This window comes from Ylistrum balloti, unplaced genomic scaffold (genome assembly GCF_031769215.1).
Source record: "Ylistrum balloti isolate Yb309-2 unplaced genomic scaffold, AGI_CSIRO_Ybal_v1 Utg369622, whole genome shotgun sequence".
NCBI lineage: Eukaryota > Metazoa > Mollusca > Bivalvia > Pectinida > Pectinidae > Ylistrum > Ylistrum balloti.
Window position 1 is genome coordinate 395,754 of NW_026781892.1, and position 72,089 is coordinate 467,842.

The 72,089-nt window shown below is 34.4% G+C and overlaps 1 protein-coding gene across 1 annotated transcript; it reads left to right on the forward strand.

The window, feature by feature from the left end:
- Window positions 1–9,999: 9,999 nt before the first annotated feature.
- LOC132549926 (homeobox protein Dlx6a-like) lies at window positions 10,000–25,963 on the forward strand. The gene is made up of 3 exons (XM_060213914.1): window positions 10,000–10,566; window positions 13,020–13,198; window positions 24,741–25,963. Exons 1-3 carry the CDS (start codon window positions 10,269–10,271, stop codon window positions 25,194–25,196), a joined length of 933 nt encoding a protein of 310 aa, XP_060069897.1. The 5' UTR covers window positions 10,000–10,268; the 3' UTR covers window positions 25,197–25,963.
- The last annotated feature ends 46,126 nt before the right edge of the window (window positions 25,964–72,089 follow it).

A 72,089-nucleotide genomic window follows, 5' to 3' on the forward strand; every position in this document is an offset into this window, starting at 1 on the left:
CTAGACCAAGTAATATTATAACATTATCAATAAATGATTTTATCTGTAGATAAAACTCACAAATAGAGTGCATGAAACTAAATACGACTTGTTTTATCAATGAATAGAAGTAACACCATTTCCTTTTACATATCAATATCAGTTATATTTACCTTTCGGTGAAAAAATAGCAAAGTGAAATTGTACTGGTATAAGAGCGGATGTAGCGCGGGATTCGTACAAAACAAAAGCTTGGAGAACATTGATAGCCATGCAAACTGATACGAGATCAGATAAGGGAGTTAAGATGGTGACTTCACTAGAAATATACTTGGGTATCAGGGACAATGCTCGCTTTACTTGTCACGATTTATCAATAGTTGGATCGTGTTTCTTTCAGGTTCGATATCTTTTTATGTTGCCCTCGTGGAATTATTTTGTCTGATTAAAGCGTGTTAGACGGGAGAAATATATATACTTAATGTTTGACAAATTGTGTAATTCTGAGATATGCCTTTTGACACCTTAATTCTTAAATAAACATTAGAAATTACAATCCTTCTGATTGTAACAGGTTATAGGAATCTGCAGGTAGGGAGCATATAATTTTATCTTGTTAATTAGTAAAATAGTAAAAGTACTGTTGTATGTACACTATGTGTGATATTATTACAGGGAAGGGACCCTGACAACTTCTGTTGTATGTACACTATGTGTATTATTACAGGGAAGGTACCCCGACAACTTCTGTTGTATGTACACTATGTGTATTATTACAGGGAAGGTACCCTGACAACTTCTGTTGTATGTACACTATGTGTATTATTACAGGGAAGGGACCCTGACAACTTCTGTTGTATGTACACTATGTGTGATATTATTACAGGGAAGGTACCCTGACAACTTCTGTTGTATGTACACTATGTGTATTATTACAGGGAAGGTACCCTGACAACTTCTGTTGTATGTACACTATGTGTATTATTACAGGGAAGGGACCCTGACAACTTCTGTTGTATGTACACTATGTGTATTATTACAGGGAAGGGACCCTGACAACTTCTGTTGTATGTACACTATGTGTGATATTATTACAGGGAAGGTACCCTGACAACTTCTGTTGTATGTACACTATGTGTATTATTACAGGGAAGGGACCCTGACAACTTCTGTTGTATGTACACTATGTGTGATATTATTACAGGGAAGGTACCCCGACAACTTCTGTTGTATGTACACTATGTGTGATATTATTACAGGGAAGGGACCCTGACAACTTCTGTTGTATGTACACTATGTGTATTATTACAGGGAAGGGACCCTGACAACTTCTGTTGTATGTACACTATGTGTATTATTACAGGGAAGGGACCCTGACAACTTCTGTTGTATGTACACTATGTGTATTATTACAGGGAAGGGACCCCGACAACTTCTGTTGTATGTACACTATGTGTGATATTATTACAGGGAAGGGACCCTGACAATATGTACACTATGTGTATTATTACAGGGAAGGGACCCTGACAACTTCTGTTGTATGTACACTATGTGTGATATTATTACAGGGAAGGGACCCTGACAACTTCTGTTGTATGTACACTATGTGTATTATTACAGGGAAGGGACCCTGACAACTTCTGTTGTATGTACACTATGTGTATTATTACAGGGAAGGGAATATATATACTTCTGTTGCATGTACACTATGTGTGATATTATTACAGGGAAGGGACCCTGACAACTTCTTGTATGTACACTATGTGTATTATTACAATAAATGTAGAAATTACAACTTCTGTTGTATGTACACTATGTGTGATATTATTATACTTCTTTTGTATGTATGTTATGTGTGATATTATTACAGGGAAGGTACCCATACTTCTGTTGTATGTACACTATGTGTATTATTAAAATAGTAAAACTTCTGTTGTATGTACACTATGTGTGATATTATTACAGGGAAGGTACCCCGACAACTTCTTTTGTATGTATGTTATGTGTGATATTATTACAGGGAAGGTACCCTGACAACTTCTGTTGTATGTACACTATGTGTATTATTACAGGGAAGGGACCCTGACAACTTCTGTTGTATGTACACTATGTGTGATATTATTACAGGGAAGGGACCCTGACAACTTCTGTTGTATGTACACTATGTGTATTATTGCATTTGTCTATTTTCTAGTAAATGAATAAATCGATAATAGACAAGTAAATAAAACACTGTTATCCTAGAACAACATGTATTAAATATATTGTTTTCAGCTTGGAGTCCACAACATTTTCATAAAAACATCACACGAATTTAGGAAAACCTATTTAGACTTAAATCGATCACATCCTGAATTACTATACAATGGACATGGCGAAAAAATGGCGTCTTTACAGATATAATTACAGACACACGAAGGAGATCAGAAATTTACAAAACGAAGAGATTTATTGTTGATATTCTACAATCGTGTATTCATTTACAGAAAGGCGTCAATTTGTAGTATACAGAAGGGTGAGCGGCGTAGTGTGTGTGGGTTTTTTTTTTACGTTCTGGTTGTAAAAGAATCAATATTTTTGTTTACTCTCCGGTATACTTGATAGTATGTAACAAGAGGTCAAACAAGTAGGAAGGAATCGAGTGAAATACCATAGAAAAGAGGTCACCCGTGGACAGATTCGGTGTAATTACATAATACACGCGCTACACAACTTTCATTTGACATAATATTTAATTAACATTTTCTCAGTTTTATTTTAAATGTTTTTATTGTCTATAAAGCATGTTGCTCTGATTTACTGTTTGTCAGATTCGTGTGGTAATATTTGCCTATTTCTCTCTGATTTGTCAAACAAATTTGTCTCGTTTTTCGTCTTTGTTGTAAAATGCACAATTCACATTTTCTTTCCTAATAAGAGCTCCTAAACAAAATTTTCCGTGATGCAGAACTATCAAATATACTGGTGTCTGATTCTTCACCATCTTCGTACAGTCATACTTATATCGTCATTTATCTGTTTAATGGCTCCTAACTTGATATTTGTGATTATTTTTCGGGAGCTTAATTAATTTTTCAATCTAGTGGCCCTGTATACAGAGGTGATACACGTTTGCTGTGTATGTTATAGAATGTAATAATTTGTATATAAAAATCGTAACACTCCATCCTATCTTACAATATGTTGTAACTTTTATTTACATATTTAATTGTGTTATACTTTCTTTGTTTATTGATGTGATTATATAACTTCTATGTAAACAGCATATATATTTTGATATAAATTTTGTGAAACATCATGTAATGATATTCTTCCTACATAAATCTTATAATGGTATAGTCTCTATGTATAAATAGCACTATAGCAATGCATTGCATATCCTAAAACAGGACTATCATTCATTCTTTGTTAATGAATGAATTATTGAAATGAATGAATGAATGAATGAATGAATGAATGAATGAATGAATGGTATTTATTTCATATTTGTTAATACTGTATAAACTAAGGAGATCTATTTTCTATGAGGAAGTGAGTGAAACTATACATACAAGTAATTGAGAGAGATGTCATGCTTCCCGTAGTCTCGCAATACATTTTAACAACAGGTACTCCATATTGACAGTAGTCTATAATAAGATGGACACCGTGTTTATCGTGCTGAGTGAATGTAACTGATCATATGTACAGGTCACAAGATCGTCACAGTACTCGACCACACCACTTTCTACCCTAACGAGCTGCTAATTAGATTTACCGACACCTGACCTCGCTAATTAGTACCAAATTACGCATACCCACGTGCGCCTGGACCTAAACTTCCCCGGGGTGGTATTTTAGGGCAACAGCTTGGGAGTAGGGGTGGGGTCGGTGAGGTGAGGGTGTCGCGAGGTCGAGAGGAAGGGTGTCATAATCGGGAAAGTGTGAATCTAGCTCCCAGGGAGTCGTATTGGAGGCCTGATTGTTGAACACGGGGCGATAGATTAGTGACAACTGTTGTATACAATCCTAATTATTGATATACATCCACATTGTTAATGTGCCTTTTGTGTTTCTCCGATTGGCCTATCAAAGTCAATGTTGGTATTTCTTAGAATGGGTTTATGTAAAACCGCCTTTGTTGTTACAAGAAAAGTGCTTAATTAGGAAACGATTGGATTAATATAGAAAATAAAGGTACTGAATTGTAAGAAAGAAAGAAAGAAAGAAAGAAAGAAGGAAAGAAAGAAAAAAGAACGACTTCTTTAACTTCGCCATCTTAATCAATAAAATATTCTACCATACGATATATTTATGTTTATTTATTTTGCCGACACCAAATCTTACCCACAAACCACAATCAGTGAAACCATGTACATATGACATGCCGGCTGCCGGTGATACATAACCGACAGAAACAACTATATATCTGTCATTCCAGAACAGTATCGATCAAGATATTTTATAACTTGTCAGAATGTTTTAGCGTCTTCCATATAAAATATTTTGATCCAGACCTATTCTGTGGCCAACTTAGGAGAATTTGACACATTTGAAAAGGTCATGGACTTTCAGTTACTTTAAACATATGTTATTGCCAAGAAAAAGACAATAGAATTGAACACAAGTTAAGGTCATGAACTGTGTAGAGCGAACGTAAAAAAACGCATTTTTTATATATCCATAAAATAGAAAAATAAACAAATTGAAATATGAATCGTGACAATTTCAATGCTTTTTTTTTTTTTTTTTGTTTGTTTTGTTTTTGTTTTTTGTTTTTTTGTTTTTGTTTTTGTTTTTGCAAAAGCATTGTCTAGGACAAGGAACTGGAGAGGAATGAATGTCTTGGAGTTAACTGACGGAGTTTGAACTCCTGGTATATTAGAAGTCACGTGATCTGTTGATAAAAATTAACTCCATTTATACAATTATCAGATAAAATATTATGTTATAAAGACAGTTGTAGATTGCCAATTTATTTTTAAGATTTTTCATTACACTCAACACACATTTGACATTGTGTATTAACAGGCCACCCAAGAGAAGAGTAAAGCACACCTGGATACATCCAAGATCATATCACAGAAAACTAGGCGTGTTATCACGAGACTTATGGTATTTTAATGAGCAAATCATCATTAGCCGAAATTGCGTTTTAGAATTATTTGTCATTTTCCAAGAAATTTCCAGATGGGTTCGTACCTGTACATCAGTGATGATCAGATCTGGTTCCTCTCAGAAATACCTCAAACTTCAGCATGTTTCAACTCAGTCAGAGGATGCTACTTAAAACTATTAAAAAGTACTAACATGCTTATAATTTCCTGTCCCAATGTATCATCTCATACTGCTCAGTTACCGATTGACTAATTAACTAGCTATTTAACAATCATTGACTTCGGAGAGATAATGAACGGAGTAAATCACGACCCGTAAACCATTTAAAGGTGCGTGTACATGTGTTAACAAATATAAACAACCCTTGTAATAAAATGGAATTATAGCATTATTAACAAGGAGATAATTGAATTTGATATCGGTCATTAGGTTTTCGTTAGAACAAGATGGACCTCGCTGATAGACAGATATCGCTAACTCCTCTCTCACAACGTTCCCACGGTGATCCAGCCGCCGACAATTTACACAAACAGAAATAAAATGATATTTTTTCTATAAGTTTTTTGTAAGATGCCCTTAACAGCAACATGTCTCGCCATGTTATTCGTACAAAACAATATAAGATAATTATATACAAGTGTATTTTAGGGTCTTCTTCTTGAAAACAATCGGAATCAGTGTTCTTTATCCTGATCGATTCGTTGAAAATTTATCAATGATGATATACACATTCACAAACGTGGCCAATGTATACCGACTGTCATATGGTCAGAAAATTCATAGGTTTTTTTTTTACGAAAAGAACTTCTGTGTCTCATTACATAAACACGTTTGGTTTCCTCATTTAGCACAGTAAAGTTGTGATCAATATTGTGTACACTTATATTTTATCTATCTTTGTCGGTATTGTTAAGACAATGAAAATCAGGTCACATGTAAAATACACTCAATAGATGAATAGTACAACGGAACAGAAAGATTTACCAAAATTACTAAAAACAAAAAGAAAACAAAAAAATTAGAAAAAAAACTGTATTTGTTTTACAACATTTTAAAAACAAATTATTTTAACTTATATTAATCACTCTTGTTGGCCCTGATGGAAGCGCGCGAGGCGACTATGGTAGGAAACTGGAGTACCCGAGTAAAACCCACGTACTATTTCAAAATTTCTGACGAGATACATTAAATTATCTTACTATTGGTAATGTAATTGGTAAAGAAAAAAAATTACCGAAATTATTTAATATAAACTTATTTTATTTACTCATTTATCTAGATACTATCTAGATCTAGATCTAGATTACTATATTTAAACAATCACACACGAATCGGATTCGGAAACAAGTTATTAACTTTTATAAATCTATCTCCGGTTCGTGTCAAAGCCAGTGATTGAACAGATACGGCATAAAGCTGAAAAATGTAACATGAAGAATATTGGTTAATGTACGGGTTTATCTAAAGCTTAATATTTATCTCAACTATTAGAAATTATGACAATCCAAAATTAATGTTTAATATTTATTTGTAATTTTTTAAATAAAAAAAAAGATGTATGTATTTTTTTTATTATTATTCTGATGTTTCAAACGATGTTTTATTTCAAATTTCCAGCTCAATTTTTTGATGTCGTATGTAATAGTTCTTGTACATGTACTTAATTCTAGCGGAAAATGGAAAGAAACTGAAGCAAAACAGGTTTGATGTTTTTGTTAATACCAAGTAACCTACTTCGTATTTGAAAAAAAAAAAAAAAAATATTTTTATTTTCAACCTTTCTGCACTAAATAAACTGTTCGCTTTAGGTTTTCCACATCAGATATATAACTTAACTTTAGATTACGTAAATATTATGAAAAAAAAATCTAGTCTGCAACGTGACCATTTTCCCTTGTCTTAATCAATACATTCCCCAAGATTGACATTCAGGGAGAACTGTTGTTATAACCAGACTACTCTACCGAATGGTCATTGTAGAATCTTATTTTCCCCTAAGTTTCCTTGTATAATTGTTTAAGGAAAATTGTTTTATTTATAAAGTTAAAATTATTGTCAAATTCTGTTTCTTTAGATAAATCATTGCACCTGTGGGAAGCCAACTTATTACTTATACGGTTTACACGTGTAAAATAATTAAATATTATATAATAATGGTCATTATGGTAACACATGTGTTTATACAAATTTAAATTGAATAAATACCAAACCGCTATCACACTTCAATATTATTAAAATTATCGTCATTCTGTTGTCTAAATCCTCGTGATAGCTATAATTAAATTGTCTAAAAAACACTATCACTGAAAAAATAATTGATTTGTATAATTTTTTGTTTAAAATATTCCAACCTTTAAATTTCACGACAAGATCTGCTTATACTGCCAACGATAATCCTAGATACCGGAAGTAGTATGTGTGCTTATACCGGAAGTAGTAAGAGGTATATACCGGAAGCGGTAAAAGTGATCTATACCGCTTCTAGTAAGTGTGGTATATAACGGAATTTAAAAAATTCATCAGAGCTAAAATCATATACAAACAATATTTACATTTAACAAAACATTTGATAACTAAATGCCTCAAGATTCAATAAACGTTTATCAGCTGATAAAATTTCTCTGCGTATGATCCACTTCACGAAACAGATGATACAATATATTTTGATGTTATCAAGAAAAATAACGTCACAGTTGTCAAGAAATGCATAGCGAATGTAGCTGCAAATGACAGAAAATCGGGGGAGAGAGAGAGAGAGAGAGAGAGAGAGAGAGAGAGAGAGAGAGAGAGAGAGAGAGAGAGAGAGAGAGAGAGAGAGAGAGAGAGAGAGAGAGAGAGAGAGAGAGAGAGAGAGAGAGAGAGAGAGAGAGAGAGAGAGAGAGGGGGGGGGGGGTCGATAGAATGTTATGTTCTTTTTTATTCCGGACGATTATAATGCATAAAATATCATTCACCTGCAATTTCGGTTATGGAAATAATGTACTTTTAAGATACGGCACAATGACTATACACTGAAGAATGAGACTCGCGTCGATGACAGATACACCCAGAAACAACAACGAGAGTGACGATGGAATCACTCGGAATTAAGTGTTTTGTAATAAACCTGTAACAAATATCGATCAAGTAATATCTCCGGAAAGTTATGTAAAAAGTAAACTGAAAATCTAACAAACATGCAACAAAGTGCACTAACACGCGAGCACGCGACATGCTCTCGGTAATCATATTTCAGGTAACCTTTTTTTTTAAAGCGATGACAGTGACACATCAAACGAAAAATACCATTTACTGTTTCTGACGAGGCAAATTCACGGTACAGGTCTTTGTAGGTAAGTTTTCATATCTTGGTACATATCTTACTTCCTTTTCATGGAGGTCAGCCTTGCAGAACAACATTTTGATGTAAACATGCGATGATTATATTGATGAAAACAGCGATGAAAACTAACATTAACTTCCATTAATATGTAAAGCATTGACATATAGAGGTTATCACAATACTTATCAAACAGAAATCATTATCACGTCATTTCGTAACAGTTAAAGTACGAAACGACCGCGGCATAATGTTGGATATTTACTTAGATTTCTGATTGCAAAACATTAGTTTTATACGTCCTTACTGCCTTGAAATGGATGACATGGTTCTGGAACGACGGTGGTTACCACAGTACGGAGATCTTGTGTTGAATTCTTGTCTTGAAGTATTAAACTTCTTCATTTAAAAAATATCAAAATTTATAAAATATTTAATAAAAACACACACATACACACACGATCTTAAAAAGGGACGAAATTATTTGAAACAAACAATACAATATCTTGAGAAATATGTTGTTAATGATTTGTAAGTAAACATACACAATCTTTTCAATCATACTTTGATTACAAAATACTTTCGTCCAATCATGTCCTATTTTTTTTTTTCTCCTACTTGAAATCGTAATCTTTTATCAATAAAATAAACGACGGGATTTTAAACATTTTTTCTTCTTTTTCTTTAGAATTTGTGTGTGAAAAGCCACCCGTATTGGTTTTATGACTTCAAATACCCGTTAGGTAGCCAGACAGAAAAGGCAGTTAGGCGAACGCGGTCTTTTTACAGACATAAAAATGTGAAAATTCGGCTAGAGCTAGCCAGTCCCTAGCTGGCCGTACCTTCGTATCGCGTGTAACTCTCTGATCAGGAGGAAGGTTTGTTCGCCGTGGCGCCACTTTAGCGTGAACCACCGTCTGCTGAGGCGGGTATCAGCTATGTCGCACTGAAAACAACAAAAGAAACGAACCCTTTCGTCGCCTCTATATTCGTTTTACTTTGATAAATCTACGGTTTCTCTTGCTTGTCCCAGCCTACTTGTAACATTGACCTTGTTACATACTCAAAATACACAAGTAGAACAACTACCGTCCTCCTGTACAATATCCGTGTATTCCTATTATCACATACGTTTAATCTGGCTAATTTGTGCTGAAGTTGTCCACTCGAATCATCTAGCATGTGACTGATCAAAATAAAACTAGTCAACAATGAGGAGAAAACTTAATAATAACAGAAACACCCAGTTACTCCTTGTCTAGCTTGGGTGTCGTTAAGAGTACTTCATACTGGAGTCGTTGTTACAGCTAGAATTCATTATTTAAAATCACAGTTAGATTCCCGAGTATTTTTTTTAATTCATAACGAGGACTTTAATCCTGAGTACCTTGTGTCAGACGGAATCGCTATTGTCCTTTCACACTTCCCTGTCACCGTGAACGGCAACTCGACCGTAACTGGCCAATGGGAGTGAGGTATTGAGGGTGGGGGCGGGGCCTATCTGAGTTGATGTATGTATTGCTGTGTTTAGGCACCGTCTGTTGATTTAACTGTAGGGTTATGACTGACGGTAATCGCAGTTAAATAGTGAGTTGGAGAGAGTGCGAGCACATGATCACGGCTTCCCCTGTATTATCTCTAAATTACCTTTAATCGTTTGTAAAGGAGACTATTGGACCTTTGACAGGAAACTACAGTACTAGATCGATGTGTGATTGATATACTTAATTTTTTATCAACTTGAAAACATTTACAGACATTATTTCTAATGTTGATTTAATTTTGTGGAAGTTTCTATCCTATCATTTCATTTCACGGACATACGAAAACTGCCATTCTGGATTTTCAAGTTCAACAACCCTACAACCTGAAAATGTTGAACGTTGGTGGAGTGGACGGTCTGGAACAGGACATGTCTGGAAAGTCGGCGTTCATGGAACTTCAGCAGCAGGCGGGTATGCCTCCTGGAATGGGACACCCAGCATACCCCATCCGTTCCTCTTATCAGCATCATCATGGCGGACAACACGGAGACAGTGTCTTCAGTAACTCGCAAGGTCGACCCCTTTACCCCTTTCATATGAATGCCATGTCCCCTTCGTCCTACCAGCCCCCCGCGGCGCATCCCTTCCCCATGCCACCGTACCAGAGCCCCTCGCCAACACGAGAAGGTAAGTTGGTTAGAATTTCTACACGAGTTTGTCCCGTAATTATCCGTCTGCATATTCATCTGTGTGATTCGTTGATTAACTAATTATGATGATCAGGTCTGATCACAATAGGTCATTGTCTGTCCTTAATCTCTTAACTTGTTTATGATAACCAGTTTAACGTACCCGTTATAATCCGTCCTAAACACTCACTTAAAATAAATTATTACAAGTGTGAGCTAGCTAGGTTAATCTGTTTACTAATTCTCTCTGTTGTTTCAAGGATCATCAAGTGTTTTTCTTATCTCTATAACAAAATGTACCCTTATTCTATTGCTTTTAACCTTTTTTTATTTATGGGTACTCATCCAGAGAAAAGGGGGCTTTAGTTTTTAACCCTTACTATTGTAACATGTGTACCTGGTCCTTTGTGCCCCTCCCGTCAACCACAATAACCGTCGGTAGATGGAATGACTGTACTGTTTAGTATTTTTAGTTCGTACGACAACAAAAAGTCACCTTTAGTAAGTAAGATCTTTTGCTTGATTAAAAATTTCCCTACCTGAAGTGAATACGATGTTTTAGCTTGTGTCAATCTGATTAAATCATGTCAGTGTTAACCCTGAGGAAGTTAGAGTATGTGACTTTCACATAAACATTTCTGTGATCTCCCTCACATTACACTGTAGATATATATGGTTTTTTTCCATGCCTGATATATTACCTGAAATCGTTAACATGCATTGGGTACATTTTCTGTCTGTTAAAACTTCGCCCATCACTAAACACAGAATCAAAACGGTATTTGCAAAACATACCACCATCCTGCCGACCCAGAATGACGGTTTTAAGTTTTTCACAATCATCGAAAGTTTTGTCATAATTCAATATTTCAGACACAATAATTTAATACGAGACGAGCATAAATGTTTTAGGAAATGCCGATGTATTTATTTGGAAACGTCTGGATTTTTTTTATAGGTAAACATTCTTTTGTTGCAGTGTTACTTGATTTTTTTATAAGGATTATGTGAGATGTATGGAAAATTCCTTGGCCTGTGAAACCTAACTCAAATTTCACACAGTAACATAAGCACCGTGAAAGTCTGACATGTTGACAGCCAGGGAACTGTACGAGGTTGAAACGATCAGTGAACACATTTATAGAAGAGACGTACATGCTGAATTCTGTATCAAATAATCACACACAGAAATGTCACCATCTAGTTCTTTCCTTCCGTGTAAAACATCCTATTTATTTTATTTACAACAAAGGTGACGTTTTCCCCCACATTAGGAAATCAAGCCAATCACAATGTATCTAAAAAGTAAACCGGAAAAAATGTAACAATTCTCAATTCCGTATCGTCATTTATACACAACAAAATTTAAAGAAATCTTCTGAAATTTTATCGAATTTCTACTTGAACAATTTAAGTCGCTTCAAAATTCTACAATGATTACAGAAATCAATTAGGCTTTAAATATTTCATTCACATTTGGAATGCTCAGTTTTAGAGCTAATGTAAATAAAACACACACAATATTTACATAGTTTTGAAAACTTATGCCCACAATATCAACAGCTCAGCATGTGTGTTAGTTTTCGTTCTAATCGAATTAATAGTTATATATCTGTCAGTGTCTGTAAGCTTTGTTGTGGACATTAAAATCCAATGTCATACCCTGCGATTTTTCTATATAGCACCCGAGATACAACGACCTTAAAAAAAGAGAGAAAAATTTACATGTGTAGACTGAGTTTTAGTATTTTATTTCCAGTATTTCAGGTGTTTAAATGAAACAATGTTTAAAGTTTTTGTGACAAAGGGCAATTTCGATCATCAAATCTTCTGTGATATCAGTGATAAGGAAAAATTACTTCGTACAAAATAATTTATAAAGTTTATCTTAAAAACGACCCTTAAATTATTAACAACTTGGTTAAGATCCTAAAGAATAATTTTACATAAATTACAATGTTATTGCCTCGTCAATAATAATATTTGGTTAAATTATTGAAATACAAAAAAAAAGAAACAAATTTAAACCACATCGCAACAATATATATATATATGTATATACAGAAACATAATAAATTATAGAATTAACTTTAATGTGATGTCTTATGTTACATTATAAATCAAATAGTTAAGTTTTATAATTTAATAAATACGGAAAAATATTAAAATAATACCGCAAAATTTGAATATGAAATAACACAATAGTAATAAACTCTGATACTTATAAAAAGCTTATATACAACTGGTTATCCCAATATTCTATCTTTATTCCTGCAAATTTTTATTTAAAAAAAAATACTTCATTGCAGATCATCTTCATTTCAGCCCTTGCGGTCTCTCTTGTTTGTCCTCTACTTTGTAGTCTGAGTGTGTACAAATATCTAATGCTTTGTTTTTTTTCTTTTCTCTCATCAGATTTTTACGGCGATATGGTGTCATTATACATTACAGATAAGTCACAAATGGAGGAACTCCGAATTAATGGCAAAGGAAAGAAGATGCGAAAACCCCGGACCATTTACTCAAGCCTTCAGCTTCAACAGCTGAACAGGAGGTTTCAGAGGACTCAGTATCTCGCCCTCCCCGAGAGGGCAGAACTGGCCGCCTCTCTAGGTCTCACCCAGACACAGGTTAGCACCATCTACACTTTCATTATACTAATATTTTTCATCCATTGTTTTCCGACGGCAAATTTCTTTTTTGCTTTGATTTTTTTCAGCTGTCATGTGTCGGGATATTTTTATTAAGGCATTAAAGGCAAAAAAGTTTCCTTCCATAGAACCAAACGTTTTTGTCAAATCATATTAAAACTAATTGTTAATTAAAAACAATCGTGTAAACAATTTAAACATTTATGCCGTGAAAAATTATCTGAAACAAAATGAAGTTCATAAAATGACTCCTAGTTGATAAAGTTCTGATATATCCTGGTGATTTCCCACCGAGTAATCTTAATAAAAGTCTGTACATTATCGTCTTATAGATTGTTCAAATATTCTTTTCAAAAAGTTTAATAAAAGGAAGTCGTTTGATGCACATATCTTTGTATTCAAATAATAAAAAGATTTCTCTAATGTACACAAAATTCATTTCAAGTTCTAAATGAAAGGACATCTATTGAAATAATTTCTTTCACAATATTAGTGTATGGCGCGTAATTCAACTGATATTTCATTTTTTTTTTTTTTTTTTTTTAAATATTGTGGAGTTAACTTTTTCCGGGAGTGATATTTAAATTAGCAGTCAAATGGGCATCGGGGGTAATTAACACAATTTAACCATTTGAAAGTAGGAGAAATAATAAACAATAAATTTCACCATTCATACACATAATTATAATCACTAATTAAAATCACGGTTCTCGTTTATCTTACCGTTCCAACAAAATTACAAAATCTCGGAGACAACGTGAGAGGCGAACGTACGAAGCGCAACAAAATTGATCGTTCCACAGAAAATCCCTCAGGGCACATTCCGTATTTTAAATTAACTTATGAAATGGAGAAATCCCATTGGTTCCTGTTCTGCCGTTATCCAGATTGCGAGCATTTTATTATGCAAACCACTTTTTTTTTAGAAAGTTCAGGTAGTCAAGTTAAAATAGATTCCAGAATGAATATTAATCCAATTTATAAATTCACAAGTATCCATCGTATTTTCCCAGAAAACATTCTCTAGTGAAATAGTAACATCTTTGCGAAATCCACATGATATAATGAAAAATAAATTTGTTACTCAAGATAACAGTCAGTGTATACATTCCTCACGACGGAAAATATTAAGCATCCAAGAGCACAGGTAGGTATGGTGTTTTACAAATATAGACAGTATGATGCGGAAGGGCGCGTGTAGTATCCAGAACGTGCACTGGTCCCGATGCAGGTTTGGACTAGGCCCCAACTCTTTATATCTTAGACTAAAATTGGCCAATTTACCTCAGAACGCTTATTTTCAACAGGCAGCCGATACTTTGCATTTTCGATTACACCAAAACTATTACTTTTGTCAACAGCAAAATTTTGCTTGATTATATGCAATTTTCTACAATGCCAAGGCTTAAAATTTCGTAATAGACCTTGATTACTTGTTTTAACATTTCATAGTTAATTTATTTGACAAGAGACCAGGCAACGGGACCTAAAAGAGGGGGTATTTACCGTGGAATCGAGACAAATAACGGTTTATCCTACAATACACGCATTGATTTTTGCGGAAAATTGGGAGGTTTTTAGTAATGATAGGGAATTTGGGCAAATTAAGTGTTATTTTCATTCATTTTATCGAATATCGGTTTTTCAGATGTGATTTCACGGAATCAATGGCAGCGGAAACGGCTGCCTAGTCGTATGGTAGCTACCAGTGGTTATCGATTGTGATACCTCGTGTGTTATTGATTAGGAAATTAGAAATAATTCGCCATTTTTGGAGAATTATCTCCACTGTTATATCACTCTGTCATACATTACGTGGTCCACATAACACGTGATTACTGTCAGGCGCCAGTTCTCGATCTTAAGGTCGGCTCCAACATTATAACGCACTATGGTGATGGAGAGGTAGGGGCAGGGTTTTGACGTATCCATCACTCCGTCTACTATTCGCTTTTAGTTTGAATATATTCTTGGCACCAGACGTTAGAGGTGGGATTGTAAGGCGGACAAGTACAGTATAACTTGTCTTCCTTAATGCTCTTCGACTGATACGTTGAATTAACTTAAAATTCAAATATTTCAATTAAAATATTCATCTCTTGAAAATTTACTTTCTTGCAGAAACAGACATTTACTCGTTCTTAATATACTTAAGCTAAATTATTCCGCATTTTTCGGTTAGCCTTCGTGATCAATGGGCAGCCTTTTACACTCTTCATCAAGTCTCTTTATACCCGGGGTCCTCTAAAACCTCTTCAACTTGTTACAAACAAAATATTTTTCCAGATTTCTTTGTCCATCCATTGACACCGAAGTGTCTATACTATAGTATAGACAGTGTTATAGGACTGCGGACAATTCGACCAGGTCAATGAGGCTCTAACCTTAGATATGTTGTACGATAAACGTGTGGTAAAGAAGTATCATTTAATCAGAGCCCTGAGCCATACATGGTCAAACATCTCGTTATCGTGTTCAAGGTGTTAGGGACACGTTGAGAGTGACCAGTACTGGCCCGATACTGACCACGTATCGCCGGGTATGCTTTTTGTAACGATAAATTAATTATACAACTTTGGTTATCTGGTTTTCAACTTGTCGCCTACCTATTGCCGTGGGTGACATGTCTTTCTGATTGAGATATTTACAGGTAGAACCTTCAGGTAACATAGATAGTATATCTTATAATTTGGTTTTGATATATAAAGCAAGCATTATCACGAGGTGTTAGCGTGCGTAGAGTAAACATTCAGATGTGAAAACGTGTCCGTGTTACAAAGACTGCATTCTCACACCGGTGTGGGCAACTGGTTTAACGCTTTTTTTTCACTTTTCATAACATACGATTACATCACCTGTTGTCTTTCTCCTAACCTTAGTGTCTTGAACGCGTATTGAGTTCTTCCTTTTCAGTGCTGTTTTATTTTCTAGTTTTACATTTTTTGTTTGTTATTTATTTTTTTCATTTTTAATGTTTACATCTTGGACGGAAAACATTAAAATTGCAATACCGCTTATCTACCGGTGTTCAACCGTACACCTACGCACTTTTATTTATAAATGAAAACACCGGACAAGGTTTCCGATGTTCCGTGTTACTCAGCGAGTTTATATCTAGTTAACACGCACGCTGACCTCTACATAGCAAGATATGTGAGATGTTATCTTGTTGTGCCCCTTACAAAGCCCTAAAGGGCTCCATGGTCCTGGTGTCTACCCGTGTCAGAAACGAGCAACCCCTTCTCGTGAAACCCGAGTCCTTACACCCGTTATAGGAACCGGGCAAGGCTATACCAGTCCCATATTACATTTCATTTTGATAAATTTCATATTTCCCTGTAGAAGGGAAGTTTTGTTGGTAGCTAAACGTCAAGGCCAAGGCGTGTGATGGTGTTAGGTATACCCAACTACTTGTAGATGGCGTTGTGTCATTCCAAAACAATCTGTAGCCTTCAGATAACTGTTGGTCAAATTTATCATCATATGCTAATATTTGATTTTTAAAAAATCACCATTTCGGACTAAAATTGAGATTTCAGTGATATTTTGTGCTGTAATGTAAACAGAAGTAAAAAAAAAACTCCCCCTGCATGGCAATGTACTTATTTATTACGTTTATAAAAATTGTAAAATACATAAATGTTTCAGTATATTAGTGAAGGTGAACGATAGTCCGATAACAGAAAAATACAAAAGGCAGATCCTCTTTCAGTGTAGAAGCTCTGCTAATGCATTTCTCTTATTTACATATTCTAAAATTAGACATGAAATTTGAAGATTTTTAGACATCGCACTCAATGAACATGTTAAAAGATCGTAAACGACAGATTTATCAGTTTATTTATTTAAATTTACTGGTAACATAAATTATACACTTAACCAAGGCACAGATACCTTCAGAATTTATAAACATAACCGGGTACATCTTTATATATTTAAAGATATGTCTGCGTATAAAATTTAACTATTCTTGGCTAAGAAGCATGCAATAACAAGGTTGTAATAACCATTTATCCATTTAAGTACTGCATATCTACACGCAGTGTGGCCCCACAGTTCAATACTTCTCTCAGTCTATTCAATTAATACCCACACAAGGCAATTTCTTTATGTAATGAAATTTTTACGGCATGATCTTATCAATAATTCTGCAAAATATTAAAATATTTTTACATATGTATTTTACAATAAAACAAATGTACATAGCTTTTCGTGGCAGCGAATATTTTAAAGCTATCAGAACTGCTGATCTGCAACAACTTATGTTAGGTAATCCACCCATGTAAGTGATCACTTACCAGGATTTACAAAAACTCTCATTATTAAATTCTTTTCTTTCTTCTTTTTTTTTTTTTTTTTTGACTGAACGAAAAAAATTGAAATATTATTTTTAACCGAATAGACGATTTATGTAATAAATTACTGTTTTCATCAAAGGTTACTACAATCAAAGCAAAACAAAAATTGAATAACAGTTTTGTAAAAATTTAGCCGCTGGCGTTTGTAGAGGATTGACATGCGGTCAAGTACTTGTTGCCTTGACAGCGCCTTCTTTGAAGTAGACCGGCACGTTAGCGCACAAGACGCTGATTGGACGCGCCGCTAATTGCTTTGTTTAACTCATTATCACCTTAACTCGTACAGGAAAAATAAACATCAAACAAAGTGACAGTGTGAAAAAAATATTTCTTTCAACACCTAATTTCTGATTTTAGATAATGCTAATATTTTTTTGAACTCTTCTTTTCAGTCGCTTTTCGTTTCATATTTTATCATTCTTATGCTGATAATGTGAGAAAAGCCGACAAAACACGATATTACGCAAGTTTTATGGTATGTTGTTAAATACTTGTAAACGTCTAAACTATAAACATAAGTGGTTTATTAATATTTCCATACATGAAAATGCTAGTTAAATATTAAATGCTTGGCGTTTTAAAGGGATAAACTGTTTCTCTTCTGCCTTTTTGTTTATAATATCATTGTATTCTTTTTACCACAGAAGCTGTGGCCACTGATAATATCAATTTAATGCATTGTTAATTGATAATGTGTTTCGTGTAAATAATTAATTTAGCAGTGTTAGTGGGAACACGACAAACAGTTAATCATATAATTGATACGAGTACCACGGGACGTCTCCACGTCAATCAGGCGCTTATAGAAGATCTCAAGGGGCCACATTAATATCTAAATGACCACATTCTTCACGCGGATAACAATGTAATATTTTATCTGCCAAAACATCCATCACCTCGTTCATTAGTGAAAACACGATAGTGCCAGATAAATACCTCACAGGCTGTAGCCCAATGGTCTAACATGTTTAATTTGACCATGAGGAAAATATTAATTCAAAATTAACAAAAATAGTGTTTTTTATTCAGACAGAATCCTTATACATACATCCATGGAAGTGCCAATAAATATTTTTTTTTCGCATAACCACTTTTCTGACAAGTGATCTCCAATACCACTTGATTTTTTTTAATGTTGAATCAGTGAGGTGCCTAGTCACATCCTCTGAATACAATTTCGATTATTAGAATATATTGCATAATTTCATTTCTCACTCCACTTTAAAATGAAAACATTTTAAAGTAAATAAAGTCCTTTTGTGCATAATTCAGACAGTTTAATAATTGACACAGTTGTACGCGAGAATCTGCTAGATTCCCAGAGATGAAGTGCCCGGAGGTGGGTTTTACAGTTGTCCGATGTAACCCTACCTGTCGGCTAACATTTCCCATTTACAATCTTCGTACAGAAATTAGTTTTTATTATTAAGCTTTTGTATAAGATGGTTACTATCTACAACAATAGGCAAGGTCTAGCATTACACAGGACTTAAGTTTGTGAATTTAACTACGGTGGGGTGTCGAGTTGTACACTCCACTTGCCTCTCACACCCAACTACAAATACACCACGGAAATTAACATACAATGTCGACACGGGAAAAAACCCACAGCGAGAACTAACCTCATTTACATACATGTCTAACCGAAACAAAATTCACATGACGACCCGTATAAAATATAGTATGTTTGTATTGATCATGAAAACATAACAAGATAATATAAATTAATATGACTCGTTCTGATATCGAGACAATCGCAAAATGACATATTAAAAAAGACATTTTTAACATCACGATCTGATCGTCCGATATTTATGTAAGTAGTAGCTTGATCGATGAAATAACTTAACATAATAAATAACTTACGGTGTATGAGATTGTGTGGGGTAAGGTTTGATAATCTTTACAAAAATAAATAACTAATTTAATGGGTAGAATATTTACAATAAAAAGAAATTTACTGCAAACTGTGATATATATTTTATTTAGAAAATTACAAATGTCATTATAATCCTAACATGAAATTTTTGTTCCAGACTTATGTCAATCTTATTAATATTTTTGTTATCTGTACACATCTAAAATTCGACCCGTGCTACACTCACAAATGTCTGTTGATAGATTTAATCTATACCACTGTCCTATAGTAAAACACTTTCCGACAACATTTAAGACGCACACCTGCAACATCTCGCTTAGAATCAAGATATTGTAGAATTTTTCACGTTTTCATATCCTTCTTCAACCTTCTCAAATATCTTCAAGTTTTCTTTATATATCGGCACCTTACGTTAAAACGTTTTAACGACTCTGATGCAATCAGCGTTACTCTCAATACATGAACCTGGACGCCGGGGTTCTTTTCCAATACATTAAGTGAAATTAAAAGCCCGGGGTGAATTTCGTCTTATAATTCTCTCAATGCACCAAGAAAAAAACTTATTTGGGATATGAAAATGTTTGGTCGTACGACCCCACGTAACCTATGGAGTTCTATCTGACATATCTGTAGATAGTATCAGTCAAATTAGACGAGGTATCTCTCATTTTTAAAGTACTCAACGATAACGAGGCAACCGGGTACAAAACAGATTCATTTCCATATATTCGTGTGTCAAACACTTTGTGTAAAGTGTAATGATAAAGACCCGCAATCTCTGTCGTAGAAAAATTATTTTTAAAAATTCCTTATTTAGTCACATTTTAACCACACTTACCAATCAATTGATATAATTTTTATTTGATTCATAAAAATATTTTTAAACACTATTTTATAATAATAAATATTCTTTTATTTAAATGCAATAAACATTTGTACAAACTATTGAATGTGCATTCTTCGCTTCATTTGACCATGTTAATGGTAAATAGATTTAGATCGATTCCTTACAGTGCCTATAAACGACGGCCATGTTTGATTTGGTGTAACGTTTACACACTTAAACATGTTTACAATGAAATGATTAGTTAGTCTGTGGCACGAGTGTTTTAATTGTTAAGCTATCTGTTCATCAACTCGGTGCGGACACCTAGTGTTAACATGATCCGTTGTATTTAATCATCACTCGATAGATACACAACATTAACAGGATCGTTGGGTTCATTACTAAATCACTGGAGGAGATTAAGAGCTTTCCTTATCTAGGTATTGTTGAGTTGGGAAACATTGTTACAAGCATATCCGCTACATATATATATCTGTTACATTGGTAGATATCACCTTTCTCCGTTTATATCAAGGTAATACTCAACATTGTAAAATGGGACGCTCCGACTCCACGAATTGTGGCGCCGGTCTGGCGGGCTTCTATATTCTAGCAGTGCTGACTTGTTAAAAATGAACAGTTCACGACGTCCCTCTCACGTAAACTTTCAAAAACAGCACAGTAGAATCAAAGTTTTCCGAGTTACAAAGACTTTCACATCGTCTCTATACACTTCAGAGTACATGACACTATCAACAAAGTTTTACTATTTCTACAATGTCTTCCCTTGTGAAAAAGTATTCTGCTCATTTGATGGTATCCGTATACTTTGCAAAGCTCATTCATTGTGAAATGGAACAATTAAATTTCCCAAGGGCGCCTCTCGTGCTCTGACGTCGGGGCGGGGTCGTTGTCATTGAGTTTTGAGGCAGGAAGCCGTTCGGTCCCTCCCCCCTCCATAGATGTCGTCTTCGTTCGCCTCGAGCCCACGCAGAGTCCTAGCGCCACGTGACGACCCTAAAATAATATCGTCTGCTCCGTCCCGTTAGCGCTGATGAACATTGTAACGTGTAATTGTAGCCTTTCCTTTGTGACTGGGCATAGTCCATTGTCTACAATGTAACGACTCTCCTAGCTTAAAACCACACACAAACCCCAGACAGCCAAACCTCCACCAACATCTTCCCTTGAATGTACTTGATATCTTCATAGATGCTATATTGCATACAGCTTGCTAAGAATACTTCTTTTAGAATCTGTAACCGGTCTTCCATTTTAAGCTTTCTTACACTCCTCAAGAGAAGTAACTTTAGGGGTTGGTATGCGTAAAGGATGTTTGACAGTCATATTCTTGGCTTGGATGTAGCCACCAAGAGTTGAATTTGTCTTTTGTTTGTTCGCGATCACTATAAAATGCACGATATTCCAAAAGCACAAGATTGTTAATCAAGCTGCTTCTAATTGATGAACAAGAGAAATATCACGATAGGTATACAGCCATATTACTCCTCATGTGTTGCTTTAATACGTCTTCAATGCCGACCACAAGTTGCCGCAATAGTTCTTATCCACACAGAGACCCGACTTGTATAGGATGTATAAGAATGCTCGTCAAATTGTTTCTTATTACCAGCTAAAGTCTAGAATTAAGTGTATCAGTTTCACACATAAAAAGAGCAAGTGGGGCTCTCCATTGCTAATTGGATGCCTGGCGAATCAAATTGAAAAATTGCCGAAACCAGCGTAAAATGACCTTCTTCAACAAACGAGATTAATACAACCACATATTAAAATGTGTGCTGATATTGACATGACGATTAGGCAAACCTTGCTAAAGAACACTTATCCAGGGTAGGTTTGAATGGGTCTAACTACCGTTTTATCGGGCTAGTCAATGATCGCTTACTATCTCCTCATTTTAATTTTTCATTAATAAGTGTGTTTACCACGCACTAGTACTTGCATCTCTCGGATAAGATTGGCTACATAATTATATATCTTAGTCGAGAGAAACACATTTGTCCATAGACAACGTGACAATGCAAACAGAGTGTAGGGTGCCCATTTTGTTGAAGTGTCGGGTCTGTAAGGCTAATATAAGGGTAGCCCCGGTCTAGGTCGCTACACATCCACTTCAGAAGAGGCCTTTAACATGTTTAACGTAATATAGCCGCTATGACGTGACGCTTATAAACCTCACTGGAATACGTTGATGCTGTAGTTAATATTCACGAACATACGAATGCTATTTTTCCCAATATAAATATTTAAACTCTGTTGATATAATTTATATTGGTATTTTCGACCTTCATTCTGTATCCAAAGTTTTGTTTATGTCGGGTACATTATCAGAAAGTAAAAATCCATTTCTAGAAGCCACACAGTGTATATGGCGAGAGAAAAGCATACCAACGACAACTGAGATTAAAGAAGGGGTACATATAGTTTATTTACGACGTGGTTCTCATGGCAAGACATTTTAAGACATTTCGAATACCTAGCTACAACAACGCAGTAAGCTTACTGCTGTAGACACAAAGTTACGTCAAAACAAAAGTGTTTACAAACATTCAGGTGATCGATATTTTCCCAGAAGTTGGACTTTGTTTACAATCATGAAATGACATGTCAAACACATGAAAACAATCAATTAAATAATTAATTGGTAGTGTTTTCTTTAATATTAAGCTAAACAATCTTAAACCTCTATCAAAAATACCCTAACAAGGCACACACAATGATTTTATATGCTCGGCGTACACGGCTACATACGGCCCTAGGCTACCCATGGCCACATACTCCACTGCACTTGGGCGAATGTGATCGTCGCTCTGATAGATTTGTCAGCTCTGAACTTTGAGGAAAGTTGTATAAAACCTGTGATCAGTGTCTCAGAGGACTGCCTGTACTGATAACATCTACACACAGTCTACGGCCTTCTCGTTACCCCTCTTTCAAACCAACCGCTTTCTTCTTCCCTAAAAGCAAAAGTTACCCTGGTGAAATAGGCGTAAAGGAAACTGATCGAAAATTACTTTTATCAATAGTATAACTTATATGACTGTATCACCATAAGTACTCCTAGGTCAAGATATTTTGTTTTTATCTTCGGTCTGTTTAGCATGTTACACATACCTGTTTTTTAAACGCAAAAGTAACATCCAGAACGAATGATTTTATTGAAAAAAAACCCAAAAAGTTAATGTAAATGTTATTTTTAATATTATTGGGTCTTTCCGAAGATCGGCATTTAATAAATCTTTACAATATCGAATGCTGTCATGTGTCACAATGAAATATAATATGTAGATAACTGTAACACGAACAAATATTTTAATATAGAATCTGTGTAGAATAACTGGATAATTCAGGTATAGAACTATAACCTTCTTCTGCTGCGTGTATATATATATATACTTCAGAGAAATAGTGACACACTGACAATACCACGAAAGAACCGTGATAATTTTTGCATTTAAAATTTCCTACCTATTCAACGAGAAGAAAAAAATCTGACTTTTTAAGATTGTTAGTTATTATTCTTTTCTATTTTTTTCTAAATGAGAGACCTATGCTACACAATTACGTATCCTCTCTTCCGATTTTTAAATCTGAAATGTACAATCTCTGCTTTGAGTACCCAGAGAGTCCTAAACAGTGTTCTATCTGTGTAAGGTCTCGATGGACACGCCCACTCCCTCACCAGTCACCACAAGCATGGACGGTTCTAAAGCGTTTACTCAATACTTGGTAACAGAGGGTTTATACCCGTGCTTAGGAAATGTACTCAAGCCGAGTCACATTCAAACAACACAAAGACCTTTAAATTCAATTGCCTATCACAGAGCCTGTAAAGGTGAAATATGTCAGCCCGGGTACCATTCCTTCCCTGATGGTCTTTTTGTAGAAACATTGAGACTGATAGTTTTATTATAGGAGTTGTAAGAACGAATTACAGGACTAGTCAAGATATGAAGTGGATATTAGAATTTAGACTGTTTAATAAATCAAATTTCATACAGAAAGTGACAAGTTATCTAGTTTAATAAAGAATGATATACTTGTACATGCCACACAGAATACAGCACTTTATAAATAACACCATTTAACTTTCCATGTTAATACGTCTATTAGGATTCATTATCGTCGTCCAGAAAGGACAGTGTATAATGATATGAGTTTGTTTTACTGCTGCTCTCGGCTTCCCATCTCTATCGATTCTGTATATTTATTTATTCCCAATGCGTTTCATACGTTAAGACATCATAAAAAGGCTACAGTCTTACTTATGAAAACAATCCCGTCTGGCTCTATCGATTGGAAACTATTTCCTGGCTGTTCTTATATGAAATGCTTATTGGTATACGAATATTGAAGTGAATTAACACTGTGCTCATATCATTTTAGAAAAGATTATTATAGAACAATTTTTAATGTTCTCTGTTTTATGTGTTTCAGGTGAAAATCTGGTTCCAGAACAGGCGTTCAAAGTACAAGAAGGTGATGAAGTCTCCAGTGAACCCCGGACAGGTCAACCCATCCTCCGGTCAGCCTCAAGGTCAGGCTCCAGTGACAACATCCCCTACAGCACACCCTCCTCAACAGTCTTCACCTCCTGCGCCTCGACATCCTCCGCAAACGCCGACACCTCACGCGCACCCCGCGTCCCAACAAAACGGACAATCACACAATGGACAGCCCTCCTCAGTTATGTTATCACCTCCCTCGTCCTCTGTCAGTCCACAACCAACGTGGACAGAAATGGACGCTGTCAACAATCAGACCTCTACGAACTCTTATATGGCTATGTCATCAATGTCTGCCATGTCTACGGGTATGCCAGCGGGAGCCATGTCTCATTATCACTCCTGGTACGCACAACCTCCCATGAATCAACAGTCATGTCTCACATAACGTGCTTCGAATTACTCATAGTTCTTATATAAGTGACTTCCGGTATTGGTTCAGAAATGACCAGCCAGATCAGCGAGAGCTAGCCAGCTGAAAAGGCGAAAATGTTAGCGTGATCATGTGACTTTGTGACCCGGGCATTTTATGTCTCATTTCTTACAGAAGTTTGTCAAGGCTTGCGCTTTGGAACTGTTCAAACTTCGCCTGAAGGTCACAAGTCAATTGTTTAAGCATTTTGCCAAAACACCTGGATGTGTCTTAAAATCACGTTTAACTCCCATGTCATCTACGCATGCCCAGAACTCTCTAAACCGCCTCAGGACCAATTAATTCAGTGGTATATCTGTGTAATATATGTGAATGATTTTGTGCGCATGCGCGGTCAGCCACTGACAAACTTTTGCCATGTGTAAATATAAATATAATTTATGTTTTAAGTTAACTATTGTTTTATGTGAGTTATGAAAATGCTCAAAATAGATGGCATATGATTATATAATACACAAAGCATTTTACCATTGTTTATATCTACATGAAATAACGGTCAACAGACAAACGAAATAGACAAATTATTTCAAAATGTGATAATTGTTTAAAAGTACAGAAATATTCTGTATGTATACAATCTTCAAACGATTGCATAGGCGCACTTAATCGTGCCCTTTATGTAAAACTATTTTGGTAAACATGACAAATCAGTGTTCATGAATGTTTCGTCTGCCTGTGACCGACATGATTTATTTATAATTTGAACAAATTTCATTTTTATCAGTCCCATTAAATGTTCATATGTTCAAACAACAAACTTCCTGTTCTTTCATGTGTTTTTTTTAGTTACATTTTACATCACTGAAGGATATATATATTTGGCGAAAGTAAGTAATGAAGCCAGCAGGCAGAGTGATGCGTGTAGCCTGAATAATCAAAGGGACAGATACTCGGGCTCCTGTTTGTCCCCGATTTCAATGAGTAGAGTACAATACTGCGGCGACAAAGTAGTAGGACGGTCCTGTTAAGACGAGCTATCGATCAACATAAACCACATACATATGTACATCCCGGATATATATGTACATGTAATAGACTCTAAAAACATCAAACTTACAGAAAGAAAACACTGAAAAACAAACAACAACGGACCGACAAGAAAATACTGACGTCAGACAGTCTCTTGTAAGAGACAGCCAATCTTCTGAAGCTGTTAACTTTGATTTAAAAGATCAATAGATTAAAATTATGAGTTTAAAAATCATATCAAAGCATAAAATGTAAGAATTTGCAGGAAATAAAACATGTATTCATTACAAAGTAAATGACGTAGGTGTAGAAGTAAACGAAATATTTCTGATCATCACAACGAAGTATCTACATGATTATAAATCTCCTCTATATTGATAACATTGAATCATGCAAAATCATTGTTATACTGGTGTGGCAATGGAAATGCATGACAAGTATGTGCTGAATTGAAATAAATTTTCAAAAAAGGGAAAATAAATGAACATTTAAACAATTGAATGATTTTGGAAAATTTTGTAAATCTGATAATTTCAATGGACATGGAATACATGTTGATTATATAAACCAGTGGCATGTCGGATAATAACAAGAGGCACTGGCAGTACAGCCCCCATGAAACCTTGTCCCTAAGCAACCTCAACAAATTGTGAAAAACTAACATTTACGAGATATACCGATTTACAAGCAAACGAGTTTCCACTGACTTCTCACTGAGACTAGGGTCTAAAACCATGGTGATCTACTGACTTCTCACTGAGACTAGGGTCTAAAACCATGGTGACCTACTGACTTCTCACTGAGACTAGGGTCTAAAACCATGGTGACCTACTGACTTCTCACTGAGATTAGGGTCTAAAACCATGGTGATCCACTGACTTCTCACTGAGACTAGGGTGTAAAACCATGGTGACCTACTGACTTCTCACTGAGACTAGGGTCTAAAACCACGGTGATCCACGGACTTCTCACTGAGATTAGGGTCTAAAACCATGGTGATCTACTGACTTCTCACTGAGACTAGGGTATAAAACCATGGTGATCTACTGACTTCTCACTGAGACTAGGGTCTAAAACCATGGTGATCTACTGACTTCTCACTGAGATTAGGGTCTAAAACCATGGTGATCCAAGGACTACTCACTGAGACTAGGGTGTAAAACCATGGTGACCTACTGACTTCTCACTGAGACTAGGGTCTAAAACCATGGTGATCCAAGGACTACTCACTGAGACTAGGGTCTAAAACCATGGTGATTTACTGACGTCTCACTGAGACTAGGGTCTAAAACCATGGTGATCCAAGGACTACTCACTGAGACTAGGGTGTAAAACCATGGTGACCTACTGACTTCTCACTGAGACTAGGGTATAAAACCATGGTGATCTACTGACTTCTCACTGAGACTAGGGTCTAAAACCATGGTGATCCACTTAATGCTGACTGAGACTAGGGTCTAAAACCATGGTGATCCACTGACTTCTCACTGAGACTAGGGTGTAAAATCATGGTGATCCAAGGACTACTCACTGAGACTAGGGTCTAAAACCATGGTGATCCACTTAATGCTGACTGAGACTAGGGTCTAAAACCATGGTGATCCACTGACTTCTCACTGAGACTAGGGTGTAAAACCATGGTGATCCACCGACTTCTCCTCACTGAGACTAGGGTGTAAAACCATGGTGATCCAAAGACTACTCACTGAGACTAGGGTGTAAAACCATGGTGACCTACTGACTTCTCACTGAGACTAGGGTATAAAACCATGGTGATCTACTGACTTCTCACTGAGGCTAGGGTCTAAAACCATGTTGATCCACTGACTTCTCACTGAGACTAGGGTGTAAAATCATGGTGATCCAAGGACTACTCACTGAGACTAGGGTCTAAAACCATGGTGATCCACTGACTTCTCACTGAGACTAGGGTCTAAAACCATGGTGATCCACTGACTTCTCACTGAGACTAGGGTCTAAAACCATGGTGATCCACTGACTTCTCACTGAGACTAGGGTCTAAAACCATGGTGATCCACCGACTTCTCACTGAGACTAGGGTGTAAAACCATGGTGATCCACTGACTTCTCACTGAGACTAGGGTCTAAAACCATGGTGATCCACTGACTTCTCACTGAGACTAGGGTGTAAAACCATGGTGATCCACTGACTTCTCACTGAGACTAGGGTCTAAAACCATGATGATCCACTGACTTCTCACTGAGACTAGGGTCTAAAACCATGGTGATCCAAGGACTACTCACTGAGACTAGGGTCTAAAACCATGGTGATCCACTTAATGCTGACTGAGACTAGGGTCTAAAACCATGGTGATCCACTGACTTCTCACTGAGACTAGGGTCTAAAACCATGGTGATCTACTGACGTCTCCTCACTGAGACTAGGGTGTAAAACCATGGTGATCCAAGGACTACTCACTGAGACTAGGGTCTAAAACCATGGTGATCCACTGACTTCTCACTGAGACTAGGGTGTAAAATCATGGTGATCCAAGGACTACTCACTGAGACTAGGGTCTAAAACCATGGTGATCTAAGGACTACTCACTGAGAGTAGGGTCTAAAACCACGGTGATCCAAGGACTTCTCACTGAAACTAGGGTCTAAAACCATGGTGATCCACGGACTCCTCACTGAGATTAGGGTCTAAAACCATGGTGATCTACTGACTTCTCACTGAGACTAGGGTGTAAAACCATGGTGATCTACTGACTTCTCACTGAGACTAGGGTCTAAAACTATGGTGATCCAAGGTCTCCTCACTGAGACTAGGGTCTAAAACCATGGTGATCTACTGACGTCTCCTCACTGAGACTAGGGTGTAAAACCATGGTGATCCACTGACTTCTCACTGAGACTAGGGTCTAAAACCATGGTGATCTACTGACGTCTCCTCACTGAAACTAGGGTTTAAAACCATGGTGATCCACGGACTTCTCACTGAGATTAGGGTCTAAAACCATGGTGATCCAAGGACTACTCACTGAGACTAGGGTCTAAAACCATGGTGATCTACTGACGTCTCCTCACTGAAACTAGGGTTTAAAACCATGGTGATCTACTGACTTCTCACTGAGACTAGGGTCTAAAACCATGGTGATCTACTGACTTCTCACTGAAAAAAGGGTCTAAAACCATGGTGATCCACGGACTACTCACTGAGACTAGGGTCTAAATCCATGGTGATCCACGGACTACTCACTGAGACTAGGGTCTAAAACCATGGTGATCCAACGTCTCCTCACTGAGACTAGGGTCTAAAACCATGGTGATCTACTGACTTCTCACTGAGACTAGGGTCTAAAACCATGGTGATCCACTGACTTCTCACTGAGACTAGGGTCTAAAACCATGGTGATCCAAGGACTTCTCACTGAGACTAGGGTCTAAAACCATGGTGATCTACTGACGTCTCCTCACTGAGACTAGGGTGTAAAACCATGGTGATCCACTGACTTCTCACTGAGACTAGGGTCTAAAACCATGGTGATCTACTGACGTCTCCTCACTGAAACTAGGGTTTAAAACCATGGTGATCCACGGACTTCTCACTGAGATTAGGGTCTAAAACCATGGTGATCCAAGGACTACTCACTGAGACTAGGGTATAAAACCATGGTGATCTACTGACGTCTCCTCACTGAAACTAGGGTTTAAAACCATGGTGATCTACTGACTTCTCACTGAGACTAGGGTCTAAAACCATGGTGATCTACTGACTTCTCACTGAAAAAAGGGTCTAAAACCATGGTGATCCACGGACTACTCACTGAGACTAGGGTCTAAATCCATGGTGATCCACGGACTACTCACTGAGACTAGGGTCTAAAACCATGGTGATCCAACGTCTCCTCACTGAGACTAGGGTGTAAAACCATGGTGATCTACTGACTTCTCACTGAGACTAGGGTCTAAAACCATGGTGATCCACTGACTTCTCACTGAGACTAGGGTCTAAAACCATGGTGATCCAAGGACTTCTCACTGAAACTAGGGTCTAAAACCATGATGATCTACTGACTTCTCACTGAGACTAGGGTTTAAATCCATGGTGATCCACGGACTACTCACTGAGACTAGGGTCTAAAACCATGGTGATCCACTGACTTCTCACTGAGACTAGGGTCTAAAACCATGGTGATCCACGGACTTCTCACTGAAAAAAGGGTCTAAAACCATGGTGATCCACGGACTACTCACTGAGACTAGGGTCTAAAACCATGGTGATCCACGGACTACTCACTGAGACTAGGGTCTAAAACCATGGTGATCTACTGACTTCTCACTGAGACTAGGGTGTAAAACCATGGTGATCCACTGACTTCTCACTGAGACTAGGGTCTAAAACCATGGTGATTCACGGACTTCTCACTGAAAAAAGGGTCTAAAACCATGGTGATCCACGGACTACTCACTGAGACTAGGGTCTAAAACCATGGTGATCCACGGACTACTCACTGAGACTAGGGTCTAAAACCATGGTGATCTACTGACTTCTCACTGAGACTAGGGTGTAAAACCATGGTGATCCACCGACCTCACACTGAGACTAGGGTCTAAAACCATGGTGATCCACTGACTTCTCACTGAGACTAGGGTCTAAAACCATGGTGATCTACTGACGTCTCCTCACTGAGACTAGGGTGTAAAACCATGGTGATCCACTTAATGCTGACTGAGACTAGGGTCTAAAACAATAATGATCCAATGTCTTCTCACTGAGACTAGGGTCTAATACCATGATGATCCAGAAAAATAAAAATTGGCCTAAAATATGAAAACTCCACAAGTTGACCATCCTCTGTTTAATAGATAACGTAACACCTTGACTTGGTATCAGTGTCAGATAACATCACACATGGACTAGGTACCAATTGTGGATGGTTGACATTATATATGGGCTGGGTACCGATGTTGTTCAGGTGACGTTGCGCTCAGTCAATGTATCGATATCGGAAGGGTAGCTTCATATAGATGTTGTCCTGTGAGGACTCTGACGTAGACATCACAGACAGGTTGGGTATTGACGTCAATCTGATGACGTAACGCACCGAGAAGTTGTCCAAACACTTTAAATGCAAACATGTTCCTTTTTCATATTTAGCAGATAAACCCACACACACAGAGAAAGTAGTAGAGATTTGTTTATCTGCTCTGGTTCCGAGTACGTACGATTTCAATTCATTTCCTGTGTTACTTTTATGTATTTCTATAGTAATCTGTCAAATTTCATGAATACGGTATTGTTTGAACAATGTTTGGACTAGATAAAGCTTTGTCTAATTATGTGTATATTGAAAAGAAAACAGTTTTACAAAAAACATCAGAAATATCACATCGGAATACAAATTATAAAGGGTGTGCGTACGACTGCAAAAATAATTTTAAAAAGTGCGAATAATCTGTAATTCAACAATAATGTTTTTCTGCAAGGACAGGGAAGCAAAAGAAACATATCAATTCAACCTTTTTTTAAGAATTACGAATCAACATAATTTCACCCTTTTTTATTCAATCGTAATTCTATGTGCTGTTATTATTGTTTTTTAAAATAAACATTCTGTAAAAACAACATTTCTTACACAAATTGGAAAGCTTAATTTTCCTATATCAAACAAAGAGTCTATCATGTTGAATTACCTATCTCGCGGTTAAATGGATTTTAACATTTCAGTAACGTTTCACCTATATTCAAAACGACTTGCTCACGGAGTGTTCGGTGTACAAACACAACCCGTCAATTACGTAACACCAACCCACTATTCCACGGCACAATTTACATATTCCTAAAATACATAAACGTCTCAGAACATTACCATCCTGACTCTGGACGGAATCACTAATGAGAAAGACACTGGAACACGGATTGTGAAGGTTATATCACGGCCTCCACAGAGGGATAAAGCAATGGACAAATACATAACAGACATACGTATTGTTATAAAATATTTTATATTTGAATGTGAAATTCATTCATATGTTTATTATGCATAAACTGGAATTGCTATATTTAGGTCCTCGAGGTCAACCGTGACTCAGCATGTCATAACCTATGCGTTACGAACAGCACCACAGTTCCAGGGCATACATAAATGCGTGTTATTCAAATAATTAAACATCCCATATTGACTTATTTTAAATGAATTAGAGAATAACTAATACGTTTTTACAATGCATCATTATCATTATTTATGTCGATTTACAACATTTAAAATTCCTATCTTGATATTTATTCTTTTTACCCCTGTGTCAGTTTCGTCACAGACATTTAAAGTTATTATTCACTAATACGTCTTTCTTGCTAACCGAAGTTAAACACTGAAATAAACCAAAGTCAAACATTGAAATAAACCAGAGTCAAACACTGAAATAAACCAAAGTCAAACACTGAAATAAACCAGAGTCAAACACTGAAATAAACCAAAGTCAAACACTGAAATAAACCAGAGTCAAACACTGAAATAAACCAAAGTCAAACATTGAAATACACCAAAGTCAAACACTGAAATACACCAAAGTCATTTTCTGGAATGTTGCTTACTTTATTAAAACCGAAATTCGAATGAAATACGGATGAAATAATGCAAAATATGATAAGTGTCAACATATGCGTCAACAACATATACAGAGAATACTGCTGTTAAACTTTCAGGAATGTTTATTATTCTCCAAGTCAAATTAAAGTTATTGGCGCGTTCAAAATGTCAGATGATCACTAGGAAAAAACAGGAGCCCAAAAAGAGTAAATAAAAGTCATTCCAAATAGTGTAGTACAAATACATGGTGTTATCTTAATCATGAAGGCGGTTAGCATTCGCTAATCCTATATCGTAATTGTAAGCCTTCTCTGTTAGTCGGTGGCCATGTTTTTAATACGACAGAAAGAGACCACAAAAGACATAAAATTCATGGAAGTCTATCTGACCAACGTTCTCACTAATTGTCCACATGTTTCAGACAACACATCATCATATCATGACCACTTGATATATACCGATTTCGTAACATTACAATTTCTGATCAGTTCTGCGATTAATCAAACCTCATTAATTTTCTTGTGAAATCCAACACTCCTTGGCGGATTAACAAAAGACAACCAAAGAGAAAAAAAAAGAGAAAAGCACAATTCAATAAGGAGAATATCCTCCAAAGCGATTCATAGTTAGGCATTTAAACATTGTCGCAAACAGTTCCTTCTCTTAAGCATCGCATTTAGTATTGTATATTTAGCGGAGGTTTTGTGACCTGTTTTACAATTTGATGACTGTTATTTTTTATTTCGGAAGAATGAATCAAGAATATCACAAGATTTCCTTATAAAATTTATAAATCTACAAATATGTAATGAAGCCTCTGTTAATGATACTGTTCTCCTTTAAGGTTTTAATCAGAACGAGTTTGAATTCCAGCATTAAAAACGGAAGGAAGAGCTTTGCATTTTTGTGATATTTTTGTATTATTCAACACATAATTATTTCATTTTTATATATTATTTTCAATGTGTGGTTATTGGTGTTTTAAATTTTTAATTGAATTTTTTACTATTTAATTGATATAATTTTCTTTAATTGTTTTTGATATAAAGCAATTGATGGCAGCAACATATTTTATTCAACAGACATAATTATTTGCACCAATAATTTATAATTAATTTTGATTCATATTGATTTTGCGTACTGAGAATATCAAATACATATTTTCTATTTAATCCATAAAGAAATTCTTTTTTTAAATATAGGAATGATATTCTCTTACAATGAGAACGCCAATCTATTTTCACTATCATAATTATGTTTTTGAGTAAACCCTTACGTCTCTATACTTTGCTCAATCCCAAGCCCCTTGTCACTTAACACAATTCACATCTTGAAATAGCAACTGTTCAAATATTAAATAGTTTGACTTGAGCCCGATTTAAAAGTAATAGATTAATATATGACACCCAATACATGAACTGTTAGTTCTTAATAGTACTGAATTGTTTTCAGGGTTGGCATAAACGAATTCGACATTTAAGATTTGAAGACTTTGAAGACTTGAAGATTTAAGACTAACAAATATACCTTGAGAGGTAATTTTGTTTGAACAAAATTCTAAAAGAGAAGTTTAAATACGTATGATTCAATATACTGATCATTGATAGCATTGGGTACATAGTCGTACGAACTGTTGACCACAATGCAATACTATCATATTGATTAACATTACCGACTATTCGGGTTAATATAATTACAATATTTTATCACTCATGCGTGCACCAACAGCGCCAAAATTCTTGCTGGGGATGTAGATTGCAAACAATCATATACTTATGATTATTTTGTTGGCTTTCCGTACTTTATCATATTTTAATTTGTATAGAATAGTGCTGTTCAATTGTGTGTCTGTTGTAAAATCCTCTGATAAGATTTAAAATAAAAAAGGAGATTTTTTATATGAATGTTTTAATATGAGGTTTTGATATAAATTGTTTTCAGCAATTGTTATTTTATCTGTATGTCCTGATTATACTTGTTTAGATAATATTTAGCTGAAACGCTGTACATCACTAGTGTCATCAACACAAATTTGTCTCCCTGCACAGATCGCCTGTGTTATACAGGGTACAGCAGGGATTGTTTTCATTTTTCACTTCAGAACAGAACCAGAAGACTTATAACTGCTATGTCTTATCAAATGTCTATATTTTAGCCATTATGATATTATAAATGAAGGATGGTTGTATAGACTGCGTGTTTTAAAGTTTGTTTGATAATGTGTGTAGGCCGTTAAACATATCAGAAAACTTCATCAACCATAATCCGTAAGATCGTTGGGTAATTAGTGTAATTACATCCTAATAAATTTTCCAATGGTCTATTTTAACCTCATTTATTGAAAAGTAATGTAACTTTAAATACGAGACGTGTCTTTCTCGCACGTTTTTGTGGTATATCCTTTTCATTTCTACATTAAAAATAAGAAATTAAATGTTATCTTGCTACGTCATTAGTAGATTTTCTTGATTAAGTATAATTATAGATAATAGACAGTAGATAACATATGATACCTACACTTATATCTCCATAATATAGAATTAGACAATATAATTTCTTAGCAGATTAAAAACACATTATGTTCGGAATCGCCCGTTGTTTTATCCATTCCTGGCTTTGATTTTAGATGACACTCCGTTGATACGTTAAGGACATATGTACGTGGTCTGACCAGCGGGTATTGTCACCTCCTTCACAGGATTTCAAACATAAGAAACAGAAATAAGATGAGGCACTATTCACACAAATTACCAGAAATGATATATCATCTAAAGTAATATATAGATGCATTCTGAGGCTATTCCAGGTTTTGACCGTAAACAATGTCTTAATAAAACTGCTAATTATTCTAAAAGAAAAAAAAAGACCAAAAGTTATACATTTCTCATTCCCGTGGAAGTTTCAAAAGCTCGTTAAAATATTTGAAATTTGAATTCCAACCATATGAAGCAATATCAATATAATGTAAATATAAAACACTATCATGTGATCACTGACAATGTGTCAGGCTGTCCACGATAAAAAACACACACAAAAGAACAGCAAAAAACAAGTTTACTTACTGTGCTATTTTGTTTCAATATGAAAGCGTGAAATACAAGCTAATCCTCATAATCACTATCTCTGAAGACACACAGGACACCACTGTGATTTATAGGTCTATCTTATGCCAGTGTATTGCCAGCTTGCTACCTGTGTCCTAATATTTCCACAGTATTACAGGTAGCTCTGCTTATTTGTCTACACAGGTTTCGGCGTTTAAATATTCTGAGATGGTAACCCGAGATAAGTATACCATATGGATTTATAACCAATAGGACCTTGTGAAAAAAAATATCATAGTGAAGAAAACGTGAAGGCGATATATCTCTTCATCACATTTCCATAAATGCAGTAACCGTTTGAGTCATCAAAGGTGTCCTAACGATGCGTAGATTTTAATTTACATTTTAATTTGTATTTACGAAGTTGTTTCTTTCAATATACGTATACGTTACGTGAACTATAAAGGAAAGGGTATCTGAGTAAGAGCCATGATGATTCAACTGTGTCCAATACATACTGCCGACAATGAGATAACTAGATAGAAAATAAAAATACAAATGTCAACAGGGAGACAATGACATGTTTATAGATAGTATATTAAAACAAATGTTAACAGCGAGACATTCAAATGATAAAAGACAGTAAATTAAATACAAATATTGACAGTAAGACAACTAAATGCTCATAGATAGTAAAATGTTAATGGGAAGGCAATAACAAACAAGTACATGTGTTCCAGAGGAGTAAGCGTCTTCTGCTTCATCGACGACACCGGCCACATAAATATCAGTTAATCCAAGTAATGTCATGTTCTCAAATAAGAACAAGGTATGGAACTTACAGGCAAACTAACGAGCACCAAACAAGTCAAGCTTATAGCGCACAAAGGAATAACATATTTCCAAATGAGATCACTATGGCAACCGTTAAACTTCTCCATGATTTTTATCAACCTGCATCATTTGAAACCAGTTGTTACGAGTTTGTTCGTCAGTTGACGACATAACATGCTCCAAGTACATAGATAAGCACATAATACAAAACGAAAGAAAACAAAATGTAAATAACAGACAATTAAATGCAAAATGCTCATAAACAGACAATTCTATACAATCAATCGAGTAACTTTCGACAGAGACAAATAAACACAAATGTCAACATACAGTCAAATCGATGTTAATGTCTCCAAGCAGAAATTCGACGAAAATATAAAACGCCAGTTTGAACAGAGACAAATGGATACAAATGTCATCATAGGGAATCAGATATAGATTTAAACATAGAATGTATGAAGATTCAAATATCTTCACAGAGACCATTACATTATCAAATATCAATATAGATTCAGTTAAAACCTAATGTCTTCACAGTGACAATTAAATACAAATATTAATATAGATTTAGTTAAAAACTGCATGCATAGAGAAAATTAAATATAAATTTCAATATAATTTCAGTTAAAACGAATGGGTATACAGATTAAATACAAATATAGATTCAGTCCCCGCATGGGTAAAATATATGGACACAATTTGAAAACACCATCAACTGGTTATAATATTCAAATAAATGTTTGTTGTTTCTTAACTAAAAAGCGATTTCGGATAGTTTACCAAAGTGAGATAAAAATTTGTTTGTAAATATTCGGATAGTTTACCAAAGTGAGATAAATGTCTGTTGTTAAATATTCCAATACCAAGTCTGAAAATTGTATTTCAATGTCAATAAAAACGCTTATATTTCAATTTAACGATTTCTTATCTTAATGGTTTCATTGAACCAATGACATTTTGGAGATGTTAACATAAAGTTGTTTTCTTGTCAAGAAATTAGCAATAAATTATTCTCTTTGATTTTAAATTCTCTTTATCACCGGTTTTTAATTTCTCACGTGACCATAAGTGGGCAGTGAAAAGTAGAATTAAATACAACTGGATCAACAAAAAACACTGAAGTTCAATTGTGTTACGAAACACCAATTTAGAACCGGTATAGAATCTAAAAAACTGTTTAGAGTATACAACAAAATTATAGAGAGATTAGTTTCTCCCAATGAACTTATGTTTCTGCTGTTACTGCACGTGCTTTGTTTGATAGTGCGCATGCCCCTTGAATACAGACATGTTGTATTTACTTAATTTAGAATTATACTTAAATCTATAAGTAAGCATATACACAATACCTTAACTATTAGTAGCTGACAAAAACATCATTTGCGACCAAGGATTATTCATTAATCTGAGTAATCTTCTTGCTTACATTATAAAACTATGTTAATGTACTTGCCAATTGTGGTTCAAGGTTCGGTTCAAGGTTTTTCACTGTAAAGAATACGTAAAAAAGTAATATAACACATAACTTCACGTATTCATAATGCACTTGATACTTTTTTTTCGCCATATTTCCCAAATGGATTAAAGATTTTACTGTCAATTCTGCCGACTCAGTGCAGTTATTATGCCGAAAAGATTTATTATAGAAATGTTATAAGCTGGGATATATCAGTTTCACCGAATGCCAAGTAATAAACCTTGGTTAACGACCTTACAACTGGTGAGAACTACTCCGTTGTAGAAATGCTTGTATTAAAGAGGCCATCTTACATCTGCGTTTTAGTGGCCCGAGACAGTGATCTAACTACGTCCAACATCATTGTTACCTTTATGTGATCACATTAGGTTGAAATGATGTACATTATCCGGCTGCCATGATACAAGATGCGTTTGATTTCAATATTTCGGGAAATAAAAATGATGTTTTTAAAGTGATGAAAATCTTATAGAGATAACTATTGTTTGTTTTTATTTTTACGAGTATCATATTTCGGTTAGGATGCATTGTGTCTTGTTCAAAGGTTCATAACAACTTTATAATGATCATTTTCTTTGGTAAAAAACCACTATTCTCTCTATATATTAATTATGTACACATACGTAGAATATCGAGAATTTACGTACTTTCAATATTCGTAACATATAGGAGAGTAACTCTTTTGGCTACCGTTTATTCTCTTAAAAGAAAATACCTTAAAATACCCACATTGATGTCGAATCAAAATGATACATTTGTACAAAAGATGGTTTGCTGACATCTCAGTTGCGTCAATCGAAGACTACGATATAAATTTATTATTCTACTGACAAATACTTCCACAATCTAGATGTTAGGTGTTTTGCCTTCAAAATTCTGTTTGAAGATTTTTTTAGATGCATCTAATGCAAATTACAAAATTTTCATTTTTTTGATTACCTTTTACTGAATGATAGTGGTGCAACGGAGAGAATTTTTTTTATCTTTTTTATGTCATTGCGATTAAATATATCCTTAAACATTCAATCAGAACAACTTATCTGATGAATAGTAAGGAAGATAATTTGGACCACTTAAGCATGTTATTACTAAACAGGTATCAATATCGTTTGAGCAAATATCTTCTCTAAAAGTCAGGAAATAAAAACCAATATCATTGCGTACTTTGTTGCACTTACATATAAAGAAGGAAATACTTTTTATTATTATTGTTAAGAACAACGGAAAACACTGATTATTAAGAAAACATGAGATATAATGATATTTGTTTTCAGAAAAACAGCTTTAGAAACATAATAGACTGTACCATAATTAGTGAAAACACAACTAAAAGATAGGAGGATTGCAGTGATGAACATTTTTATTTAATCCAAATTAAGAGTTATATACAGTATAACGAAAGTATAGATTATTATGCAACGTATAGTTAGTGATACTATTAAAGGGCCTACATCGTTGAAAACCTAAAAGAACTAAAGAGAATCAAACCTGGTCAAAGAAAGTGTCAAAGAAGAAAAAAATTCATGAGGAGTGCAACAAATTTCATCAATTTCGATATCGCATATATGTCCCAACCCTGCTAATATTCAAACGAATAAAAACTATGGCATTAAGATTATGGTAAATTTCGTCATACGCAATAGCTAAACTTATACACCTAACTAACTGGCATCTTTCTATACTAATTATGTACAAAAGTAATCAGCATCTTTCTATACTGATTATGTACAAAAGTCCTTTAAGTAACTGACATCTTTCTATACTGATTATGTACAAAAGTCACTTAAGTAACTGACATCTTTCTATACTGATTAAGAGCTAGAGATGATATAACCAAATCAGGAATTCGTATCATATAATTTTTTGTTGGAGTGATTATGTATTTTATACAATAGTCACTGTTCTTTATAAGGAATTTATATCATATAATTTTATGTTTTAGTGATAATGTATAATAAATAATAGTGACTGCTCTTTAAAAGTTACTCTAGAAAAAATTAACATTATAAGTTGTTTTGAAATTGCTCGGAAAAAAGAGGGAACTTGTTTCTATGTCGATATACAAAACTGCCAAAAATGCAAGTGTATATTCACTGGCAAAGTAATAGGTGTGAAGATATTTTGATGAAATTATCTCAAATAATATCTTTATCTACCTATGATGTATTACGTATGGGATCAACAGGGCATATATCTCCATTCTACTCGAGTTCCCTGTTTGATACATTTAACACAAACGAAATACACTCCTAAAGGGTCACTATTTTTATTTTACTGTTGAAAAGACGTGAATTCCAATCCAGCTTACATCTTGATTTATAAGTATGGACTAGCAAAGGCAGATTTAAAGATGAACAAATAAGATATGTTTCTACCACAGGAAATAAAATTCTCTGATCTGATATTGAAATCCCTTTCAACTGTTAGAAATCCTTTTAGTGATTCAAATATTAACAAGAAGATGGCTACATTTTAAATCTTTCTAACGTCCTAATATTATGTAAAAAGTCTGTGTATTCAATATTGTCTTGAATAGCAACTACACATCACTATAACACGGACAAACATACTGTTGCTAAATGTTTGAGGCATGCACCACAAACAAGAATGTAATACACCCATTTGAATTCAAATAAAAGCTAATTCCGTAATAGCTTTTGATTAGTTTCTGATATTTATCTCAAAAACAGATTGACAAAATAATAAAAAGTCATAAAAGTCAAAGCTATTGCCTTTATGATGCCGTAAATTAACTATAATTATGTGAAGAACTGTTGGAAATTAATTGAGTATTACACATTATGGTTCAGAAGTAACGAAAGACTGTCACAGAAATAGCCAGTATATTCACAATGCTTGTATTATATACATTCACCCAACCATTCAACTAGTCGGAAATTGGCGATGTTTCAACCTCGGAAGTTGGGATATCAGAAACCATTTTAACTTTATTTACAATTCAATATAGGGCACAGGCTTGCAGGGAAAAGCTATTGTGGCAGCAAAGGAACGTTCATCTTGGGCACACTACAGGAAAACAATAAAGTGCCGTTATAAACGACGGACGAGATTTACTACATGGCGTCAAAATCAAATGACATTTCCATCTCATAGAAAAATACTAAGTCAAGTGCCCATACATCCTGCGTTCACTCGGTGTTTGTTCTGCTGCAGCGGCTGAAATTACTGTTCGTTTCCTCTGGGAAAATTAGCCTCCAGCGATCGATGTAAAATTGCTACCTTACTGCGCTCCGCACACGTCGCTGGTCGCTCCACGCGCGGCACAGTCTATGTATTGCTAGAAAGCAGGCCATTGCTTGCGGCTAAAATAGAACATATCATTTATCGAGTATTGTCCTCTGCGCCATACAGGTTTATCTTTCTATATGGAAATTATTGAATTTCGTACAAGATTATACATAATAGCTTCATCAGATATTGCAGAGGTCTGATATCAGCCGGAGGTTTTTGTTAGTGTTATATTCAAAAGAAGACTATTTGGGTTAAGTCGCTCTTGGCTTATGACTAACCAATAACACTGAGATTCTGAGATTTGCGTACTTAAAACTCCGTTCACATTTTTTTTTATTTCCTATTTCGATTCGCTGTATGCCGTGCACTGCAATAAAGTATAATTCAATCCTTTTTCTGCATTTTCGAATAATGATTTCTTTGCTTAAAGCTTTCAAATTGTGTTCAAAGAAAGTGGAAGGAATGATTTTGAGAGCAACCACATTTTTACATCATATTTCTACTGAACATGTCTGATCCCAAGTTGCATGAATAAAAAATACTCATTGCATAATTTCTGTTGGGAGGTCTCTAAAATATATACAAAAATTCATTGTTTTCCTGCTGTTTTTTGTCGCTGATTGTTTTCATTGTTAAGACATACCATTCTACCTCGGATGAGACGCGCTGAGGCCAAAGACCATTATCACAAATTATTGTGAATGCGATGTTTTATAAATTATTTTTATGATTACAGTGAAAACAATTCTTTAGATCGTATTACGCTACATGTTACTCGACAGCATTCACCAGTAAATTAGACAAGATCCGCATGGTTATGATTAAAGTATTTTTTCCCATTTAAGAATATTTAATTGTTGTGATTTTACAGACAAAAGAAATTGGGCAACAGGCACAACTTATGAAAACTCTCTCCTTGATGTTATCAACAAATACAGACATCAGACAGAAAATGAATGAATGCGGCGAAAGGTATTGGAATAATATAGAAACACAAATTAAATACAACTACTTTTGTTGGTAATAATTCACTTCATGTTTATGAATAAAATCAGTCCCACAGTCATATTGAATGGAATTCTACACAGACAAATTAAATTTAAGTATCAATAAAGTATTGTCTATTTTTTATCTAACACTTTATTTCGCAATGCCGCTTTATGACTCTTTCGATTTCACACATTCATATTATTACTATTATTGCTGTGCAGTGTTTCATTTGATATTATAAAATGAAAGTGAAAGTGAAAATGAAAGATGGTTAATATGATTGCGTAGATATTATGTCTTGCAAGGCCGATGGGGACGATATTATTTCTTACATAAGTATAAAAAAAATCAAAATTTTATTCTAAAACCATACTAATACATTTGAGTGATATTTTCCCGTGTATTATTGGTGCAGTGTTAAGATTCACGGACTGAGGTTAATAGCGTAGGATAATTATCTTTACTTTAAATTGATAGTATTGCTATGTGTGGTCAGACCATTTTCACGATCTTGTTTTTAAAGCTAGACTCAGCTTGTGAACATATCATAGAAAAGAAGTGAGCTAGAGAGGAAGCATAGAGAGTAAGTATTATTCACTAGTACGTATGTGAGGGTTGTAATTTAAGATATGTAAATATTATCTTTAAATACAAATTTAGATTTCGTTACAATGGAACCAAATAAGAACAGAATTGAGGTGATAGTAGGATACATTTTCAACGTACATGAGAAGAAGCAGATTTGACTAGTCTACATAATTCAGAGAGGAAGTAAGATCTTAATAGTACATTGTTTAAGAGGATAGGTGAGGTGAGACTTGGTAAGTATACAAATGTGAGAAAAGTATTTGAGTCTCTAGTAAGCTGTGTATGTTGATGAGGAAGTGAGATAGACGGACACGGGAACGGACAACGAAATTCTCACCTGTCATCGGTCAGGATGTGCTTTTCAGCTTCGACAGACACGTAACGAAAATGGGAGATAAAGGGACAAGTTGGTATAGTTTGAGCATTGTATGTGTTAACATACCGGCTGATGATAATATTACGGGGTTACATTTGTCTAAAATCTAGGTATAAATTAAGGGAAAGGAAATAGACTCCAACTAAATTACCAAAAAAAACTTTTTCTTCAATTATAACTTTGTGTGAAAACTTGTAAATTTGAATTTGAGATATTTGTGCGTAAATCTAACTAGACGTAGATTCACCAGGTCCCACCAGGGCATTGACAAGTGTCGGCCCCGTGAGCGACAGCGACACAGAGTGAGAGGGCGGAAATACAACGTTAGGCAGTTTATTTTCACCTTTCATTCGATTATCTGTGGGTCATACGGCGTTGTAGACCCGACAGAAAGGAGCCACGAGTGCAGCGCAATAAGCATTTAGATATCCCCAGTGCCTCTTCAACGCTTTTCAGCGCTGTCAGTGGTCGCGCTGTGTACCATTGTCCAACAAAAGACAAGGTCTTCACGCCTAGGACACGGTCAAATGAATTCGTTCCTTCATTCCGGGAGGTATATGTCCTACTCAATCTTCGTTACTCACTCTGTTTGGTCTCACGATCATTTGAACTATCTCGTCATATCCACAGGTTAAAGGCCCTAACAAGCCTTTTTTCCGTGTTAAACAAAACTCCTGCATTGAGGCTGGGGAGTACGGCGTACATCTGTCCAGACCCACTGACTGGTCACTTACTGTAAGGGATAAGAGGACAAAGCTATACATTACATGTGATCTTGGACTTCATCTTTAGAAATTCAGAGCTGAAGGAGGTGATGTTAGACTGATGTTACTTATGTCAAGTATAACAGACGGAGCATTCATCTGGTGACATTATAAATACCCCAACATCAACACCACTGAACATACTGGAGACAAAAGCAATTGTATCTTATCCTTGGAGTGTCCTTTTCATCTTGATATACCAATAGATCTACAAATGTGCCTATCAGTAGATCCAATGAGGACAATATATATCCATCACTTATTCATGTGTTCCGTAACTACCCTTATTTTCGTGGTGTTATTACTTTAGTGTATTCCTACACTTAGGTGTGTTCAGTAACTACCCTAATTTAAGCAGTGTTGTTATTTTACCACTTCACTTAATGATTGACAAACTGCAATCTTTAACTAAATCTTCCTTTCATTGGACAGTGCGTATTTGTCCAAGATAGATCGTCAGGACGCCTTCATCGGTGTAAAATCTTCATTCATACACGTCATCCAATGGTCGCCTTCGTCTCGTAATCAGATTGTACTTGGTAACTTTTCTGGAACATTTTCTTTTTAATGTTTTACGCTATAGTTTTTTTAAAAAACATATATACCTGCTCATTTGTCATCATACTGATCATCACATTATCATTGCCAAGTCACGTAATGGCTGTTTATGTAAGATTCAGATTTGTAAGAAAGATTAAATATAATGCACACACGAGAGTTGAAATAGTTTTAAGAGAATACCTGACACCATATGATAAGGAAATATGAGATCTATTTGAATTATAAATTGATAATAAGTATGGTCTTACTTTCAGTACCACAAACAACATTTCATAGAAGAGGTCGTTCAAGTACAGGTGTGTTTAGACAGCCATCGTCTTCACAGGAATCTTAAGCAATTCAATCACATTGCACCTATTTCCAAATATAATGTTTTCTTTAAATGTTTTCAAGATATTTGGGGACAAGTATAGGCATCATTTCTCCCAAAATACACATTTTTCATGAACTTTTAATGATCTCAAGTTTCGCATTTCTATAATTTTATTTTACACACAAAACATCCTGATGAAGAGTTCTAATTTAGAAATTGAGTGACGCACTGTTTGTAGTTGGATGTTATCGCTGACTTGCGATTGTCACGTTTTAATTCAGTCGAATAGTGTCACGGTTCAGAATATCCACATGTACTTTTCTAATTTATTAAAGTTACGACTTTTATTTCATTGCTGCACCTCCCTGTCAAAATTTGACATTTGCTTCGATCACTTTGGATTTTCCTCAGTCCTTAGCATCACTGACGAGTCGTAGAAAGACAGCTGTATGATGTAGTTTAATTCATTGTTTGGCTCTATTGTATCTAACTCTAAATTATCAACCTATGTTTCTGTTACACAATCACACAGTGAAGTGGACAGATATATCAGCACTCAATATGATACTATGGTGACAGATAACTTTTACTTTGTATGGATATCAAAGTCTAAGCGGAGCTAAAATTTGTAATTTGTTTTTAAAATGTTGAAAATGATGCTGATTACCCTCATAGACTCAATGCGTAATTAAAATAGCCTGTAATATAAAACATTAAATACCAAATATGGCAAATGAATGCTCGTAATCTGTCTCCTTTGCACCTCTTACTCTTCAGCCAAGTCCTGTACCCTTACATATCGTAAACACCATACCGATACAGTTATCATTCCAACCTCGCCATCAGAACAAAGTAAAACAAATATTTACATTTGCCACAAAAAGTCCCTATTTAATATCACAGACGCTTTAGAGAGCTATCTGTTGATCAATAGAATGTAGAACTCGATTCCGGGCGATCGCATGAATACCTGAATTAGTTGTTCCCATTAAAGAGCCATTTGGGGCATACAGGGACAGACCCAGTGGACCTTGACATAGCTACAGGTAGGTTGTAGAGTTAACCATGTATTCCATACCGCTTTATAATCACGGATAGAGACGTCCAGCATCTATCAAATATGTCACTCTTATAGACTATCTTTGAAACATCTTACTTCACCCGAAAATTAAGAAATTTATCAATTTTACAGGATGACTACTAAATAAAGAAAAATGCGTTTTTCCGATGACCTTAGGATGTGGGTGTTTTGTAAACCTCTAAAGAATGATAACAAAAAAGTCATTCTTGCCCCTAAATCATTTTCCTTCTAAAATTACAACTTAATGTTATGGAAAAGATGACGAAATAATTTCAGGCCGTAAGTAGATGTTTGTGTTGCGAGTAATGACAACTAATTTTGTATTTTATTAAAATATTCAGACCTTATCGTCAAGATCTTCATTTGTAAAGAAGGTGATGGCTAGCGGGATAGATTTACAGAGATGTCACTCTAATTTGTATTTCTTAAACAGCGAGCAGGGTTACAACATCTAAATTTTCCTATTAAACATATCTAGTGAATATACTTTAATTATATGTGTAGAAAATTATCAAATAATCATTTTCTATTTTAGTTAAATGATCCAATATCTCAAGGAGTCACGTGAAAAGATAAAAATGGAATGTAGTTGATTAATTCTTACTCAAGTTATCCTTATCAAAATAGGCCAATGCATCACCAGAGCTGTAATACAAAAGTCACCAACATTTCGTTATACTTTTAGGACAGAAAAAATTGATATCAATGAAACACTTATCAAAGATTATAAAAATATTCCTCGAATCATTTAATGAATTATGTTTCCGAAAGGTCGTCATTTTATCATTATTGAAAGATGTACCCATCCCATTTTCGTGTTTAGTCCTTGTATTAATCCGGGTATTGTCATATGTTTAGTCCTTGTATTAATCCGGGTATTATCATATGTTTAGTCCTTGTAATAATCCGGGTAATTGTCATATGTTTAGTCCTTGTATTAATCCGGATATTATCATATGTTTAGTCTTTGTATTAATCCGGATATTGTCATATGTTTAGTCCTTGTATTTATCCGGATATTATCATATGTTTAGTCCTTGTAATAATCCGGGTAATTGTCATATGTTTAGTCTTTGTATTAATCCGGATATTGTCATATGTTTAGTCCTTGTATTTATCCGGATATTATCATATGTTTAGTCCTTGTAATAATCCGGGTAATTGTCATATGTTTAGTCCTTGTATTAATCCGGGTAATTGTCATATGTTTAGTCCTTATATTAATCCGGATATTATCATATGTTTAGTCCTTGTATTAATCCGGATATTGTCATATGTTTAGTCCTTGTATTAATCCGGGTATTGTCATATGTTTAGTCCTTGTAATAATCCGGATATTGTCATAGGTTTAATCCTTGTATTTATACCCAACACAAAATTCAACTTAACGGTTTCAACTGAAAATTGTATTTTCTTTTCAATTGCTTTTGCTGTTGTTCAAATGTTAAAGAATGTTCCTACAAGACAGAAAACATCTAAATGATATTAAGCATTCTGAACAAGATACACCGCCAGCAGACGTTTTACTTTGTGTAGAAGATACATAAATAAGTGACATAATACCTTCTGAACCAGAATGTATCTACACGTGACATAATACCTTCTGAAACAGCATACTTCTACACGTGACATAATACCTTCTGAAACAGCATACTTCTACACGTGACATAATACCTTCTGAAACAGCATACATCTACACGTGACATCATACCTTCTGAACCAGTATACATATACACGTGACATCATACCTTCTGAACCAGCATAAATCTACACGTGACATCATACCTTCTGAACCAGTATACATATACACGTGACATCATACCTTCTGAACCAGCGTACATCTACACGTGACATCATACTTTCTGAAACAGCATACATCTACACGTGACATCATACCTTCTGAAACAGCATACATCTACACGTGACATCATACCTTCTGAACCAACAGACATCTACACGTGACATCATACCTTCTGAACCAACAGACATCCACACGTGACATCATACCTTCTGAACCAGTATACACCTACACGTGACATCATACCTTCTGAACCAGTATACATATACACGTGACATCAGACCTTCTGAACCAACAGACGTATACACGTGACATCAGACCTTCCGAACCAGCACACATATATATCATACCTCAGAAGCAAAACGTTGTTTTCTTCTACTGAAGATAATGTATCTGGTGTATCCATACATGATAGTCTCTTTTGATAGCGAGTTTACCTGTTCTACGAAGTGTCTATTGAGGATGGATACACACATTAAATTATTTCATTAACAAGGTCAGGACTCAAAGCCAGCATTAAAGGTACATTATGACATAACCGGAAGTTTTAACGTTTACAACTGACCCATCACCTATACCTACTCATGTCTCAAGCATACCTCGTGACTGGTCGTGCATCAGAGTGTAACCTATGAAAGGTTATACATACAAAGGACGCAAGTCACATATACCCTACATACATAGACTATGTGAACACGGGTCACATTTCCTAGATAAGGAAAACACAGATTCCAGCTAAAGTGACAATCCCTGCCCGCCCGCCTTCTCGGATAAATATCAAAGTCGGAATCAGTCCGTTTACAACATCAAAGCATTCTGGAATCCATCTCACCCCTGAAAGATTTACGTAGTTTTAATCAAGCCCTTAGCTTTACTGTATTTACTGTATTAGGAAAACGATCAACAATATATATTCACATCTGGAGTATTTTAAATTTATTGTTTGCTATCATATCTGGCGAAAAATAATTATCAATCTTATTATGACGTAAAATAAGCATCATTATTTCAGTACAAAATTAAGCAGTTTAACAAGTGTATTTTTTTTTATCAATTTTCAGTTTAACAAGTGTTTTTTTTTCAATTTGTGTCTAAACACCGTGTTAATTTAATCTATTTTAATTTATTGTCCTACATAATACGACAGTCCAATAAAAGTAATTTAAGTTAATCGTGTCAATGACACTGATCATGATGACAAAAAGCTATGAAGCTAGATTGTCTTTTGCTTGAAATTGATGTTCACTATAATTACAGATTTTAAGATCTAACTGATCTGTACTGATACACCAATGTGGTATTACAGAACAATTGATGGTTTATTAAACACATCTTTAACTTAAAATTCATTAAAACCATGCTGACGTAAACATTAACAGATTCATTTTAAAATGCTGCCGTGAATATTTAAAGATTAATTAAAACACTACTGATGTGAATATTTAAAGATTAATCAAAATTGCTGATGTGAATATCTAAAGATTAATTAAAAATGATGACGTGAATATTTAAAGATTAATAAAAAAATAATGACGTGAATATTTTAAGATTAATTGAAAAATGCTGACGTGAATATTTTAAGATTAATTGAAAAATGCTAACGTGAATATTTAAAGATTAATCAAAAATGCTGATGTGAATATTTAAAGATTAATTAAAAAATGATGATGTAAATATTAAAATATTTATCTAAACAATGTTCATGTAAACAATAAAAGGTTAATTAAAACAACAGTGTAAATGTATGATATTAAACGAATGAAAACAGTTTAGATATATGATTAAAAGTAAACAAGAAAATACCGACATGCCAAAATAGTCTAAATACGAATTCAAGAAAACAAAGGCAAACTATGAACAAAGGAAAAGGAGATTCCTGAAAACTTACAAGGAGACCAGATGTTCTGGAAGAGTAAGTGTCTTCTGCTTCATCGACGACATCCGCCATGTAAATCCGTGATGGTAATGTGACGTTCTCAACTGAAAACCAGGTATAAAACAAAGGAACCAACAGGCATACTAACGAGCATTAAATACGTCCAGCTTCATACCACACAAAGAAATAGAATATTTCTTAATAAGATCAGCAGGAAAAACGTAAAACTTCCGAATGATTTTCATCAACCTGCATCTTTTGGAACCTTGTGTTACGAGTTTGACATCAACCTGCATCTTTTGGAACCTTGTATTACGAGTTTGTCCATCACCTGAAGATCGTGAAAATGTGAACAGAATATCGAAGCAACTGTGACTTGTAAATACCAAAGGTTGGGGATGCAGAGAGGGTTGCTCTCCAGAAATAGAAAATTGACAACAAGGAAAATGAAATCATCACGTTTATCAAATATCTTGGTGGAAAGCTGTCCATTTTGGTTTAGTTGCAGCAAGAGATCGAGATAAGCGGCTGATGTAGAAGAGTCTGTCGTGTCTATGATTTCGAATTTATTGCTATTTCCTGACAAGATGTCATCAATTTATATGAAAAAAATAAACTGCATGGTATTTCTGAACTGGGTTGATAAGCTCTTCAATAAATTCAGCCTCATATGAAAACAAAAGCAAGTCAGCCATATGAGGCGCACAGTTAGATCCCACAAGTATGTCAATAGTCTGATGGAAGATCTTGCAACAAAACTCGATATCAATAAATAAAAAACAGTGTAGATTTATGACGTAAGATGAATAAAATCAGTTGTGATGTAAGCTTTAGTAGAAACGTGTGTTTATATAATTATCGATGAAGTGAAACCAAAATAGTCTACTCAATTTGCTGATACACGACTCCCGTTTTCTGTAATGGCACTGGTAACCAGTCCCTACATTTGTACATAGATATATGTGCCTGGGTAGAACTGATGATATCCTTGATCATCAGGGTCAACAGGTACCCGTTTAAACCTCACACTGCTGACAATGCCATCAGATTTGTAAGCTTCATTAAACGATTAACATCAGTTACCTCACTATCATTATACGATTTACGGTTGTCGACACTCCTGTAGTATAAAACTATATAATAGTTTAATTTTCATGAACGCATAATCCGAAAGACATCAGACTAACAATATCTTGACTTTTTAATCAGGTTAATCTTTATACATTCAAACTCCTGAAGTGAGACGTTCATTTTTGTTAGACAACAGTGTTTTATTTAGCGGGTGCAAACTATAATATTATAATTGCATCTTTGAAAATCGTTCATTGTTTTGTGATTGTGCAATTATATAAAGTTATATGATAGAAATTCTATTGACATTACCAACCAGAGCAAAATATTCCAAAATATCTATAATGATGATATTTTATACTGAACATGTATTTTAATAGATCTATGTCGAAAAATGTTTAACTAAGCGATATTTATGACAATTCCTTCAAATATCGCAATATAAATTCATCTCTTGAAAATTTACTTCATCGAAATACGAATTTTCACAACAGTAAAACTCGTTATACTATACAAAAGTACATACGAAGATGTGATATGAATAAGAGAATATTTTCAACAACATTTTCGGATTAAAATAAAGACGAAAAGCAGCAGAAAAACACTGCCTGATGTGTTTGATAGATAATAGATCTGAAGACTCATGTTACCAACACATCACTCTACAGCAATTGTATTCTCAGATTTATAATATCCTTATTTTTATTGGTATTCCACATCTCATTGTCATTATCCATATCACTTACATTCCTCTGATAAATGTAGCAGAACTATTATTGATATTAACAAGTTAATTGCTAAAAAAAATTATATGTGTATATTTTTAATATTAAAATGAACTTGAGATCCTGTGCATATTATCAAATCTCCCATCCCATGACACCTACAAATTGAATCCCGTAAATACGGTGTGTATTATTACTTCTATGGTAAGGTGATTTATGATTATTTTTTTTCAAGAACGGTGACATAATTAAGATATTAAAATCTGTCGTCCGATAGCATGTACTTTGATATGTGAAGACCATATCAGGGATGATACCCTTTTATCTATCCAACCCATTAACTCGTACGTCTTCTCAACAACAGGCACAGTTCTATCTGGATCATTACAACTTTACGGAGGTTGATAAGGTGACATCAATTTCAGGTAACATATTAGAACATAAACTATTGAGAAGGTTTCAAATATCTATCAACCTGTGTTTAAATTTTATATAAACTGATTGTGACTAGATATATCATCAGTTGTAATGTGTTTTAGAGATTCTCCCTGATTTTGATTTTTAAAAAATAAGGACTTAAAGCAATGTACGAATATATGCTATACAGTGTATAAATATGCAGTATAGATAAAATGGAATAGAGAAATAAACATCAAACGCTAAATCTGAATCCATCACATAAGTCTCCATTATAAAGAGTTGTATTCTTTGAAGTTCCTCTTTTATGGTCGGTCGGTTTTGTCTTCGCATGGCTGAAACGTTTTAAATACATTAAAATATATATCTATAAATATGTTTAAAGAGTTTTTTTGTAAAGTTGCTCAGAGTCTGTTTTATTAATTTAAACCTAATAATGCAGAACATATAGAAGATGAAATATTTCCTATGTCACACCACCAGACAGACAGCGACGAGGGCAACATAGTGCTTTCCTACAAATTCTAAAAAGTTTGTTTTAATAATGCGTAAGAGATGGTTGAACATACAAAGAAGTTAAAGCAAATTTATGTTGCCTTCAAAATGTAAAATATTTAAAAATTGAGTTTTTATGTGTAACAAGTAAAATTATCAACCTGTGTTATGAAAATGTTATTTATGCATTTGCTAGAAATGTGTATATTTAGGATCTATTCATTTGATTCAGTGTGGGTAGTTATGACTCACGAAAGCACATACATCATTTTACCATACTTACTTAATGCAAATTGCCTTTTTTGGAAGTTGAATTGAATTAGACAATTTTCTTTATACATACCTTGTAAAACATTAAGCAAACAAAAAACAGGACTTCATTTTAGACTGCGAAATGGTCCCAACTTACAAATCTGTCCCATTTAATGCTTAAAATGTTAGCTTAAAATAGAATCTATTAAAATAGTTCAAGGAATTTTAATTGAAATATTAAGGTAACAGCCATTAAAAGTTAATTTCTTTTATGTAGTTATTCAATTATTTACTTTTTAAATCATTCAATCATTGAAAAGACACAACTGATGATACTATATATTTACCTTGCAAAGGTCCTGAACTATAGATCCTGAGTGTTTAAGAAAGAAGAGAGGATAGAGACAAAAAAAACAGAGAAACAAGTCAAACAAAAAAGGATAAGAAAAGAAGTGTGTAGTTCCTCATGTATATTCGTTTCCCCGTGCAACTGAGGATTTCTATGATTATTGAGCAAAACTATTTTAGGCTATTCCTGGCATCCTACAATTCTATCAGTTATCATTTTTTTGTATTTCATTTTTACTCCAATGTCATGTAATTTTACGAAGTCACAAAATATTGCCTATATAGATTTATTTACAGGTGAACTAAGACAAGCATGACTCAGTCAAAGCGTTACATTGTTAGATATATACTTATGATATCTAACACTGGTTGATCTACCAACACCAATGATACGTTACTAGGTGACAATCCATTACTGACACACAAAAAAAGTATAAGTATTTATTCCTCTAAAAAGCATTCCTTAAATAACACTTTTACCATTAATTCCATTGGAATAATTTTTTCGTGAAAAAAGTATTGATACTTTATGAATAACATATTAAAATGCATTATGTATATACATATATGATCATTGAAGTAATAGCGACAGTACGGACAAGTGAATTGTCACATTTTCTAGGCAACTTGCCCCTTTATCAAGACACAAATATTACATAAATTATTTCACATACTTAAAACAAATATATAAATATGTGTATTTTAGAAAAACTATGTTTTAACTTGCTATTATTAAGATTGTGTATTTGTACTTCCTTATGGTACTATAAGGCATTGTGAACTATTGTTACATCAATATCTATGATAGAACATATTAATCCTTAAATCAGATATAGGTAATTATGATTTTCAGAAATACGATAATTCAATCCAAAAATAAGATATAGTTTTGCATTGAAATAATGTTGAGCACGTCTAAAAAGAGTGAAGAGTGTGGCATGACTATAGGAATCAGGAAGTGACTGCTTGCTAAAGGACGCATGCGCAAGAGCGAAAACAATGTCAAGAAAGTAGAGAGACATTAATTTTGAAGGAAACAATTATAATTTATTGTTCTGTTAATTTATGGTGCTGAAGCTGTTAGTTTCTGTTTTATATAAGGAGAGACTAAATGATCAAATGCATTTTATTGTTTATGTCATTTACAAATCAGTTGTGCGTTTTATCATGTGCTTTACCCACAAACAATGGCAATTGCGTGTGTTCTGCACATGTTGAAACAACATTAGTGGCTGGAAAAAACAAGGTTGCAAAAATGTTAAATTGCTAATTTTGAGATGCCTTACAGAAACACAAGTTTGAATGGGTTATATGAATATTGATCGTCCCAAAAAGATTAATATTCAAATCCAAATTAAATTATGTTTATTCTTTAGTGACAACTAATACTTTTGTGTTCATGTTTGTTTTGTTATCAATGTTTGATATAGTGTTTTGTTATCAATGTTTGATATAGTGTTCTGTTTCTCCGTTTTCACAAAAAACTATCTTGATCTGGATTGTTTAGGCAAAAAAAAAAATTAAAAATAAACATCAGAATAATGACATGGACAAATGGAGAAAGATTGTATCAAATATTTCTTTTTTCTTTTTGTGTTTAGTTTCTTTTTATTTTCTTATTTAAAATTGCACAATTTATTTCATTGGAGATGCGCTGTGGAGTGTTGTAATGAGAAAACAAATACACACAAAAAATAAACAACAATAAAGAGAGAAAGAAAACGAGAATAGATGCTGTTAATCATAGATAACCGCATGCAAGGAAATAAAACACCAACTTCTTTTCTAATGGTAAATATTTTGAAGAAGTGATAGTTTCAAAAAATCATTTAAGAGCACAATACCTATTTGTTCTATAATATTATCTATAACAAGCTGTGTTTTATGAATTATCATAACACACACAGCAACAATGACATGCTGTTAAGAAAATAAAATATAAATCGTTCACACACCGGAATTCACATAAATTACAGCGGAGCATTGACTGTTGCATTCTAAATAGGTGACACGTGTCAAAATGGTCACTATATTATCGCCATAATTTGATGTACATTTCACGTGGAATTGTAATTTAATTGTCAATGAGGAGGTAATTGCTTGCGAAGGTGTCCAGCAGTGTTAGTATGACTAACCTGATCAGAATCAGCGTTTACTGTCAACGTGTAATTTTTCATTTACATTTTTTAATATTGTTAACTTGTTATTTCCTACAATATACTCGTTTCTTTCATAAAGAAATACAAAAACAAAAACATAATTAAATTAATAAATTAGAATTTCATTTCTGGTCGTCGAAATTGTTGTTACCTTTACGAGTATCATCATATTGACGTCGTAATTCGGCCTTTATCTGTCAACCATCAGATATGGCAACAAATATTCAGACCCCCAGGCATTGGTAAAAATTGGCCAATAAATATCGTGAATTAAATTAGAATCTCCACTTGAAATGTGTCGGAGTCACGTGTAGGCTTTGGAGAGCCATTCATACAGTTCATGTGACAGATTTAATTGTAGTTTATTAATTATCCAACCATTTATTGCTAACGTAGCGTGACCATTAAATACATATTTAATATTCATTATACGATTTCTAGCTTGACTAAGCCCTGTTATAATGATAGCAACATAATAGCCTTTTTCTGCCAAGCTCTGCTAGATAAAAGTCTAATTTTCGTTTATCATTACGCAAATACTACATCGAATGTTGATAAAATTGGTCCTGAATGAGTTTTGATACACAAAAGCCACTCCATATTGGTTTGACGAACAAAGGTTGACATTGAACCTGTACATTTCCTTACACCTGAGGAACATGACCTACATTTCCCGATCACTTCATCCTAACACTCATTATCAAAATAGGGCATTTATATTTTTTTTTATTTTCGCCGTAATTATGCAAAATTATAGACCGGTGCTAGTTATACACTAACGCTAAATTATAATCTTTAGTCGACAAGTGTCAGATAGGGAGGCAAAGATGCTGGCTCCTCACACTGTGATGTCTTTATAAACATGTCTTATAGGCATGGTGCTAGTCATCATCAGTCTTCACTACGTACCGGGATCCACTGTTCGTCCAACACTCTAACGAGATTTTATGCAATATTATATTTGGAAATCTTACTCTACTAGACAACAAGTCAACAGGAGGGATGTGAACTGTATGAACATCATGCTTAAGGTAACGACCAGAGACCCACGTCAGCCAAAGTGAGATATGTAAATAGGTCTTACTTTAATTGCATGCACTTTTAACTGTCGATCAAAGTAGTTAATATTTTGCTTTACATATTCACGAAGTGAATACGTATGTGACTTTGAAGAACGCTATATTAAGATATAAATACCATAGTCACAGATATCTTAACAAATAATTCCATTTTCACAATTTTATAGTTCTGTATTTATATTTTTTTTAATATGTGTGTATTTGTCAAAAATTACAGGTCCATAATAAGTTTAATGTCGGTAAATGATCACTTTTGTGGGACATATAACGATGTAATTAGAGTGATTGGTAGTATTGTTCTTAAGGTTCACGACAAACTTTCTAAGAATTTTATATATCAATCATCTGTTAGAAAAAGGTAGAATGAAGACGAGCTATTATTGGTTTGTTGCTATTGTTTTGTTTTATCGTGTAGTAGATAACAGTCTGTATCTATTATATACTCTTGTAATAAAGACGCAGAGATATTTTGAAGTTTTCGTCTGAGCCAAATGTGTAAACGTTTAAGATGAAGGCGAATCACACTCAGTGCGAAGTGTGTATCAAAATTAATAGTGGATATCCATGTACATCTTTGGAAATCAGTGGATGTTAATGTACTTCTGTTAAAAGGATATGATAGATTAAAAGGTAGAAATCACTAAATAAAAGTAAAGAAAATAAGACCAAACAATTTAAGCTTCTTCTTAAAATCCTAACTTTCAAATTTAGAGCTTGGCGGCTCATAAACGATATAATATATTTGATAATTGAATTTTAGAACAAAAGTTCAAATAGTTTACGATGTGTGAACGACTTGTATTTGACGATGTGATAAAAGTTCAAAAACGAAAAATTAGAGATAAGATCTGTTTCGAAATATGTTTTATTTGTAGCTTACTTTGTGATGAAAATGTATTTTACTCTATGTTATATATTGACAATGCCTGGTTAACTTTAATTATAAAGTTTTTCGCCTATCTACATACATCAAGCTGACAATGCTGGGCTGTCGGGTTTAAAGGTATCAAAACTAACCAGTTATATAAGACGTAATAAACAGCCATTCTTTACGCCAAGCTATATCTTTTTAATAGTATATTGTAAATAAGGACGGTCCATTGCTTGCTATTATATATATACATTACCATATTTTATATTTTAAACTTTATATTACAAAAATATTAAAATCCAACAATTAACTATAACCCGAAGTGTACATATGCCAGTAATTGTATTGTCTGTGCGATTTATTTCTTTATAAAACATTATTTAATTTTAATGGTCATCGAAACGAGTTTATTTCAACGCACTTTGTCGGCTATCCTTGTCCCCTCTAAAATTCTCTAAAAATCTCTGCTTCTATATTTGAGACTCAGATCTGACAACGTTGCTCACATGTCGGTGTTCTGAAGAATTAAAAAATAAAGGATGTTTTGTTATTTCTCTCCTTTACGGTCGAAAATACTGAGTTTGTAGTCTCGCCCACTTTCTTTATGTCAATATATATGTGTGTACACCGAGGAAAGCTGTTTAGATCGTACCATGAGCAGTTGTATGGCTTTTATTAATAAATATTTCCTTCTGCTAAATTCATATAACATTCTCCCAACTTCACACAAAAAATATAAGAAATCATTCACGCTATTTACATATACCAATTCCCATTTTGACGCCCACAAGGAATGCTTAGAGACTGGCCCTTTGTATGGCATCACATGAAAATGGCATTGTCATTGCTGGTCTGGCTTTCAATAGAAACTTATTGAACAGCCTTTTAAGAACATTCACCACGTTGATTTTTTTGTCTTGAATGTTCAGAGTATACAAAACATTGATTTACTCTATAAACCTATTGTAGAACTTAGTTTAGAAGTCGATTCTTTTTATCATACATAACCAACGCATTTTTCTGTCTTTATTCTTTATAAGATGTTAATCAAGGCATACTGAAGAACAACTTACCACATGCGCTTGAGTTTCTCTCACTGATAAATAATTGTGTGTTGTAAGTTTATATGAAATGGATGCCAGTCTGAAGGATTGATATCATAACACTACCTGACGTACAATAGGTTTTTATTCAAATCTTTCAGACAGGTTACTACGTTCCAATCATAAATCATTTTACAATTTACAATGAAATCATGAATGGTGAATTCTGATGCACTTAATAAAAGATAAACAAGTAGTTGGTATTAATACTAGTTTAGATATCATAAGAAATAAATCGGCCTCAAACGAAAAGCCATCTAAAATAACAGAAACCACACGTAGAGAAATTTCTCGCACCCTGTGTAAATATTTCCTAGTTCAAAACATTAATGATAATGACACTAAGATAATATAGAATTGTCCGGAAATATCATCGGAATGCCTTTTTATGTAAATATTAAAAAAACAAAAAAAAATTTTTACAGAAATAAAGTTGATAAAAATGTTTAAACCAATATTTCTAAAGCACAAAATCACGAAGTTATAAAGAAATTTAACAATTCAGTGTTTGCAATTTAATAAAAATATGATTTTCAACATCAAACCAGCAAATAATGAAATGCAGAACATATGTAAAATTAGCTTAAAAACCATAATGCTAACTTTTCATCAAAATCTGAAAGTATTTAAAAGATTTTCTCTGGGGGATTCTGCACATAACGTGTATCTCCTGTTCCACCAGTATAACGGCGCTATCGTGTGTACCTTGTTGTTTGTGCTTTTACGACGTAAATGAAGGAAAGACGGGTGCAGTGACACTATCTGTAACAGTACCCGGCCGTCGGTTGCAGGGCAGATGTGTAGAGTGGAAGTGTTGAAGCAGTCTCACCCTGTTTACCTGCTCTCACCGCCTTCGGTTTTAACTTTTCCCACGAAACAGATGCATTTTATCTCAAATTTCACTGAAGGGATCAATGTGGCTTTTTTCCAAGTCATAAAATTTGTGTATATTCAAATGTTTTGAAGCGGGATTTTTGTCGTGAGGTCACCAGGTATGGTGTGCCAGCAACGGTGCGCTCTGTACTTTGTTTACTGTTCCAAGTCAGGTACTCACGTCTCGGCGGCTTCAGAATCCACGCACTTCTTTTGTTTTCCTCTGTTCATGCATAAACGACACTATAACCAGGCGTTTATGTAACTGCTGGTGAATCCTTTTAAGTTTTACCTTAAATATAATATTTTGATATTTTCAATTTTAAAACTTTTAACAATCATTTTTTATGAGCTGAGTACATTTTCTGTTCGTTTAATGTTTCTGACAAAACATATGTATCTTTAACATTTTCATTCATTGCCCTCAATGTGCCTCAAAGTTCATCATCATCATTTCTCTTTAGAACTGCTTTGTAAGTCGACTGTAGTCGGGGTGGAGATGTCGGATATTGTTTACCTGAGCTTGGACACGTGATGAAATTCGACAACACCCTACCCTTACGGCACGTGCACATCCTGAAACACTGCACGGCATGAAACTCTGCTTGTTCATAAAGTATTCATGAAAATCCTTTGTTTGAAAATCGTTTATGATATTTCTTCAACTCTAAAACTTTATCGTGGAGTGTCGCTAGCTTCGTCACTCAGCGTATCCACTTTCAAGAACAATCCCGTCTTAATGTATCAAAATGTCCCAGCCTAACCCCCGACCTGATGACACCGACCTCCCTACCACTGAACTACCCCCTCCTCATTCACGTCCGACATTGATAAATGTACACGTCAGATGTATTGATCAAATGTTTATAACACTGCCAGTGACAATAGCTAAGTTCGGGTGCCTGATATTGTCCAAATATAACACGAATTTTACTTGAAAGTCACTGAAGTGTAAATGATATCGGTCAATGAAAATACCATATATGGACTTTGTCCATGTAACCATATTATTAATTAAGTAGCCACGTGATTTCCTCGTGTCAAGATGTAAATGTAAAATGAAATTATTATTAAAATCATCCATGCGTAGCAACTGGACATTTGATTACAAAGATGTTGTATCGAATCTGGCTCATTACAGTAAAATCATATGGCCATTATTTTCTGTGAAGTGATGAAATCTTTCAGTCACATTTCATTGTATGTGCTATAACTGTGTGTAATTTAGTCACACTGACCTACAAGCGAAAATCAGCATTTATATTATTTTACATCAATTATTATCGACTTTCATCAGAATAGATTGGTTCCACATTCAACATGGTATGCTATCTGACATGTTAAGCAATGTTAATGCATACGATGCATGTAAAACACCAAACACAGCCTGATGATCTGGTGATAAGACAATAACGAGGGGTTTGTTACCTCATATCGTCATCTCAGGTGCTGTCCTAGAGAATTAGGGTTGCCTTTTCTACAACTTATGTAATAATTCATTAAGCTGTGATTGGCTTTCTTAAAATAGTTTATAAGCAAAGCTTCTGCTGAAAAAGTTGACATTCTAAAGTAAATCTTGCTGCCCCAAAAACATTCAAATTTTGGTTAAGAAATAGCTTGTATAACACCAGTGTCATTTTGGTTTAGAAAGAGCTTGTATAACACCAGTGTCATTTTGGTTTAGAAAGAGCTTGTATAACACCAGTGTCATTTTGGTTTAGAAAGAGCTTGTATAACACCAGTGTCATTTTGGTTTAGAAAGAGCTTGTATAACACCAGTGTCATTTTGGTTTAGAAAGAGCTTGTATAACACCAGTGTCATTTTGGTTTAGAAAGAGCTTATATAACACCAGTGTCATTTTGGTTTAGAAAGAGCTTATATAACACCAGTGTCATTTTGGTTTAGAAAGAGCTTATATAACACCAGTGTCATTTTGGTTTAGAAAGAGCTTGTATAACACCAGTGTCATTTTGGTTTAGAAAGAGCTTGTATAATACCAGTGTCATTTAGGTTGAGATATAGCTTGTATAACACCAGTTTCGTTTTGGTGAAGAAAGAGCTTGTATAACACCAGTGTCATTTTGGTTTAGAAAGAGCTTGTGTAACACAGAAAGTGCTTGTATAACACCAGTGTCATTTTGGTTTAGAAAGAGCTTGTATAACACCAGTGTCATTTTGGTTTAGAAAGAGCTTGTATAACACCAGTGTCATTTTGGTTTAGAAAGAGCTTGTATAACACCAGTGTCATTTAGGTTGAGATATAGCTTGTATAACACCAGTTTCGTTTTGGTGAAGAAAGAGCTTGTATAACACCAGTGTCATTTTGGTTTAGAAAGAGCTTGTGTAACACCAGTGTCATTTTGGTTTAGAAAGAGCTTGTATAACACCAGTGTCATTTTGGTTTAGAAAGAGCTTGTATAACACCAGTGTCATTTAGGTTGAGATATAGCTTGTATAACACCAGTTTCGTTTTGGTGAAGAAAGAGCTTGTATAACACCAGTGTCATTTTGGTTTAGAAAGAGCTTGTGTAACACCTGTTTCGTTTTGGTTTAGAAAGTGCTTGTATAACACCAGTGTCATTTTGGTTTAGAAAGAGCTTGTATAACAACACCAGTGTCATTTTGATGAAGAAAGAGCTTGTGTAACACCAGTGTCATTTTGGTTTAGAAAGAGCTTGTATAACACCAGTGTCATTTTGGTATCTAACGATATCTAATTCGTTGTGGCAGATAATCTATGATCATGCATGTTTCTGAGTTGTACAATATACTGACAAATACTTATGTCTGACTGTGAAATTCGTTACATGGATAACCGCGTGAAAGCTGGCTACTGTAGGGGATTTCTAACAGGGTAATATACAGTATTTCTAACAGGGTAATATACAGTATTTCTAACAGGGTGATATACAGTATTTCTAACAGGGTAATATACAGTATTTCTAACAGGGTGATATACAGTATTTCTTACAGAGTAAAATACAGTATTTCACTTTTTCTGAAGTTCACAGAAATAAAGAGGGGGATTAAATCCGCAATTCCCTTAAAAGTTTAAAAAAAATAACAAATATTTTCGAACAGTAATTCGCAACATACAAGATAAACATTTTGTATCCTAAGAATGTTAATGGTGTGATCAATTTTTCGCCAGAATATGCAGCTACTATAGGGATTCGTCTGATAAATGTCAGTCCTCCTATAATTATAACGATAATTGCCAGTTAATCGTCCAGATGTTCCGTTAGCTAACAGTCCACCGTTTTAATCTTTGACATTCTTCAACTGCACAGAATGTCCTTGATGATAATGCTGCAGCTGGGAAAAGTTCTGTGAAGATTAACTACAATGGCTGGAGGTAAAACAGTGCGGTGTCTATTTCTAGATTCAATTATCAGGAAAGTGAATGAGTAAGAGAAGAACTTGTGGAGGCAATAATATTCTTTTTTCTAAGAGTGAAAAATTACATGTATAGTACTCACTAACGAACTTATTCAATAAATACCAGAATTTACAAATTCAACTTTTTATAAGTGATATCGTTATCATCTGATTTTAGAGATAAATTGGATAATATGCCCTTTATAATGAAAATCTTTATTATTAAAAAGAAATGAAAAAGAACAAAATGATGCGTACAATTTTACAATATCGTCAAATTCATCAATACGTCGTAAATTGTTAAATAAAATGCGTACAGTTATTTTTTGTTATTATATATAATTTAACACAGTCGTTGTATCCGGCATAGAACATCAATCAATATAAATAGCGTGAGAGAAGGAATATATTATTATTTTGTGAATCTCGGTTATATGCGAAATGAAATACATGAGCTACCAACCAAAGATAAAACACTATTATGAGTCTCTATAGAACATCAAAACGAAGAAAATGAATATTTTTCAAATAAATAATATGTAATAATTGTTTCGATGAAAAGATTCTATTTTATCAATAGAATGATGTACGCCGTCACGAAACACGAATTTATTTGAGAAATATATTTATTAAAATTTCAGATATGCCTATATGTATTGTATAGTTTCTTGAAGTTTGATATTATAGATTTGTCTGTATCATCGTTGGTACTAAATGCAATGTTTAGAATTATAAAGATGTAGATCTTTGAATATGTACATTCTTGTATAATGACTATCTAATTTGTGTCTAACTGGGTTCGAAATACAATTATTTAATAGGCATACTGATACATTACAAGCTCCTTATATTGTCAAAATCGTATACAGCGTTATATGGACGGTTTCTGTTCCGTTTTACTCTAATTTGGTGAAAAATATATTTGATAGCAAAAATAATATATGTATTTTCTCTCAGTAATCCAGTTTTATCACGCGGGGCGGGGCCACGTTAAGCAGTTATCGTAATCTAAGCAAAACCATCACACTATTTACTGAAATGTTAGAAGTCAATTAGTATCTAAACTATCATATTTTCTCTTTTTTTGTGTGAAAAATACCTTGATTTATTCAGTTCTAGAGATATTTCTATTGATGCGAAACTTTAATCTTGAGCAGTTTTTGATCTTCGTTATAACATAAACATTATTTAGAGTGGAAATATGTGATAATTGTTATTAACAAATTACACGCAATGCTCCATTATATCCGCTTGCTCTGGTGTACTTGAGTGGTGTCCTCCGTGAGTTACATCGTTTGGCACCTTGGCGCCGTACACGAGTGCAGTTTGTCTACATACCCAGAGCGGTGCTAACAGGTATAGGGTTTGTAACACGTAATTAATTCAATCACGGCATCCTTAATTGTTTGTGATTTATTTCACTTTGTCACGTAATGATGTAACCTAATATCTGATTGAAAGACTTATATATTGTAATATTACACCTGATTCTGCTCCGCGAAACAGAATGGGGGTTTCCTATTGTCAAACAACTCAATAATGTATGAACATAATTTTCCTTTGTATATAAAAAAATCAGTAAGTCATATGCATAATAAGTTTTTTTCTTCATTTCTTTTTCTCCGTACAGGAATGCAAATTGCCAATAACAACGCATGCTGTATTTTATATAAATAGACATCTATTATCTTAACAACTCGATTTGATAAGTGTACTTTGAATATCTTTATTTAAGACTTTGTCACACTTTATATCCCAAATCATAGTACCACGTCGCATTTCTTTAAACAAAAAACACCATGTTGTTTTTCCTTAAACCAGAGATCATACATTTTCTCCCTTAACACCGTACTGTATTCTGCTTAACCCCGTACTGTATTCTGTTTAACACCGTACTGTATTCTGTTTAACATCGTACCGTATTCTGTTTAACATTGTACCGTATTCTGTTTAACACCGTACTGTATTCTGTTTAACACCGTACTGTATTCTGTTTAACATCGTACCGTATTCTGTTTAACACCGTCCGTATTCTGTTTAACAACGTACTGTATTCTGTTTAACACCGTACTGTATTCTGTTTAACATCGTACCGTATTATGTTTAACACCGTCCGTATTCTGTTAAACACCGTCCGTATTCTGTTTAACACCGTCCGTAATCTGTTCAACACCGTACGTATTCTGTTAAACATCGTACCGTAATCTGTTTAACATCGTACTGTATTCTGTTAACATCGTATTGTATTCTGTTTAACATCGTACCGTATTCTGTTTAACACCGTACTGTATTCTGTTTAACAGCGTACTGTATTCTGTTTAACATCGTACCGTATTCTGTTTAACACCGTCCGTATTCTGTTTAACAACGTACTGTATTCTGTTTAACACCGTACTGTATTCTGTTTAACATCGTACCGTATTATGTTTAACACCGTCCGTATTCTGTTAAACACCGTCCGTATTCTGTTTAACACCGTCCGTAATCTGTTAAACACCGTACGTATTCTGTTAAACATCGTACCGTAATCTGTTTAACATCGTACTGTATTCTGTTAACATCGTATTGTATTCTGTTTAACATCGTACCGTATTCTGTTTAATACCGTACTGTATTCTGTTTAACACCGTCCGTATTCTGTTAAACATCGTACCGTATTCTGTTTAACATCGTCCGTATTCTGTTTAACACATTCCGTATTCTGTTTAACACCGTACTGTATTCTGTTTAACATCGTACCGTATTCTGTTAAACACCGTCCTGTATTCTGGTAAACATCGTACTGTATTCTAACATCGTACTGTATTCTGTTTAACACCGTCCGTATTCTGTTAACATCTTACTGTATTCTGCTTAGCATCGTACTGTATTCTGTATTCTAACATCGTACCGTATTCTGTTTAACACCTTCCGTATTCTGTTGAACACCGTACTGTATTCTGTTAAACATCGTACTGTATTCTAACATCGTACTGTATTCTGTTTAACACCGTCCGTATTCTGTTTAGCATCGTACTGTATTCTGTTTAACACCGTACTGTATTCTGTTTAACACCACACCGTACTATATTCTGTTTAACACCGTACTGTATTCTGTTTAACACCGTACGTATTCTGTTTAACACCGTCCGTATTCTGTTAAACACCGTCCGTATTCTGTTTAACATCGTACTGTATTCTGTTAAACACCGTACTGTATTCTGTTTAACACCGTACTGTATTCTGTTTAACACCGTACGTATTCTGTTTAACACCGTCCGTATTCTGTTAAACACCGTCCGTATTCTGTTAAACACCGTCCGTATTCTGTTTAACATCGTACTGTATTCTGTTTAACACCGTACTGTATTCTGTTTAACACCGTCCGTATTCTGTTTCTTTAAACATAGTACTATGTTATTTTTCATTGAAACTATACCACACTTTTTAGCTATAGTACCACATTAAGTATCGTATGTGGCTATTTTTCTCCGTTGGTATCACACTATTTCTCTTATCGGCATTACCACGCTTTATCGTGGTACCCCATTTCTTTAAATAATGTTTCACATATTTTTCATGAAACATGATTAGTATGACTCTATGTGTTTACCCAATATGATTCCTTACATCTCTTTCTTTAACAAAGTATACCGCCCCTTAATATAAAACACCACACTTTATTTCCTTAAGTTAAGCAAGCTACACACAGGATCTCATTTTAGTCAACATATTTTATCATATCAATGTCCTAAGACGATATGGACATGCACGTATCCTTTTTTAGAGTATGTGTGTCTGGTTCCTGCTAAACCCCATAGATAACACACATAAAAATGTTGCAGAGGAGGCAGAGATATCGACCTCCTGATACGATATCTTTAGGCCTTAAATACTCTGTGGTGAATTGTGACAAAGATTCATTGATCAGGCAGAATTCTTTTTTAGACCGCTAAGTCTGTTCCTCATAAAATCGGTTAGACCAAAAATAACTTTTTAAAACAAAATCACTTTGACTCATTCTGAATTAGGTTTAAATAAGTATATTCAAGATCCTGTATAGAAACCTACATCAGATTGACATCTGTATTTAGGCATATACTTACCGTATAAGCTGGTATGGAAAGCAATGTCTGTTTATTAAATATCTAAAGTAACCTGGGAAGTTAAGACGTGCATTCAGCTAGGTTTGGTAGAAAACATTACAAAGCGAACAGTCTTTGTCCTCTCTCTTGGAGCACGTGAGAACCTCGGGATATGTTGCTAATTTACTCGTCTTACCTACATCATATGTTTCTCATGATGATGTGTTGATATAAGGAACATTATGCATATGGTAAACTTTTGAATAACGAACGAGACACTGAAGAGAGAGAGAGAGAGAGAGAGAGAGAGAGAGAGAGAGAGAGAGAGAGAGAGAGAGAGAGAGAGAGAGAGAGAGAGAGAGAGAGGCACACACAGAGACAGAGACACAGAGAAAGAGGAAGATACAGAGAAATAGAAAGCTAGAGAGACAGAGACAGACAAAGAGACAGAGAGAAACAGACAGAAACAGAGAGAGAGAGAGTATTTTTATCCTGCTTTTTATTATACATACAAATGAACTGAGTTGTGTTGTTTCTACTTATCTTCTATCTACTATCCCATCATATATCAGTATGTACGTATATCATCTAATCCTCGCTGACGTCATACCCCTCGGAACTGTTTATATCATGTCGTCTTGTTTACATCCTCATGTTGTGATTCAGTATTCACTATACATTTCCGGTTAATTTAGAATCATAAGTATCTGTTTATCAAGGAGTTTTCTAATGTTGAGGACAAAATAACCCTATGTATATAATGATGCTTAATAGTAAAAATACACTTAAATATACGATTTATATCTTTTGAAATAAATTTTCAAGAAATATTAATATGCTCCTTTCAAATAAATATGTAAACTTATAACAACAAATGATAACAAAACCACGGGATGTAGATTGTTTCGGAGTGGTTTGTATTGATTTGCCTCTCTGGGTTTTACCGTTAAATATTCTAATAAATGTATCTTGTCGCTTTTTTATTCAAAACGTCTATTCAAAGCATTTCAATATTCAGAGAAACAACTACTCTTACAGCACGACGCATGCCTGCTTTTGTCATTACCTGCTGTGTGCGGAGTTCGAGTTTAAAGTTTGTATCTCAATTCTGTAAAAGAATTATTTAATGAAATTAACAAAATATGGATTAACAATATGTGGTCTGATAAAGGACGGAGATCTTTCAGCAACAGAACACATCACGTGAACGGGCTGCCTCAGACGCCATTGTTTTATTGTGTTGTGTTTCCTTGCACCGACAAGTTTGACATCAATCACGTGGACAAACTTCCATGTTTATCTCGCATCAGTTTAAGTGACAGAAGAGGTTAATTGCGTTTCTGATATTTGATACTTTTTTTCTTCGGGAAGAAAAGACGGACAACTTCCTGCGAAAAATATTAACACACCTTTTGGAAATTGATTTCTATTAATATAAAGAGGACTTTAAGTCGATTTCCCGTCATGCCTCGACGTATGTTTAGTCACATGGCTGACTTCCGTTTGCGTCTAGGGCTAGTTGCCGTGAAATGTCAGGGTTAGATTACGCTACAGAGATGTGGACGTTGATAAATTATGCTATACCGTATTCAAATTACCGTGATATTTGCCTCCATCGTAATAAGTGATATTTTGACATGATAAAATCGGACAACGTGAAACTGCAGTGTTGTCAAAAGTTCACGCGCTAAGCATTATCGTATAATTTTATGATAAATGCCTTAATTCATTGTACTCATCCCTAAACGAGATTTATCAATGTTAGACTTAAATAATTTTCTAATAAATGTCACTTTGAGGCCAATTACCAAATGAACATCCTCATAGTCCGTTACAATACAAAGCGGGTCTGGTTTATCGAGCTACAGAACAACACATGTTCATCAACAGTGCAGGATGAAAATAATATGAATTGTGGAGTGAACACCAGGCGGTGTATTTTTATGTACAAAACAAGGAAAATAAATCTTATATTTAAATAATGTAAATAACGATACCATTTTTATCAGCTGCCTTTGTGAGGTAACGGTACCGAAGAGTACTTTCCTGTTAAAATATTTTTTTTTACAATGAGAAGTTACATCCTTAGAAACAACAGATATTTTTAACATGTACTAGGTAACTTCAAAACACAACTAAAAAAATCATTAATGATGCCTAACGTAGCTAGAAAAGACCAATATGACATTACGCGAGATAATGTGTAACAACCCCAGAAGCTTTTTCCTGTCAAATGACTCATCAAAATAATTATTGTTTGAATGCTTATAAAATAGATTTTCCTTTTGTCAGTTATGAAGTTGTTGGTTTTTTTTTTTATTAAAATTCATCGTGACAAAAAAAATCGATCAATAGTGCTCAAACATCTGGAACATATTTGGTTAAAATACTGTTCGATATCACAAAGATATTGTAATTAAATATTCTGATATCTTCGTACAATAAATGTGATGTTTTGTGTATGTGCGCGTATGAAACACTTTCTGACTGACTTTAATCTATGAAATACAAATGTTGAAATCAGTATAGACTGGTGTATTGTTGGGGACAATTTCTCCTTCTTGTCTTCTTCAATGTACTAATTAATACTCCAATCCACAATCACGCCGGCTGTGATTGATCATATTCTAAAAATTTGTCATTATTGGCGTTTTATTTAAATTCATTGTGTTTCCAATATGTTTTTCTGCAATCAAGTGACTCTTCATTATGATCAGTGATAAAATGATTAGAGCCCTTATCGCTGCCTGAATGAGGCCCAATTTAATATATTGTGTCACTGGTGAGCTTTCCTCTCGTGAGCAGGTGTATTGAACCGACAATATTGGAAAATGCTCTCCACATCGGGATGATCACTTGACAGACGTTCCACGTATCCTGTAAGGGCCATTGTCCCGTTATTAACATTACTTGAATAATCTATTTCACACCAACGGATTAGATGACCACACACAAAAGTCAGGGCCTCGCGCCACGCCGAGTCAAGAACAGCATCCAAATAACATTGCTAATTTGAAAACGATCTCTTAAGTTTGCTACTATAAAAGCACTAAAGCGAACACAAGCAACGTCCTTAGGGGTTTTCGTCGGCATATGGTCAGCTATTGTCAACATTTAAGATTTCCTAATGAGGCAAATATCTTCAAGATGGTCATGACAATGATACAGGCTAGTAAAACAATGCAAACAAAACACAAAGACCAAAAACATGCCCACACATCTCACCGCCGTTTACCTTTGATCTCTTTGGTCAGTAATACCATAATTGAGGAAGACATTTATCAATCTGGTGGTCATTTGAGGATAAAACAATAATTTCGGACATGTTGGTCATCCAACTAAAACCATGATACATGGTTGTGATGATGCTGTTGCATATCATACTATACACGGTAAAGAGATACCAGTGTGCCGCTCGTTAACATAAATGTTGATATCTATAATAGTGTTGATATATGGAGACAAGGCTTATGTTGTAGGCAAGCAGCGTATTTATGATTTATTTATTCGTTATTTATTTATGAAAAGAAAAATATATGTTTATTTTCAACGCTAACTGAAAAAAATGTACAAGTAATTCTAATAACGTTGGTGTTTCCTGCGTGAAAGAAGATTTTAAAAATCTCGTTTGATTACAGAAAAACTAGCATTTCCAACCTCAATGTTACTATGTGGATGAAGATATAAAAAAAACTCGTTTGATTAGAAATACTAGTGTTTCAAACATCTAATTGTGCTTTTAGACATAAATTGTACAGATATATATAAATTGTACAGATATACATAAATTGTACAGATATACATAAATTGTACCGGTATACATAAATTGTACCGATATACATAAATTGTACAGATATACATAAATTGTACTTTTAGACATAAATTGTACAGATATACATAAATTGTACATATATACATAAATTGTACAGATATACGAAAATTGTACCGGTATACATGAATTGTACCGATAGACATAAATTGTACCGATATACATAAATTGTACTTTTAGACATAAATTGTACAGATATACATAAATTGTACAGATATACATAAATTGTACATATATACATAAATTGTACAGATATACATAAATTGTACCGATATACATACATTGTACTTTTAGACATAAATTGTACAGATATACATAAATTGTACAGGTATACATAAATTGTACCGATATACATAAATTGTACAGATATACATAATTGTACAGATATACATAATTGCACCGATATACATAAATTGTACAGATATACATATTTGCACCGATATACATAAATTGTACAGATATACATAGATTGTACCGATATACATAAATTGTACCGATGTAAACTTTATATTCAGATTCACAGATTTAATAAGGCGGGGAAAGAAATCATTAAAAAAAAACATCACAAACGAAGACTCCAACTACACTTGCTTAACGAAAACAGTCTGATTTTTTTTCTAAAAATACAGTACTAGTTCTGAGACAATCAGATATAACATATATCTGTTACAGTATTTCTAGTATATCCAACGATACTGCTCTTGTTTCCCAAGACTAAACAACTACATACAGATGCATCGCTTTGTTACGGATAAAGATAGTAACGTTGGTCGGTAAATAAGATATATTATGCTGCACTTGGTGTGTATTTATGTGTTAAAGTACACACGACGTTCGGAACAGTTCTTCGATTGCTCTCAAATATCCCAATAAGGGGTTTTGTTGACATTTATTTCAGTTTTATTGTGAGTTAGTCTGGGAGAACTCCACATTATGTAAAGTATGACGGGACGTAAGCTGAAATCCGGTATAGATGTCCACTTTTTATGCACTGAGATTTGGTATTCTCACATCGACATTCGGTATCCATTTCCCAATAGACATCCAGTATACTTCTCCCTCTTTCTTTACCCAGACATTCGGTTTATCTGTCCAATCGTCTATATATACTGACATTTTCCAGTATACTTCTCCCTCTTTCTATACCCAGACATTCGGTTTATCTGTCCAATCGTCTATATATACTGACATTTTCCAGTATACTTCTCCCTCTTTCTATGCCCTGTTATTCGGTTTATCTGTCCGTTCGTCTCTATATTCACCAACATTTTCCAGTATACTTCTCCCTCTTTCTACACCCTGACATTCGGTTTATCTGTCCGTTCCTCTCTATATTCACCAACATTTTCCACTATACTTCTCCCTCCGTCTATACCCAGACATTCGGTTTATCTGTCCGATCGTCTCTATATTCACCAACATTTTCCAGTATACTTCTCCCTCTTTCTATACCCTGATATTCGGTTTATCTGTCCGATCGTCTATATATACCAAAACCAACCAAACTGACTAAATCAATTGTAAATCCTTAACAGATTTCTTAACATTCATGCGCAGACTGATCTACACAATATTCAGTACGAGATATCAATATATAAGCTATTACCTACTTGTGTCTGTCGATGAGATAGCCATTTTCAAATGTGTTTTATATAAACATGGTATTCTATATGCAGTAGGAATACTCGAGCATAGGGGACGGA

Bases quoted from the DNA above. Each gene is read 5' to 3' on its own strand.
- LOC132549926 (XM_060213914.1), top strand. From the start codon at position 10,269: ATGTTGAACGTTGGTGGAGTGGACGGTCTGGAACAGGACATGTCTGGA. The intron at 10,567-13,019 runs GTAAGTTGGTTA...TATACATTACAG, and splicing joins CCCCTCGCCAACACGAGAAG to ATAAGTCACAAATGGAGGAA. The intron at 13,199-24,740 runs GTTAGCACCATC...TATGTGTTTCAG, and splicing joins TAGGTCTCACCCAGACACAG to GTGAAAATCTGGTTCCAGAA.